Source organism: Hordeum vulgare, chromosome 7H (genome assembly GCF_904849725.1).
Source record: "Hordeum vulgare subsp. vulgare chromosome 7H, MorexV3_pseudomolecules_assembly, whole genome shotgun sequence".
NCBI classification, from domain to species: Eukaryota; Viridiplantae; Streptophyta; class Magnoliopsida; order Poales; family Poaceae; genus Hordeum; species Hordeum vulgare.
Window position 1 is genome coordinate 172,804,245 of NC_058524.1, and position 72,089 is coordinate 172,876,333.

A 72,089-nucleotide genomic window follows, 5' to 3' on the forward strand; every position below is an offset into this window, starting at 1 on the left:
CCTTAAGGAAGAGTTGTATATGATACAACCCGAAGGTTTTGTCGATCCTAAGAATGCTAACAAGGTGTGCAATCTCCAGCGATCCATTTATGGACTGGTGCAAGCATCTCGGAGTTGGAACAAACATTTTGATGAGGTGATCAAAGCATTTGGGTTTATACAAGTGGTTGGAGAATCTTGTATTTACAAGAAAGTGAGTGGGAGCTCTGTGGCGTTTCTAATATTATATGTGGATGACATATTGCTGATTGGAAACAACGTGGAGTTTTTGGAGAGCATAAAGGATTACTTGAATAAAAGTTTATCTATGAAGGACCTAGGAGAAGCTGCTTACATTCTAGGCATTAAGATCTATAGGGATAGATCAAAACGCCTGATAGGACTTTCACAAAGCACATACCTTGATAAAGTTTTGAAGAGGTTCAAAATGGAATAGTCCAAGAAAGGGTTCTTGCCAGTTTTACAAGGTTCGAAGTTGAGTAAGACTCAGTGCCCAGCAACTGATGAAGATAGAGAGCATATGCGCTCCGTCCCCTATGCTTCAGCCATAGGTTCAATCATGTATGCAATGTTGTGCACTAGACCGGATGTTAGCCTGGCCATAAGTATGGCGGGTAGGTTCCAGAGTAATCCAGGAGTGGATCACTGGACAGCAGTCAAGAATATCCTGAAGTACCTGAAAAGGACTAAGGAGATGTTTCTCGTGTATGGAGGTGACGAAGAGCTCGCCGTAAAAGGTTACGCCGATGCAAGCTTTGACACAGATCCGGACGACTCTAAGTCGCAAACCGGATACGTGTTTATTCTTAATGGGGGTGTGATAAGCTGGTGCAGTTCCAAGCAAAGCGTCGTAGCAGATTCTACATGTGAAGCGGAATACATGGCTGCCTCGGAGGCGGCTAAGGAGGGTGTCTGGATGAAGCAGTTCATGACGGATCTTGGAGTGGTGCCAAGCGCACTGAATCCAATAACCTTGTTCTGTGACAACACGGGTGCCATTGCCTTAGCAAAGGAACCACGGTTTCACAAGAAGACCAAACACATCAAACGACGCTTCAACCTCATCCGCGACTATGTCGAGGGAGAGGACGTAAGTATATGCAAAGTGCACACGGATCTGAATGTAGCAGACCCGCTGACTAAACCTCTTCCACGGCCACAGCATGATCAACACCAGAACTGTATGGGTGTTAGATTTATTACAATGTAATTCGCATGATGATGTGAGGGCTAGATTATTGACTCTAGTGCAAGTGGGAGACTGTTGGAATTATGCCCTAGAGGCAATAATAAATATAGTTATTATTATAATTCCTGTATCAAGATAATCGTTTATTATCCATGCTATAATTGTATTGAATGAAGACTCATTTAAATGTGTGGATACATAGACAAAACACCGTCCCTAGCAAGCCTCTAGTTGGCTATCCAGTTGATCAAAGATAGTCAGTGTCTTCTGATTATGAACAAAGTGTTGTTGCTTGATAACTGGATCACGTCATTAGGAGAATCACGTGATGGACTAGACCCAAACTAATAGACGTAGCATGTTGATCGTGTCATTTTGTTGCTACTGTTTTCTGCGTGTCAAGTATTTATTCCTATGACCATGAGATCATATAACTCACTGACACCGGAGGAATGCTTTGTGTGTATCAAACGTCGCAACGTAACTGGGTGACTATAAAGATGCTCTACAGGTATCTCCGAAGGTGTTAGTTAAGTTAGTATGGATCAAGACTGGGATTTGTCACTCCGTGTGACGGAGAGGTATCTCGGGGCCCACTCGGTAATACAACATCACACACAAGCCTTGCAAGCAATGTAACTTAGTGTAAGTTGCGGGATCTTGTATTACGGAACGAGTAAAGAGACTTGCCGGTAAACGAGATTGAAATAGGTATACGGATACTGACGATCGAATCTCGGGCAAGTAACATACCGAAGGACAAAGGGAATGACATACGGGATTATATGAATCCTTGGCACTGAGGTTCAAACGATAAGATCTTCGTAGAATATGTAGGATCCAATATGGGCATCCAGATCCCGCTATTGGATATTGACCGAGAAGTCTCTCGGGTCATGTCTACATAGTTCTCGAACCCGCAGGGTCTGCACACTTAAGGTTCGACGTTGTTTTATGCGTATTTGAGTTATATGGTTGGTTACCGAATGTTGTTCGGAGTCCCGGATGAGATCACGGATGTCACGAGGGTTTCCGGAATGGTCCGGAAACGAAGATTGATATATAGGATGACCTCATTTGATTACCGAAAGGTTTTCGGAGTTACCGGGAATGTACCGGGAATGACGAATGGGTTCCGGGAGTTCACCGGGGGGGCAACCCACCCCGGGGAAGCCCATAGGCCATGAGAGTGGCGCACCAGCCCTTAGGGGGCTGGTGGGGCAGCCCAAAAGGGCCCTATGCGCCTAGGAAAGAAAATCAAAGAGAAAAGAAAAAAAAAGGAGGTGGGAAGGGAAGGAAGGACTCCCACCCACCAAACCAAGTCCAACTCGGTTTGGGGGGGAGCCTTCCCCCTTGGACTCGGCCGACCCCCTGGGGGCTCCTTGAGCCCCAAGGCAAGGTCCCCTCCCTCCCACCTATATGTACGGAGGTTTTAGGGCTGATTTGAGACGACTTTTCCACGGCAGCCCGACCACATACCTCCACGGTTTTTCCTCTAGATCGCGTTTCTGCGGAGCTCGGGCGGAGCCCTGCTGAGACAAGGTCATCACCAACCTCCGGAGCGCCGTCACGCTGCCGGAGAACTCTTCTACCTCTCCGTCTCTCTTGCTGGATCAAGAAGGCCGAGATCATCGTCGAGCTGTACGTGTGCTGAACGCGGAGGTGCCGTCCGTTCGGTACTAGATCGTGGGACTGTTCGCGGGGCGGATCGAGGGACGTGAGGACGTTCCACTACATCAACCGCGTTCACTAACGCTTCTGCTGTACGGTCTACAAGGGTACGTAGATCACTCATCCCCTCTCGTAGATGGACATCACCATGATAGGTCTTCGTGCGCGTAGGAAATTTTTTGTTTCCCATGCGACGTTCCCCAACACTTATGAGCCGACGAAACCATCATCTTAGGGTGGCGCTTGAGCTTTCTGACTCGCCCCATCGTGTCGCGACCTTATGAGCCGACGAAACCATCATCTTAGGGTGGCGCTTGAGCTTTCTGACTCGCCCCATCCTGTCGCGACCTTATGAGCCGAAGAAACCATCATCTTAGGGTGGCGCTTGAGCTTTCTGACTCGCCCCATCCTGTCGCGACCTTATGAGCCAACAAAACCATCATCTTAGGGTGGCGCTTGAGCTTTCTGACTCGCCCCATCCTATCGCGACCTTATGAGCCGACGAAACCATCATCTTAGGGTGGCGCTTGAGCTTTCTGACTCGCCCCATCCTGTCGCAACCTTATGAGCCGACGAAACCATCATCTTAGGGTGGCGCTTGAGCTTTCTGACTCACCCCATCATGTCGCGACCTTATGAGCCGACGAAACCATCATCTTAGGGTGGCGCTTGAGCTTTCTGACTCGCCCCATCCTGTCGCAACCTTATGAGCCGACTAAACCATCATCTTAGGGTGTTGCTTGAGCTTTCTGACTCGCCCCATCCTATCGCGACCTTATGAGCCGACAAAACCATCATCTTAGGGTGGCGCTTGAGGTTTCTGACTTGCCCCATCCTGTCGCGACCTTATGAGCTGACGAAACCATCATCTTAGGGGGGCGCTTGAGCTTTCTGACTCGCCCCATCCTGTCGCGACCTTATGAGCCGACGAAACCATAATCTTAGGGTGGCGCTTGAGCTTTCTGACTCGCCCATCCTGTCACGACCGTATGAGCTAACGAAACCATCATCTTAGGGTGTTGCTTGAGCTTTCTGACTCGCCCCATCCTGTCGCGACCTTATGAGCCGACAAAACCATCATCTTAGGGTGGCGCTTGAGCTTTCTGACTCGCCCCATCCTGTCGCGACCTTATGAGCCGACGAAACCATCATCTTAGGGTGGCGCTTGAGCTTTCTGACTCACCCCATCCTGTCGCGACCTTATGAGCCGACGAAACCATCATCTTAGGGTGGCGCTTGAGCTTTCTGACTCGCCCCATCCTGTCGCGACCTTATGAGCCGACGAAACCATCATCCTAGGGTGGCGCTTGAGCTTTCTGACTCGCCCCATCCTGTCGCGACCGTATGAGCCGACGAAACCATCATCTTAGGGTGGCGCTTGAGCTTTCTGACTCACCCCATCCTGTCGCGACCTTATGAGCCGACGAAACCATCATCTTAGGGTGGCGCTTGAGCTTTCTGACTCGCCCCATCCTGTCGCGACCTTATGAGCCGACGAAACCATCATCTTAGGGTGGCGCTTGAGCTTTCTGACTCGCCCCATCCTGTCGCGACCTTATGAGCCGACGAAACCATCATCTTAGGGTGGCGCTTGAGCTTTATGACTCGCCCCATCCTGTCGCGACCTTATGAGCCGACGAAACCATCATCTTAGGGTGGCGCTTGAGCTTTCTGACTCACCCCATCCTGTCGCGACCTTATGAGCCGACGAAATCATTATCTTGGGTGGCGCTTGAGCTTTGTGACTCGCCCTATCCTGTCGCGACCTTATGAGCCGACGAAATCATTATCTTGGGTGGCGCTTGAGCTTTTTGACTCGCCCTATCCTGTCGCGACCTTATGAGCCGACAAAATTGCTATTTTTTACCTTCCTGGCACTGCCACAAGGTTTTTGAGGCTTTTTTGCTGACTCGCCTCAAAATATCTTGGGCCGATTGCTATTTATTATCACCCATTACTCACTGAGGTGCTAGCCACCGTGACTCACTAAGCTGGCTTATTTGAAATAGCTTGATGCCATACTTATCATATCATATACATGCATCATATTGCATTGCATCATACATCATACATACATATCATGTCGGTCTTCAAACCGTGTCAAAGCATAAATTCTTGCAGGTGCAAATAAATCTTTGAATAGCCAATTTGGCTAGATTTTTATCATGGTTTATCATAACCGGTGTTAAATGATTGGGGGTTTTTTAAAGCCAGCTCGGAAGAATTGATTATTGTCAAAGAGCCGCCCTATCACATATAATGCGGAGTCATCTAATTGACCGGCCCTTGGATCTCTTCAACTTGTGTTCTGTAGTAAACTACAACACTTATGGATTTCTCCGACATATGGATTTCTCAAGGATATATTTGCCGGGTTACATTGCAACCACGGTCAAGGATTTCGTTTATCACAAAGGCATCATCAGCTCACAGAGTGGATATGATTTTATTCTACAATGGAAGGAATAGCCCCGAGTAGCTGTAGGCACACAACCCGACACTTGGGGGCTACATTATTCAAATCAAGATTACATCGAAGTATGAAAGTCCCATGTCGTTGCAAGCATACACCATGACACTTGGGGGCTAATGCAATCCGCTTTTCAAATCATCACATCATCAACAGACCCGGCTACCTCAAGGAGATAAGCCGGCCTTGGAAAGCTACATACCGCTCTTTATTCAAGAGAAGAACATGGAAATCCCGAGTTGCCGCAAGCAATCGACCCGTCACTTTGGGGTTACACTATTCAAATCATAATTTCTAAAGTCCCAGGTTGCTGCAGGCAAGACAACCCGGCCCTTGGGGGCTACAGCACTAAGTTGTTTCATAGATCATGAGGTTCAAATTGAAGACCCGGCACATCACACACTGATGACCCGACCCTTGGGGGCTATAGATAATATGGATATATCAAAAAATTGAAGAGCGCATTTCATTCTGTCATGGAGGTGAAGTATTGTGAGACCAGTTCAGCATATTTTTATCTAGTTGAAGCACTGAAAGACCGGCTCAACATCACACGGATTTGTCAATTGGAATTCAGTTGTTTGACGGGGCACTACTAATAATGATGACCCTCCATTGTCAATCATGACCCACCATTGTCAATCATAACCCGCCGAAGCAAGAGAAGCTAGTTCAACATTGTGTGGATTTCTTATTTCCCAAATTTTCATCAAGCCAAAGCAGTGGAGGCCGATTCAATGGCATATGTATTTTATTACAAAGGACACGTACGAACAAGATGATTGTGAAGACGGCTCGAAGAAACCCAGATTTTTCAAGGAGCCACTTCAGTAAATCAAGCCGGCCAGAGGAGCAAGCCGGTCCCTTAACTTATTTATTATTCTTATTTCAGGAGCTTACCATGAATAAATTCAAGCTAACCTTGGGGGCTAATGTCGGGGATATACCCCGAAGTGTAACCCGGCTTGGAGTATGGCCCGCCAAAGGACTTGGCGATTCACCGGCAACTCAGCAGTGACCTCGCGGGTGACTCATACTTGTCCCCACAGGTGACTTACATAAATGACAAAGGCCCAAGGCCCAGCGTGCACCCTGGCATAAGGCGACTCATAGAGAGGCTAGGAGGGCCGACTCACAAGAGAAGGCCCAAGAAGAAAGACTCCCACAAGAAGGAAACAAGACCCGGATTAGGATTCAAGAGAGACTAGTCCTATTCCTACTCCTAGTAGGACTCTACATGTAAACCTACCCCTTCCACCTATATAAGGAGGGGTAAGGCGCCCCACGAGGACAAGATTGACAACTTAGGTCTAGACAAGACAAATCATGAGATAGACATATTAGACACCCACGAGATTAGAGGTGGCGAATCTGCCCCCTTGTAATCAAGATCATCATCTCCATCAATGGAACACAAGCAGGACGTAGGCTTTTACCTCCATCGGAGGGGCCGAACCTGGGTAAACTCGCGTCTCTCGATTCTGACCAACCCCTTCAAGCCGCCACATGGTTGCGATGGCCTCACACCTAAGTTCTCTCACGAGGACATCTGCCGTGACAAAACCACGACAAGCGGCGTTCCCCTCGTTCCTTAAAGGTGAGCTGGGACTTTAGACTCGTATTGTCGAGTTGTACTTCGGCTGCTAGAACCATTGTATGTTTCTCAGTTCATAGGGTTCGCTTAGTGTTACCATTGACGGTAATAACACCCCTGGGTACCGACATCTTCAACTTCAGGTATGCATAATGGGGAGCGGCGTTAAAGTGAGTGAACGATGTACGGCCGAGGAGTGCATGATAGACGCTTCGAAAAGGGACAATGCCGAAGATCAAGTCTTCCCTGCGGAAGTTGGCAGGTGATACGTCTCCAACGTATCTATAATTTTGTATGGTTCCATGCTATTATCTTGTCAAACTTTGGATGTTTTGTATGCCTTTTATATCTTTTTTGGGACTAACTTATTAACTCAGTGCCAAGTGCCAGTTCCTGTTTTTTTTGTGTTTTTGACCCTTTTCACACGAGGATTTTGAAGGGTGTCCAAACGGAATAAAACTTCTGAAAAGATTTTTTTCCGAAACAGAAGATACGCACAGGACGTGAGAACCAAGGCAGAGGCCACCAGGGGACTCCACAAGCCCCCTAGGCGCGGCCAGGGGGGCCGCGCCTAGAAGGCTTGTGGGCCCCCTGTGGCTCGTCTGCCCTACATCTTCCGCCTATAAATTCCTGAAAAATCCAAAACTGTCGGGGAGATCCACGAAAATACTTTTAAGCCGCCGCAAGCTTCTGTCTCCGCAAGATCCCATCTGGGGCATGTTCTGGTGCCCTGCCGTAGGGGGGATTCGGATACGGAGGGCTTCTTCATCAACACCATGACCTCTCTGATGATGCGTGAGTAGTTCACCATAGACCTTCGGGTCCATAGCTAGTAGCTAGATGGCTTCTTCTCTCTCTTGGATCTTCAATACAAAGTTCTCCATGATCTTCATGGAGATCTATCCGATGTAATCTTCTTTGCGGTGTGTTTGTCGAGATCCGATGAATTGTGGATTTATGATCAGATTATCTATGAATCTTATTTGAGTTTCTTCTGATCTCTTATATGCATGATTTCATATCCTTGTAATTCTCTTCGAGTTGTGGGTTTTGTTTGCCAACTTGATCTATGATTCTTGCAATGGGAGAAGTGCTTGGTTTTGGGTTCATACCGTGCGGTGACCTCACCCAGTGACAAAAGGGGTAGCGAGGCACGCATCGTGTTGTTGCCATCAAGGGTAAAAAGATGGGGTTTACATCATTGGTTTGAGTTTATCCCTCTACATCATGTCATCTTTCTTAAGGCGTTACTCTGTTCGTCATGAACTTAATACACTAGATGCATGTTGGATAGCGGTCGATGTGTGGAGTAATAGTAGTAGATGCAGAAAGTGTCGGTCTACTTGTCTCGGACGTGATGCCTATATGTATGATCATTGCCTTAGATATCGTCATGGCTTTGCGCGGTTCTATCAATTACTCGACACTAATTTGTTCATCCACCGTAATATTTGCTATTTTGAGAGAAGCCTCTAGTGATCACTATGGCCCCCGGGTCTACTTCACACCATATTTTCAGCCTTACACTTTTACTTCGTTGCACTTTCTGCCTTCAGATCTCACTTTGCAATCAATCTTGAAGGGATTGACAACCCCTTTATAGCGTTGGGTGCAAGATCGCTTGTGTTTGCGCAGGTACTCTGGACACTTGGCTTGATTCTCCTACTGGATTGATACCTTGGTTCTCAAACTGTGGGAAATACTTACTGCTCCTGTGCTGCATCACCCTTTCCTCTTCAAGTGAAAAACCAACGCAAGCTCAAGAGGCAGCAGAAGGATTTATGGCGCCGTTGCCGGGGAGGATCAAGTCAAGAATAGTCTCCCGTCAACGTGCCGATTTCTGGCGCCGTTGCCGGGGAGGATCAAGTCAAGAATAGTCTCCCGTCAACGTGCCAATTTCTGGCGCCGTTGTCGAGGAGGATCAAGTCAAGAATAGTCTTCCGTCAACGTGCCAATTTCTGGCGTCGTTGCCGGGGAGGATCAACTTTTAGGTGAAGCTCATCCAAGTAAGTGTTGAAAAATCATCTCTTGCATTTACTTTTTTGCCTCTCATTTTCCTCTCCTCCACTTCTCAAAAACAAAAATTTACAAAAATATTTGCCTTTTTCGTTTGCCTTTCCTTTGCTTGTGTGCTTTGTGCCTTCATTATGCTTGCATCTTCGCTTGCTGAAAATCTATTAATATGGATCCTCACCCACTTGCTAATCTCTTTAAAAGATCCACTTATGTGGAACCAATTGCTAGTGAGTTGAGTGCACTTGACTTTCTCTATGCAGTTTTGCTTGAGATGCGTGAATCTGAAAATCGTGATGAAGAAATTTATGAAGTGATTCACGAGCGCTCCTTGAATGAAAAGCATGATTGCAATGATTTCATTATAAATTCTATTAATGACAATCATGCTAAAAATATGCAAAACCCTAAGCTTGGAGATGCTAGTTTTGCTATGTCCACTACTTGTTGCAATGATCATGATTGGGGTAAAGATTTTTCTTATGATCTTGAAAATTTGTTTAAGCCTCATGATGGTTATGATATTTGCAATAATATTGAAAGTGGGATTGGACAAGTCATGACTTTAGTTGATGATAATCCCACTATGTTTTCCTATGTAATAGTTATATTTTTGAATTTGAATATGATCCCACATGTAATGAGAGAGGAAAATATTGTGGTAGAAACTTTCATATCACTAAATCACCTCTCGTTATGTTGAGGTTGCTATTGTCTCTTTCTTCTTCCTTGCATATGGTAACTATTGGTTGTCTTGACAATCTGTTTTCCTATAAAATGCCTATGCATAGGAAGTATGTTAGACTTAGATGTCATTTTCACATGCTTTATGATGCTCTCGTTGTGCTTCAATTCTTGTCTTTTGTGAGAGCATCATTGAATTATCAATGCCTAGCTAAGGGCGTTAAACAATAGCGCTTGTTAGGAGGCAACCCAATGAATTTATCTTTTTCTTTCTATTTTTTGCGTCCACACCATCATAATTCTGTTATGATTGTGTTTTTTGTGTTTCTTTTTGTGTTTGAGCCAAGCAAAACCTTTATGACTAGTTTGGTGATGGTTGTTTGATCCTGCTGGAAAAAGACAGAAACTTTTTGCTCATGAAATTATTTGTACTTTTTATTCAGAAAGAGATTTTGAGTTGATTCTTTTTGATGCTGCTTGATATGCCTTTTTCCCAGGCAGTAGTAATTTTTTAGAATTTGTGAAGTACCAGAAGTATACGAAGTATACAGATTGCTACAGACTGGTTTGTTTTTGACAGATTCTGTTTTTGTTGTGTTGGTTGCTTGTTTTGATGAAACTATGGATAGTATCGGGGGGTACTAGCCATGGAAAAGTGAGAATACAGTAATCTAACACCAATATAAATAGAAATCAAGATTTCTACAGTACCTAAAGAGGTGGTAGTTTGTTTTCTTGTGCTAATGATATCACGAGTTTCTGTTTAAGTTTTGTGTTGTGAAGTTTTCAAGTTTTGGGTGATGTTCTCATGGACAAAGGGATAAAGAGTGGAAAGAGCTCAAGCTTGGGGATTCCCAAGGCATACCAAGCCAAATTCAAGGACAACAAAAAGCCTAAGCTTGGGGATGCCCCGGGAAGGCATCCCCTCTTTCGTCTTCAATCCATCGGTAACATTACTTGGAGCTATATTTTTATTCACCACATAATATGTGTTTTGCTTGGAGCGTCTTGTATCGTAGGAGTCTTTTCTTTTTGTTGTGTCACAATCATCCTTGCTGCACACCTTTTGATACAGACATGCACTCATCGTGAATTTGCTAGAATACTCATTGTGCTTCACTTATATCTTTTGAGCTAGACAATTTTGCTCTTTGTGCTTCACTTAGATCTTTTTAGAGCACGGCGGTGCGTGACTTGGTAGTTGGCTTGTGCTATGAAAGTAGTCCGAAAGGTGATAGGTACCCAAAGAGGATACAATAAAACCTCCATCTTCATATTCATTGAGTAGAAAAAGAAGTTTGATTCCTCTCAATTAGTTTTGAGATGTGGATTTGGTAATATTAAGAGTTATGTTAGTAGGGTGTTGTGAATCTAGAAATACTTGTGTTGAAGTTAGTGATTCCCGTAACATGCACGTATGGTGAACCGCTATGGTAGGGCATATTTATGCCTAAGTAATTTTGGTGATTGATGACAGTACCGCAAAGGACTAATCGTGTGCATTAAGATTTCAGATAACACATGTCAACGGCACAAGACGACTCGCCCCCCTCCATGGAACAGAAGCACGGTGTACTCTACGATTCTCTTTCTTTGAGCCATAGGATCGCCGTACTATTAAGAGGGGACCCATAGTGGAAAGGTTTGGGTGGAATCAATTTTGCACGCACACACTTTATCTCCTTTCCCTTTCCTTGCAACTTTGGAGTGGCTCCCGCCTCTGGTTTATCTCCTCTAAGCAAAAAGGTCTCTCAGCGGTAGCATCGCTGTCCCTAGCGGTAGTATCGCTGAGACTAGCGGTAGTACCGCTAGAGCTGGCGGTAGTACCGCTGGCCCTAGCACTAGTACCGCTAGTGCTGACAGTAGTACCGATGTGCTCGCAGTAATACCGCCCCTGGTCAGCGGTAGTAACGCTCCAGGAACTTAGTACCGCCTTCCTAGCGGCTGTACTTCGTCGGATTTTTTGCGAAGACTTTCTTGGCGGTGGTTGGCCCTATAGTGCATCTACACTACCATGGGCCCAGCGGTAGTACCGCTGCAGCCAGTGGTAGTACGCTGGAGTGCTAGCGGTAGTACCGCTGCAGCCAGCGGTAGTACCGCTAGGCTCGGGCAGTGAGTGGGAAAACGGTTGGATTTTTCCCCCCGCTATATAAGGGGTTATTCTTGCTCCAGAACCCTACCTTTGACCCTCCCAAGCTCAATTGTTGCTCCCTAAGCTCAAAAGTTCCCGATCTCTCTCCCTAGCCAATCAAACTTGTTGATTCTCTAGGAATTGGTTGAGAAGGCCTAGATCTACACTTCCACCAAGAGAAAATTGATTCCCCCACCAATCCCTTGCGGATATTGTTAATCTTGGCTGTTTAAGCACCCTAGACGGCTGAGGTCACCTCGGAGCCACATTCCATTGTGGTGAAGCTTCGTGGTCTTGTTGGGAGCCTCCAAGCTTTGTGTGAAGTTTGCCCCAACCTTGTTTGTAAAGGTTCGGTCGCCGCCTTCAAGGGCACCTATAGTGGAATCACGGTACCTCGCATTGTGTGAGGGCGTGAGGAGAATACGGTGGCCCTAGTGGCTTATTGGGGAGCATTGTGCCTCCACACCGCTCCAACGGAGACGTACTTCCTGTCAAAGGGAAGGAACTTCGATAACACATCCTCGTCTTCATTGGTTCCACTTGCGGTTATCTCTAACCTTTACTTTGTGTATGCTCATGTTGTTGTTTATTTCTTACTTGTCTTAGTTATCTTTGTTGGTAGCATCATATAGGTTCTCCTCTTTGTTGACATTTTAGAGAACCCTTATGTCGCTAACCCTAACTTGCTAAGATTAATTAAAAAGTGGTCGTTGCCTATTCACCCCCCCCCCCTCTAGTCAACCATATCGATCCTTTCAATTGGTATCAGAGCCACGTCTCTTTATTAAGGGTTTCACCACCCGAAGAGTATGGAAGATGATGAGGGAGTTCCCCGTGCGCAAACCGAGGCCATGGACTTGTCTTCGATCACAAGGGATGACTTGAATATGGCTATGGCCGCACTCAAGACGTCCTTGACGAACGAGGTCAAGACCATGCTTAAAGAGTTAATTGAGGGAATTAAAATTCTCCCGAACTGGCGTTGGTGGTTAAACCCACCAACACAGATTCGGAGGCCAATTCCTTTTGGGAAACGGCTAAAGGTATGCAACCTTACCCTCCTCTCGAAAATGATGGGAATGGGACTTATGCATCTGTTCCACCACCCATGGTCTATGGAGGACCGGTTCCCACACCGCGTCTTAATCATGTTGGTCCTCCTCCTAAGCTTGTAAAAGGTGATTTTGCTAACTGGGTATTTTCTATTAAGTCTCATTTGAATCACATCTCAACAAATTTGTGGAGAATCATCGAGCAAGGCTATTATCCCCATGACCCAAGCAACCTCACTCCAAGAGAAGAAGCGGACAATCAATATAATCACTCTGCATTGTTTATTCTTCAGTCCACAGTGCCACCTGAAGATCTTCCTCACTTGCGTCTCTTCACTTTGGCCAAGTACTGTTGGGAGCACATTATGGTGTTGTACAAGGGAAGCTCAAGCATTCAACGGCCCAACTACGAAGTGGTACTTGATAAGGCCGATGAGTTTGTGATGAAGGAAGATGAGGACCCTCGTGATCTCTATCGAAGGGTGACTGCTATTGTTATGGCTCTCAAGGACCATGGGAGCAAGGATGTGGATGATACATGGGTCAAGCGCAAGTTTCTCAAGGCCATCATGCCTTTCAATAAAGCCATGTCATCTGTGATTCGCCAACGACCAGATTTCCACTCCTTGTCTTCCAGTGAGGTGTTGGATGAATTCATTGCAATGTCAATCATGAACGAGACAGCTGACAATGCACTTGCTCGAGTTCGCTCAAAGACAACTTCACCCAACCTTGCATTAAAGGCAAAAGCAGCTTTTGAAGAAGAAGAAGAGGATGAGGAAGAGGAGAGCTGCCCTGAAGACACGAAGTATGCTTATCATGAGCACATGGCTCTTGCGTCAAGGCAATTCTGGGGCAACAAGAGGAACTCAAGACCCACCTTCACCAAGAACAACTAAAGTGGGTTCAAACCCAAGCAACGAGTGAGGACATGCTATAACTATGGTAATGTGAGTCACTTCGTGGCCGAATGTCCCTATGAGAAAAGGGATGACAACGGGGGCAAGCTCATTCGCAAAGACAAAACCAAGTCATTCCCAAACAAGAACAACTTTGTGAAGAAACCCCACCCAAAGGGTATGGTGGCCCTTGAAGAGTACCCCTCCGATGATGATGACGATGATGATATGGTGGCAACTGCAACTGTTGCCATTGCCACCCCCTCTCCCAAGAAGGTGTCTCTCTTCAATGCTCCCAACGAGAACCACATAACCAAGTGCATCATGCCAAAGGTATCGATCAGGTAACCCCTATCATTAAGACCAACATCGCTACTGCTCCTTCATTGTTGAATTGTGTTGATGATAGTGATGTTGGGGAACTTAGTGAGCATGATCTTGACAAATTTATGTGCACTATCAAGGGAGAATCCAAGAAGCACTTTGTTGCTCTCTTGGAACAGCTGGGTGAGGCTAATGACCTCATCGAGTCTCATGAGAAGACCATCTCCGAGCTTCAAGGACATAGTCGTGACTATGCCGATGAGATTGCTGAACTATCTATTGCACTAGAAAAGGAGCGCACTCTTCGTTTGGCTCTTGAGGAGTCATACAACGATGACTGCGCTAAAATGCAAAAGAAACTAGATCATGATATTGTTCTTACTCGTATGCTTAAGTCTGAAAAGGATGCTCTTGGGGTTGGCCATGACAGACTCAAAGTGGAGTTTGACACACTTGACAAGGCTCACAAGGTCTTGAAAGGTGTTCATTTCTCTGTGAAAGAGTCTCATGATCAACTCCAAGCAAAGCTTACCAAGGAAATCTCCACTTGTCCTCCCTTTGTGTTAATTGATAATGCTTGTACAACTAACCCTTGTTGTGAGCATGTACATCTTGTGGAGGAAAATGCCAAGTTAAAGGAGAGACTTGAGAAGGGCCTTGTGTTATGCATACAAGGTGAGAAAAGCCTGAACGACCTCTTGAGCAATCAAAAGGGTGTGGTAGGAAAGGAGGGACTTGGACTTACCTCCAAGTCAAAAAGAAAAAGGAGGAACAGGAACAAACGATCCCCTACCCTCATGAACATCTTTGTCAAAGAGGGCGAAGGGACTCAGGAGGTGAACATGAACAAGGTGGACGATGGTAACGTCAAGAAGGGCAAAACCATTCCTACCAACACAGCCAGCAAACTCAATCCTTCCTATGTTTTATGTCGTGATGGTGATGGGCATGTTTATGCCAGATTTGTTGGTTCTTACTATGTGTCCATTGAATGGGCTATTTGGGTTCCTAAGATCCTTGTCTCTAACATTAAAGGACACATTCAAAAATGGGTACCTAAAACCAAGCCTTGATCTATTGCAGGAGTTTGCTTCCGGTGGGGTGTCATGGTTGCTCGATAGTGGAGCAACAAATCATATGACCGGAAGCAAGGACTTAGTGGTGGATGTGCATCCTTCTCCATCTATGCCCACTCATGTCCAATTCGCCGATGCATCCTCGTCAAAGGTATTGGGATTTGGTAAGGTGGTCATCTCTCAAGAGTTATCTATTGAGCAGGTCATGCTTGTTGAGTCTCTTGCCTACAATTTACTTTCAGTTAGTCAACTTGCAATTATGGGTTTTTCCACATTCTTTAATCTTGATACTGTGGTCCTGTTGTGGAGCAAGACTCTTAAAGTAGCCTATGTTGGATATGTCGAAAATGGTCTCTATGTGGTGAACTTTTCAAAGCGACCCACTAAGACTGCGACTTGTCTAATGGCTAAAGTTGATGTGGGCTGGCTTTGGCATCGCCAACTAGCTCATGTCAATATGAGATCTTTGCAAAGTCTTCTCAAAGGGGACCATATTCGTGGACTAACAAATGTGAGTTTTGCTAGAGATCGTGCTTGCAGTGCCTGCATTGAAGGAAAGATTCATGAAACTGATCATCGTCCAACGACTCTCATTTACACTAAGAGGCCATTGGAGCTCCTCCATATGGATCTTTTCGATCCTACATCATTTGATAGTCTTGGAGGCAGAAAGTACTGCTTGGTGATTGTTGATGACTACTCAAGATACACCTGGGTATATTTCTTCAAGAGGAAGAGTGAGACTCAACAAACTGTCATCAACTTTGCTAATGAAGCTCAACGTCAACATGAAGCAAAGATTTTGATGATTAGAAGTGACAACGACACCGAGTTCAAGAACTACAGCTTGGATGAGTTTCTAGGTGATGAGGGAATAAAACATCAATATTCAGCACCATATACCCCTCAACAAAATGGCGTGGCGGAAAGGAAGAACCGGACTTTGATGGATGCTGCAAGAACAATGATGGCGGAATTCAAATCTCCATATAACTTTTGGGCTGAGGCCATCAACACAGCATGTCAGGCGTCCAATCGACTCTATATCCGCAAAGGCTTGAACAAGACTCCATATGATATTCTCATCGGAAACAAACCCAACCTCAAGTACTTCCGGGTATTCGGTTGTAAGTGTTTCATTCTCAAGAAAGGTGCACGTTTAGCTAAATTTGATTCTAGAGCACAAGAGGGCATCTTTGTTGGTTATGCTACAAACTCTCATGCTTACTGTGTCCTCAACAAGTCCACCGGACTCATTGAGGAGACGTGTAACGTGGAGTTTGATGAAAATAATGGCTCCCAAGTGGAGCAAAGTAGTCTTTCTGATGTAGGTGATGAAATTCCTCCCCAAGCCATAAGAAGAATGGAGATTGGTCAAATACTCCCCATTGAGGAACCCCTTGTGGCTGAAGGAGAAGGACAATGCTCTACTCAAGTGGAGCCATCACCCTCACAAGCCCCACACGCTGTCGATGAACAAAGAGAAGACCCTCAACAAGTTGAACAAGCTCAAGGTCAAGATCAATTGCCCAACGATGGTGATGTGTCCCATGATGTACAAGCACTTACCCAAGGTTCCGAACCTGCTCAAGATCAAGATCAAGTGCAACTACAAGATCCAGACCAAATAGAAGCACAAGATCAAGATCAAGAGAAACCACAAGTACAAGGACAAACAAGTGAACCTGCTCAAGTCGAAAATCAAGTTGATCAGGATACTGTCTCGCAATTCCCTTCTGCAGCACCAAAAGCTGGTGCCAAGGGAGGTTCAAGACGCAAGGGCAAGCAAAGTAAACAAGTCGATGCTCCCCAGTTATCCAATGAAGAACTCTTGGAGCGTCGAGCAGCCAAGATTGCGAACAAGCTGAGAGTCAAGTCACATCTTATGAAGAATGTACTTGGTAATTTAAAAAGGGGAGTATCCACCCGTCAACAGATTTGGAATTATTGTGAGCATCACGCGTTTGTTTCGTATTGTGAACCTCAATAGGTACAGGAAGCGCTCGATGATGAGGATTGGCTTATGGCCATGCATAAAGAACTCAACAACTTCGAGCGTAATCAAGTCTGGGATTTAGTGCCAAGACCAAAGGAGGAACATAATGTCATCGGGACCAAATGGATTTTCAAAAACAAGCAAGATGCCAATGGGATTGTGATTCGAAACAAGGCAAGATTGGTGGCTCAAGGCTACTCCCAAGTCGAGGGTATCGACTACGGTGAAACCTTTGCCCCTGTTGCTCGTCTAGAATCTATTCGCATGCTGCTTGCATTTGCTTCTCATCATAATTTCAAATTACAGCAAATGGATGTGAAAAGTGCTTTTCTTAATGGTCATTTAAATGAGTTGGTCTATGTCAAACAACCCCCGGGATTCGAACACCCCAAGCTCCCCAATCATGTGTACAAACTTAATAAGGCACTCTATGGCCTTAAACAAGCCCCACGTGCGTGGTATGAGTATCTTACTGAGTTGTTACAAGATCGTGGGTTTGAAATTGGGAAGATAGATCCCATCTTTTTACTAAGAGGGTTAAAGGGGATTTGTTCATATGCCAACTATATGTTGATGATATCATTTTTGGTTCTCCTAACATTTCTTTCAATGAAGAATTTGCTGCACTGATGACCGAGAAATTTGAGATGTCCATGATAGGAGAGTTGAAGTTCTTCCTCGGATTCGAGATTAAACAAGGCTTAGAAGGGACCTTCATCAAACAAGCCAAGTACACTCAAGACATGCTCAAAAGGTTCGAGCTCGAAGATGTCAAGCCGGTCAAGTTCCCCATGCCAACAAGATGCAAGCTTGACAGTGATCCCAATGGTAAGGCAGTGGATCAAAAGGTATATCGCTCCATGATTGGATCCCTCCTTTACCTTTGTGCATCTATACCAGATATTATTGCACGGTTTCAATCCGCACCAAAAGAAAGTCATTATATGGCTGTTAAGCGAATCTTTCGATATTTGGCTCATACCCCAAACTTTGGTCTATGTTATCCCAAAGGAGCGAACTTCAACCTAGTGGGCTATTCTGACTCGGATTGGGCAGGAGATGTGTGGAGAGGAAGTCAACTTCTGGAGGATGCCAATTCCTGGGTCGCTCACTGGTAAGTTGGTCTTCAAAGAAGCAGAATTGTGTCTCACTATCATCCACCGAAGCTGAGTATGTGGCAGGTGCAAGTTGTTGTGCACAGTTGCTATGGATGAGGCAAACTTTAAAGGATTACGGTGTCACTTGTGACAAAGTGCCTCTTCTATGTGACAATCAAAGTGCTATCAAGATTTCCCTCAACCCGGTGCAACATAGCAAGACCAAGCATATTGATATTCGCCATCACTTCATTCGTGAACATATCAAGCTAGGTGACATTGAGGTTCACTTCATCCACACTGAAGAGCAACTTGCAGATATTTTCACTAAGCCCCTAGATGAAGCAAGGTTTCGGGATTTAAGGCATGAGCTAAATATCATTGATTCCAGTAATGTGGATTGAAACTAGGCACTTTGCACCTCACTGTGCATTATATCTTGTTCTAGATGTAGGCATGGACATAGGGGGAGTGTTGTTCTCTCAATGAACTTTCCCTCCCCCCATTATGCACAAATTGATCAAGTCTTTCACTTTGGCCATTACTAAATGGCACTTGTGCTTCAAAGACGAGCGTTGGTCATGAACCCAAGGATAATTCTTCACGGTGTCATACCTTTGCCCCAAACATAGGTGGCCTCAGCCACCGCCCCCACCTTTCTCTAATATGGAAGAAAGGATACAAAATGACTAGTCAATATACCTTCTTGGTGTTATCTTTATTTTTACACTGACTAGTCGCTGCCCACATCTTTTCCATGCAATCCTATGTCTCGTTGTGTCATTGTGAGCGGTACTACCGCCAGGGGTAGGGGTACTACCGCCAGGACCCCAGCGGTACTACCGCCAGGGTAGCGGTACTACCGCCAGGACCCGAGTCTATCACGACTTGAGTACGGCCTTTTAGGGCTGTCACAAGAGGGAGCAGTACTACCGCCAGGACCCCAGCGGTACTACCGCCAGGACCTCGGCGGTACTACCGCTGGCCCGTACCCCTTGGGCTATATAAAGGAGGGGGCGTTTTTTCTGCCCTCTTTCTTCTTCCTCGTGGCTCTTCCTTCCTCTACCCCGAACTCCCCCCATTTGGATCTCTATCTACGGAGCCTCTTCTCTCCCTTGAGTTGGAGGGTTTGCTCCATTCCTCCTTCCTCCATCAAGTGCCATGGACACCGGTAAAGCTCCTCCCTTTATTCTCTTGATTGGTGTTTTCTTGTTCTAGGGTTAGGAGCTTGGTGATTTGGATCCATGGCTATGGTTTGTGCTTTGTTCTTGGATGGAACGAAGGAGATGTCCTACGGGAGTTTAGGTCCTAAGATTCATTGCTTTTATCTTGACATGCCCTAAGTTCTTCATGTTTTAGATCAAGTATTTTTTTTCTCTTATTTTGGATTAGATCTAAAACTTGAATCCTCTTGACTAGGCACGTCTCTATCTAGATGTTCTTGAGGTCCACATGTGGTTAGGGATATGGTGGCTCTTGTAGTGATTTTATGCAGTAGCCATGGCCCTCGTAAATCCAATCTAGCCGTTCTTATGGGTCTTTCTATATTCATATCTGAAAGTCAACCCCCTAGCAGTACTACCGCCAGCCTGGCGGTACTACCACTAGGGCCCCGGCGGTACTACCGCCAGGGGTAGCGGTACTACCGCTAGGACCCCAGCGGTACCACCGCCAGGAGGATATTTTTTGTTTTGTTTGGCAATGTGAGTTTATTCTTATGCTTCTTTTTGACCATTGCCTTGACTCCTCCTGTCGCTCTTTTTCGGTGTGTGTCTTGTCTGTCACAGGTGGTGCTCGTCGCTCGAATCCCCCACGAGACACCCAACCGAAGCAGTATCGCACTCCAGATGCTCGAGAGGGCTCCGCCACTTCCGGTCTAAATCCCAAAAATAAGTCTTTCAAGAAGGCAGCTCACAAGACCAAGGGGATCAACGTTCGCAATATGCCCCCTAAGGATTTTCTGTTGTTCCACAACCGCAATCACTATCTAGAAGAGAAGGCTCATATCAAGAATATCGAGCATGTTTGGTCACGGGATCACTGCATGATCTATCGCGACATCATCAAGCAATTCAAGAAGATTTTTGTTCCAATGCAGTGGATTGACTTTGCTCACCTTCAGCGGAACCCGGATTACTTTGGTGAGGCTCTCTCTTTGATTGATAAGCTTGGCATTAAAGAGAGCATCACCTTCAGCGAGACTTTGATCCAGATGTTGTGGCCCAATTCTATGTCACTGTTCACTTTGCACCTGATGACGTGTGCACCATGACTTGGATGACCGGTACTCAGAAGATGACAGGTTCCTGGTCAGAATTCATGAAGCTTCTGAAGGTCGACTTTCAGGGAGATGAAACTCCTCTTGGGATGCGTCCTCATGCTCCGTCTTCATCTACTGCCACCCCAAGGACAGGCTGCAACAACTTTATGTGAAGAAAGGTGTGGTCCCCAAGTATCTGGATATCATGCATCGGATCTTCCGCAACACTCTCTTTCCTCACATTGGCAACTTTGACGAGGTTCATGGTCATCTAGCTGAGATGCTTCTACCCTGTGAGGAGGCTAGGACTAAGGAATATTCCCCTCTCGATATTGCCCACGTGATGTTCAATGAGCTCTGGAACTGCATCATGAACCGCAAGGTTCCCATCTATGGGCCCTCCTTGTTTGCCTATATTCGCCACAGGTGGCACGAAGTCTATCTGATAGATGAATTCCCCATTCAGGTTGATCCCTTTGTGCATGATCCTATCAAGCTCCGTATCAAAGACAAATGGGCCAACCCATCCACTTCGTCTCAGCACATGGACACTGACACAGAGACTGCTGCTGAAGGAGGCCCCGCTTCTCAGTCCCGCTCTTCTGCTATGCCATCTTGGGCAGTGAAATTGAAGGATAAAATAAAGACTCTCTTCTGTATGCACGCCAAGGGACAGTATCAATCTCATGTGCCCCAGAAGGAGAACCGTCAGAGGCACAAGCGTGTCTTGAGGACCCTTGATGTTGATATCTCAAGCGGCTCAGAGGACGACATCACTCCAGAGTCTGATTGGATGCGGGCTCAAGGTTGTTAGTGGACTGGGTCTGATGCAGAGGAGGAGGCGTCTGAGGAGGACAATGAGGAGTAGCAGGACGATCCGGATGCCATGGACGAGTCTGGGGCTGATGAGGATGCGGAGTGACCACCTGTGTCGTTAGGTGTGCCCCTTTTTGGTGTCTTGTGCCAAAGGGGGAGAGAGTCTAGGAGCTGGATTTGCGCTTTGCTTTAGCTTTGCTTATCTTTATCGTGTTTGCTTTGAACTTGGTTTGATCTTATCTGCTATCTTTGCTTTGTGTGACGTGAGACTTGGACTAGTGTGAGACTTATTTCTAACTTATTTCTATCATATGTTGTGAGTCATATGCTCTTCAATTATCTCTACCACTATATTTATGTTCACATGCTATCTACTGTGCAAATCCGGTATTGTCATCAATCCACCAAAAACGAGGAGATTGTTAGGGCATATTTATGCCTAAGTAATTTTGGTGATTGATGACAGTACCGCAAAGGACTAATCGTGTGCATTAAGATTTGAGATAACACATGTCAACGGCACAAGACGACTTGCCCCCTCCATGGAACAGAAGCACGGTGTACTCTACGATTCTCTTTCTTTGAGTCATAGGATCGCCGTACTATTAAGAGGGGACCCGTAGTGGAAAGGTTTGGGTGGAATCAATTTTGCACGCACACACTTTATCTCCTTTCCCTTCCCTTGCAACTTTCGAGTGGCTCCCGCCTCTGGTTTATCTCCTCTAAGCAAAAAGTCTCTCAGCGGTAGTACCGCTGTCCCTAGCGGTAGTACCGCTCGGACTAGCGGTAGTACTGCTAGCCCTAGCGATAGTACCGCTAGTGCTGGCGGTAGTACCGATGTGCTGGAGGTAGTACCGCCCCTGGTCAGCGGTAGTACCGCTCCAGGAACTTAGTACCGCCTTCCTAGCGGCTGTACTTCGTCGGACTTTTTGCGAAGACTTTCTTCGCGGTGGTTGGCCTCGTAGTGCATCTGCACTACCATGGGCCCAGCGGTAGTACCGCTGCAGCCAGCGGTAGTACCGCTAGGCTCGAGCTGTGAGTGAGAAAATGGTTGGATTCCCCCCCCCCACTATATAAGGGGTTCTTCTTGCTCCAGAACCCTACCTTTGACCCTCCCAAGCTCCATTGTTGCTCCCTAAGCTCAAAAGTGCCCAATCTCTCTCCCTAGCCAATCAAACTTGTTGATTCTCTAGGGATTGGTTGAGAAGGCCTAGATCTACACTTCCACCAAGAGAAAATTGATTCCCCCACCAATCCCTTGCGGATCTTGTTACTCTTGGGTGTTTGAGCACCCTAGACAGTTGAGGTCACCTCAGAGCAACATTCCATTGTGGTGAAGCTTCGTGGTCTTGTTGGGAGCCTCCAAGCTTTGTGTGGAGTTTGCCCCAACCTTGGTTGTAAAGGTTCGGTCGCCGCCTTCAAGGGCACCTATAGTGGAATCACGGTACCTCGCATTGTGTGAGGGCGTGAGGAGAATACGATGGCCCTAGTGGCTTATTGGGGATCATTGTGCCTCCACAACGCTCCAACGGAGACGTACTTCCTGTCAAAGGGAAGGAACTTCGGTAACACATCCTCGTCTTCATTGGTTCCACTTGCGGTTATCTCTAACCTTTACTTTGTGTATGCTCATGTTGTTGTTTATCTCTTACTTGCCTTAGTTATCTTTGTTGGTAGCATCATATAGGTTCTCCTCTTTGTTGACATTTTAGAGAACCCTTATGTCGCTAACCCTAACTTGCTAAGATTAATTAAAAAGTGGTTGTTGCCTATTCACCCCCCCCCCTCTAGTCAACCATATCGATCCTTTCACGCTATGTTAGGAAGTCGTAGCATAATTGATCTATTGATTGTCATCCTTTGTGTTGCGGTGGGGATCGCGCGATGGTTAACACCTACCAACCCTTCCCCTAGGAGTATGCGTTTAGCACTTTGTTTCGATTATTAATAAAAACTTTCGCAACAAGTATGTGAGTTCTTCATGACTAACGTGAGTCCATGGTATAGATGCACTATCACCTTCCACCTTTGCTAGCCTCTCCAGTATCGCGCGATTTTCGCTGGTGCACAAACCCACCATATGCCTTCCTCAAAACAGCCACCATACCTACCTACTATGGCATTTTCATAGCCATTCCGAGAAATATTGCCATGCAACTCCCACCGTTCCGTCTCATGACTTGTATCGTCACTCTCATATTGTCATTACATGATCGTAAGATAGCTAGCGAGATGTTTCAACGTCAGACGCCAAGCTAGACCGTTGCACATCCCGGTACACTGCCGGAGGCATTTCCTATAGAGTCATCATCGTTCTAAAGCTTTGAGCTGTGAGTAAATAAAAAGTGTGATGATCATCATTATTAGAGCATTGTCCCATGTGAGGAAATAAAAAAAAGAGGCCAAAGTTGCCCACAATAAAAAAATAAAAAAAAAGAGAGATAGGGAAAGAGGCCAAAGAGCCCAAACAAAAAATAAAAAAAGAGAGAGAAAAAGAGAGAAGGGACAATGCGACTATCTCTTTCCACACTTGTGCTTCATAGTAGCACCATGTTCTTCATGATTGAGAGCCTCTCGTTTTGTCACCACCATATACTAGTGGGAATCTTTATTATATAACTTGGTTTGTATATTCCAATGATGGCCTTCCTCAAAATTGCCCTAGGTCTTCGTGAGCAAGCAAGTTGGATGCACACCCACTAGTTCTCCTTTTGAGCTTTCACATACTTATAGCTCTAGTGCATCCTTTGTATCGCAATCCTTATTCATTCACATTGATATCTATTAATGGGCATCTCCATAGCCCTTTAATACGCCGAGTCGATGTGACCATCTCCTCCTTTTTGTCTCACAACCACCACCACACTCTATTCCACCATAGTGATATATCCATGGCTCACGCTCATGTATTGCGTGAGACTTGAAAAAGGTTTGAGAAAGTAAGAGTGCGAAAAAAATTACTTGGCCAATACCGGGGTTGTGCATGATTTAAATTAGTTGTGTGGGGATGATGGAGCATAGCCAGACTATATGATTTTGTAGGGATAACTTTCTTTGGCCTTGTTATTTCTAAAGTTCATGATTACCTTGCTAGATTGCTTGAAGTATTATTGTTTTCATGTCAATAGAACACTATTGTTTTGAATCTTATGGATTTGAACATTCATGTCACATGAAAGAAGTTACAAAGGACAACTATGCTAGGTAGCATTCCGCATCAAAAATTCAGTCTTTATCACTTCCCTACTCGAGGACGAGCGGGAGTTAAGCTTGGGGATGCTTGATACGTCTCCAACGTATCTATAATTTTTGATGGTTCCATGCTATTATCTTGTCAAACTTTGGATGTTTTGTATGCCTTTTATATCTTTTTGGGACTAACTTATTAACTCTGTGCCAAGTGCTAGTTCCTGTTTTTTCCGTGTTTTTGACCCTTTTCACACGAGGATTTTAAACGGTGTCCAAACGGAATAAAACTTCCGAAAAGATTTTTTCCGGAACAGAAGATACACACGGGACGTGAGAACCAAGGTAGAGGCCACCAGGGGACTCCACAGGCCCCCTAGGCGCGGCCACGGGGTCCGTGCCTAGCAGGCTTGTGGGCCCCCTGTGGCTAGTCTGCCCTACCTTTTCCGCCTATAAATTCCTGAAAAATCCAAAACTGCCAGGGAGATCCACGAAAATACTTTTCCACCGCCGCAAGCTTCTGTCTCCGCAAGATCCCATCTGGGGCACATTCTGGTGCCCTGCCGGAGGGGTGATTCGGATACAGAGGGCTTCTTCATCAACACCATGACCTCTCCGATGATGCGTGAGTAGTTCACCATAGACCTTCGAGTCCATAGCTAGTAGTTATATGGCTTCTTCTCTCTCTTGGATCTTCAATACAAAGTTCTCCATGATCTTCATGGAGATCTATCCGATGTAATCTTCTTTGCGGTGTGTTTGTCGAGATCCGATGAATTGTGGATTTATGATGAGATTATCTATGAATCTTATTTGAGTTTCTTCCGATCTCTTATATGCATGATTTCATATCCTTGTAATTCTCTTCGAGTTGTGGGTTTTGTTTGGCCAACTTGATGTATGATTCTTGCAATGGGAGAAGTTCTTGGTTTTGGGTTCATACCGTGTGGTGAACTCACCCAGTGACAAAAGGGGTAGCGAGGCACACATCGTGTTGTTGCCATCAAGGGTAAAAAGATGGGGTTTACATCATTGGTTTGAGTTTATCCCTCTACATCATGTCATCTTGCTTAAGGCGTTACTCTGTTCGTCATGAACTCAATACACTAGATGCATGTTGGATAGCGGTCGATGTGTGGAGTAATAGTAGTAGATGTAGAAAGTCTCGGTCTACTTGTCTCGGACGTGATGCCTATATGTATGATCATTGCCTTAGATATCGTCATGACTTTGCGCGGCTCTATCAATTGCTCGACAGTAATTTGTTCACCCACCATAATATTTGCTATTTTGAGAGAAGCCTCTAGTGAATACTATGGCCCCCGGGTCTACTTCACACCATATTTTCAGCCTTACACTTTTACTTCGTTGCACTTTCTGCCTTCAGATCTCACTTTGCAATCAATCTTGAAGGGATTGACAACCCCTTTATAGCGTTGGGTGCAAGCTCGTTTGTGTTTGCGCAGGTACTCTGGACACTTGGCTTGATTCTCCTACTGGATTGATACCTTGGTTCTCAAACTGAGGGAAATACTTACTCCTCCTGTGTTGCATTACCCTTTCCTCTTCAAGGGAAAAACCAACACAAGCTCAAGAGGCAGCAGCAGGCGAACCGAATACTACTTCTAAAGTTATGGTACCCGAGCAACGGGCCTTGACGCGAGGAATTATTCCTTTGAAGGTGGTGTTATTGGGTTTGATTCTTGACGGATCGATACCCATTTTATTCACCGTGTCTACGTAAATCAGATTGAGGTTGGTGCCTCCGTCCATAAGGACTCTAGTGAGATGGTACCCATCGATAATGGGGTCGAGTACCAGGGCCGCCGAACCCCGTGCCGAATCCTGGACGGGTGATCTGTGCGGTCAAAAGTGATCGTACATGCCGACCATGGGTCATACTTCAGAGCTACTGGCTCTATGGAGTATACATCCTGGAGTGCTCGTTTCCTCTTTTTTTCGTATGTGTGTGACATAGATCATGTTCAAGGTTTTCACCTCAAGAGGAAATTGCTTTTGGACTCCATTGTTCGGCCTGCGAGGTTCTTTGTCGTCCTCGCTACGGCGACTCTTGCCTGGTCCTCGGCTATATTTTTCTCGCCTGTTTGATTAGCCGGAAGTTACGGTTGGTGTGAGTAACATGCTTATTTGGAGTGTCGTGGATCTGGGAGGCCATGTCTAGTATTTTTTTCCAGTGCGGTCAGTCCATCCCAATTTCCCTTAGAGGGTTTCATCCATGGTCCGGACCTTGAGTTGCTGAATCCGACATTAACAGTCGTGTCTTTAGTTTCACCGGCGTTGTTATGAGGCTTGTTCTTGTTGCACCGTGGTTTCCCGTTTTAGTATTGAACTTCGGACGTGTCGGGGTATGCGGGAGGATTGTTCCGACGGGCTAGCCAACTGTCCCCGCCTGCGCAAAAGCGGGTCATAAGGGACGTAAGGGCTGTCATTATTCTTAGCCTATCTTGCCCGAGCATCCGTGCTAGCCATTCATCCCGGATGTTGCTTCTCAAAGAGGCAAGTGCCTCAGTGTCCGAACAGCCGATGATTTCATTTTTCTTTGTGAGGAATCGATCCCAAAACTACTGGGATGACTCACTAGCTTGTTGGACAATGTGGCTCAGGTCATCGGATCCCGGTTGCCGTACATAGGTGCCTTGAAAGTTAGCTCGGAAACCGTCTTCGAGCTCTTCCCAACTCCCAATGGAGTTTTCGGGGAGGTTATTCACCCAATGTCGCGCTGGACCCTTGAGCTTTAATGGCAAATATTTTATGGCATGGAGGTCATCACCTAGGGCCATATGAATGTGGAGAACAAAATCTTTGATCCACATGGATGGGTCTATTGTCCCGTCATATTGCTCTATATTGACAGGTTTGAACCCTTCAGGGAACTAGTGTTGGATCACCTCATCCGTAAAACACATTGGGTGAGCGACGCCTCTGACCCGAGCCACATCATGTTGGAGGTTGGATGAAGCCCTGTTCCGGGGTGGTTCCTGAACTCTATCATTGTGTTCGAGTCGAGCTTGGTACTTGTCCCGTTTAGAGGGAGTGCGTCCTATATACCCATAGATGGATCTTGTCTATCCTACTTTAGCTTTCATGTTGTGTCGCGGGTCAGATGTGTCTCCGAGATGCACTGGCTCCTTCCCTCTTCTGCGTGGGTGTTTGAGTTGTTCCCTGACTTCTCCAATCGCCATGTCCTGGCCTCGAGGGGTGCGGTCTCACTGGTCACCCTGAGTGCGTCTAGGGAGTGTGGGTTCAAAGGCCTCGTCCTCGAACTCTCGCAATAACCAGCGGCGTAGGTAACTTTTGTTTTGTCCGTCTTGTTCCTTGTCGTATCCTTCTTGGGTGGCTAGGATTTGCCTCCATCTGTCGTTGATGGAGTCTTGCTCAGCTTTGATTTGTCATTGTTTTATCTTGAGGCTTTGAGCAATGGCTATGAGTTGCCACTTGAATCGTTCCTGATCTAGCGGGTCTTTGGGGACAATGAAATCATCATCTCCGAGACTATACTCCTTTTAGGAAGGGGGGAGGTAGTTGTTATCCTCGGAGTCATCGAGGTCCTCGGACTTATCCAGATCCGTGTGTCCCTCCAAATCATTGAGTTTGTGTTCACGATTAGCGAGATCAACGGGGTTCTCTGAGTCATCCGTGGTTGTGTTTTCTTGGGTTCCCATATTGATTTCCTTGCTCTTGCGTGCCTTAGGCTTTTTGCGGCGCCGACGCCTTTGGGGTTCATCTCCACTATTTTTAATTGGGGTTTCGTCATTGCTCATCCATGTGGTGGAATCGTCCTTAGGGGTGTCCACCATGTACACATTATAGGTGGATGTGGTCGTCCATCGTCCAATCGTGGGAGGAGCATATGTGTTGACATCGTCCAATCGGTCTCATCCAAAGAGAAGTCCAGCATATTGGTTAAATCTTAGATAGTGGCTACTAAGTGGGTGGTGGGCGGGAAATAAAATTCCCTATGACCGGGCTCGAAGCTGAACTGATCATGGATCGAGGCCGGGTCATCCAAAGTTTCTATAATTCGGATGCGGGTTCATATCTCACTTGACAGCAGGGGATCAATCGTACTATTCTTCGGGGTTTTGAGAGAGCCAGTCTCCAGTTCGTCTGCACAGAGTGTGTGCTCGTCCAAGGTTAACCCCTGATCTTTGAACGTCGTGGTTCGATCCATGCTTGAAGGCGGATCCAGAGTCGGCACCATCCCGGACATGAAGTCGGGGAGGAGACCGAAGCTGGGGCTTCGGGGTTTTCGATCTCAATGGGTGAAGCCGTGAACCCACCAAGGATCAGGTCGACTTGGGCATCAGTGACGTAATCTAGTTCGTTGAACTTGATTCCCTGGCCAGGGGCGAACCCGTTGATCTGGTCGAGGCCATGAGCCATCTCGACATGTGAAACAACACTGGCGAACGCAAAGGGATGGCTATGGATAAAGATATCCCCGGTGCCGATGCAGTTGCTAGCGATCGGGTGAGCCATCGGTCCTTTTGGCGATCATTTAGTGGAACTCTCAATAAAGGCACTGATGTCAGTGTCAAATTCGACAGATCTCGGGTAGGGGTCCCGAACTGTGGATCTTGGATTGATGGATAATAGGGGACAAAGGAGAGAATGTTACCCAGGTTCGGGCCCTCTTGATAGAGGTAAAACCCTACGTCTTGCTCTTGTTTATATTGATGGTGGAGTATCAAGTACAGAGTTTGATCTACCGCGAGATCATATGTTATGGTCTAACCCCTAGGAATAATGATCTCAACCTTTCCTATGAACTAAAGCCCTCTGATTTATATAGATACCAGGGGTACTAGGGTTACACAATGTCGGTTAAACCATGGACAAAACATGTCGATTACCACGTGGTTGTGGGGTGCATGCCAAGTCTTCGGAAGAGTCCGTCTTGGATACAACATCGCCTTATCTGTCCGGATTCCAACGATAATTATAGGACTACACACGAGTCCGGCCCATATAAGACGTAAGCATCCCGAGGACCCCTTAGTGCCGGACTCCCTCAATAATATGGCAAATTTTTTGTGAGAATGGATGGGCCAATCACATGGCAATTTGTATGGATTTTTTCTCTCTAGGACATGGCAAGTTTACTCTTTGTTTTTGCCATGGCAATTTCACGAAATTTGATCTACATAATATGGCGTCTAAACCTATATGTTTGGCATATTATGTTTATTTGTCATGGCAATTTTAGACATGTTTTTGTATTGACCAGAATTTTAACTTTAGAAATTGTCCTTATAATAAATTCTTAAGTTTTTCGCCTTAGCAAATGTTATGGCCATAAGATGGCATTATTTTGATAAGGGGATCGGGTGGGTCTTTGTGGTCATGTACGACCATGTTAAATCCTTTGTATGCAACATGACAATATTTTTGCACATAGCAAAAAACCTAGGACATGTAGTATGTTCCCTTTCGAAAATAAAATATATGGCCGTGTTAACTCAACTCCCGCGCCATTTTGTCAATGTGGACCAAGTTTTCGCTGCCATGGCAAGCTAGTTCAAGAGAAATCAACTTTAATATGTAGTGACATAAGGAATAACATTTTTTGCCATATCATTTTGCTCACAAATCAACCACTTTACTTTCTGAATCAACTAATCTAAAGATGCATTTTCCATGGCAATGTATCTCACAAAATTTATATAGATGTTTTCGCCATGGTAAACTAAAATTATATCTTGTCATGATCGCAACTTTTCTTAGTGTCTTCGTCATATCTATTCCAAGAATGATTTCCATGGTAAAATTATGTTCTTTTTGGCCATGGTTAATTTGATCTTCCTAACACTTTACCATTTTAAAAACATGGCAAACTTAACTTGTACCATGGTAAATTTACTTTTTTAGAATTCACTTTTACAACAATGACATATTTTACATTCCACTTTTGCCATCGGAATTTTATCTTTTTTTACATTTGCCACGGCTAATTTAACTTAATTGTCATGGGAAATTTACTTTGAAATACATCGCTAAGTTACATTTACATCAATGTTTATATTTACATCAATGACAATTTCTACATTCTATTTTTTACATGAAATTTTTACCTTTTAAATATGCCATGGACATTTTTAATTTAATTGTCATGGCAATTTTAATTTAATTGTCATGGAAATTTTGATTTAGTTGCTATGGAATTTTTAATTTAATTTCCAAGGAAAATTTATTTTAACTAGCATGACAAACTTACTTTCACTTACATGGAAAGTTTAATTAATGGCAAATTCACTTTTCATTTGCCATGGCAAATTTATACTATGAGCCATGGCATATTTACTTTTTATGTGCCATGGTAATTTCATGAATTTTAATCTACACAATATGGATTTATTTATGGACTAATCACATGGCAATTTGTATTGATTTTTGTTTTGTCTAGGACTTTTTTTGCCTTGGCAATTTCATGATTTTTTATGTACATAATATGGCATCTAAAACTATATGTTTGACATAAGATTATAATTAACATAAACTTACGCATCACCACGCCATGTTAAATATCATGATTCCTTGTTGCCATGACAAATTAGTGGGATCTTGGCAACTTTTTGTCTATTTTATACCCAAAACCATGTAATTTTGTCATGGATTTTTGCGTTTAGTTAAAAATGCCATAGTATTGATAATATGTTTTATCTAGATCAAATGATTTGGGGGGAGGTGAGGTGGGGCTTGGCAAATTGATTTCTTTTATATCATGGCAATAATTTGTTCTGTTTTGCAAGGTTTTCCTCTTTCTTTCTTTTTCTTTTTTTCTTGATTTTTAGGCTTGTTTTAGTAAACAGTAGACAACTGGGTCGCATGTGGCCTTTTTCTTTTTTGGGATGGCTAGTTCAGCATCATATTGGCCCATCATGAAGTGTTCGGTATGGGGTCGTTCCCACATCAAACGTTTTCGTTTAGTTCCACCCTTCCCACCAAACAATTCAATCGATTTGGAGAGCTCCTCGACCGAACATTTGGGCATTATCAGCATCTTTAATTCAATTTTACTAACTTTGCATGAATTTCATCGAACACAACTCGCCTTTTGACTATTTGCTCGACATTTCGGTGTTCCATCGAGCTTCCAATTTGAGGTTTGCCAACGACATCTCTGTTCATTCGAGGTGAGGCGAGACGTGATCCGAGATACGAGGTATTGCCCCCACTCCGCTTGTAAGGGCGACTCAGACGGCTACCCGCCGCCGCCACCATGTGTAACACCTCGTGTCCCACCTCCGCGTGGGGCAAATCTTGAGCGGACAACGGTGGCGGTGGGCCATCTACCCGCTCATCCCACATCTTTTGAACAAATCCGAGATTCCCGATGGCTGATCCATCCCGTCGTGGCTGGAGGTGTCCAGGAGGGATGTGATTGCTCCTGTTGCCCGATTTCTCCATTGGTTCACTTCTCGCTCACTGAGATCCGTTCATGGAAGGGCTGCGACGCCATCCCTAAGAAGGTGGTCGTCCACTCGTTCACTGTCTTCAAATAGTGGCAACGGGTAGTGCGATCATCACACCGTCAACCTCGGAGAGATTGACTGCTCCCGCATCGCTCCCACTCGGCGACTCGGGGGAGACAACACCACAACCACCAGTCCCTCACCCGTCGACGCCCTCCTCTCCGTCGCTGCCACTGGCTTGGTCATGGTGGCGACGACCCCCGCCTCCGAAGGTGGCGTGGGGAGACCCGCGGTGGACGCTGGGCGAACGATGGGCGCGGGACGAGATGCGCCGTTCGCGACGGCGGGGGGAGCACGGGCAGCGGCTCTGTGATGGGTGGACGGCGGTGGCCGACGCGGATAGGCCACATCCGCACGTCTTTGGGTCCCATTGTGGATGGTGCGGGAGCGGTGGGTGTGTCCCGACGATGAATCTGGCCGGCGCGCCTGGATCCGTGCACGCGGCCTGCCACGGGCATCGCTGGAGGGCTAGTGATTGGTGGGTCTTGCTGCGTGCGGCCGGGGCTGACTTTCGTTTTCGTCGACGAGACGGGTCGGGGACCCACACGCGACGCCTCCATTTAGGCACCTCGAGGCGCAGTGGTGGCTGCTGCTCAGCAACGAGGTGGCATCTCGCTGCTGGGAGCTTTGGTTGTGTGCATCAGACGGAGGGTTGGCATGGAAGGACGACTTCTTGCCTTGTGTGCGTCGGATCTAGTCTCCGGTAGGCACATAGTGGTGTGCATGGTGCATGTCAGCGCGACTGAAGTATGGCCGCATCCCAGAACCATGGTGGTTCTTGGCCTCGGGCAGCATTACTATGCTCTTTGTTGGCATGGTGCTCGACAAGGCACAGCGGCTCGCGGTGCGTCCGGCTGACCATTGGTGGATCTGGCGTCTAGTGCTGAAGTTTGGTCGTTGGTGGTTGCCCTGAGGTGCGGTTGGCTGCGGAGGCTCATGGTGCTTCCTCGTCAATTGATGGACTCGTTCCAATGGTCTGATCTGGCTATGTGCGGCGATGGTGGTGCTGCACTGGCCCTTCTGGTGGTGCAGGTGAGCAACCCTTGTCACTCAACCGGTCCGTCGAGAGGTTGTCTCATCAACTGTGGTGTTGCTCCATCTAGAGTCGGGGATGGTGATACCTTTGGGCTCTGCTAATCTTCTTGGAGACATCGTTGTTATGTTGCTTTACCCTCTTTGTCGGTTCCCCGGGGTAAACCCCTAGTCCAGGTTCTCCTGGTACGGATGATGGTGTTGCTCGCTGCGAAGATCTTGGTGGTGGTGGTGCGACCGCTTAGGGTCGACGGTGGCTGTTTGGTGGTGTTATTTGCGGTTCGACGGCGGTACCGTTGGTGCCGTAGAGCAGCCACTTGCTTTCCTCTTGTGAAGGAGTCTTACCTTTGTTGCTCTTCATACTCAAGACTCTCCCATGGTTGCCCATGTGTTGTGGCGAGCTTCATGCTCTTGGTGATGTCTCGGTTCATCATTTCTCCCCAACTTGCTAATCGTCCCGAGTTTTTCTGTGGCGGAGCTCCCAGTCAAGGTTCGTGTTCATATCACTCGTTCATTGTCGATGCTCTTGAGTTGTGTCGTGGGGCTCGGTACGCACGCTAGTACGGTGCGTTAGGTTCCTTGCCAAGTTCTAGTATTGTGATCCCTTGATGACACCCCACATCTACTTGTCTTTCATGCGTTGGCCTTGTGTCTGCTAGCTAGGCGTGCCTTGTTTTCGACGTCCTTTTTCTCTTTTCTTTCTTTAGCCTTGCTATTTGTACGGTTTTTGGCCCGGTTTTCCTCATAAATGGGTCAGGTTGTTTAGGTTTTCGATTCGGTTTTCCTCATAAACTAGATCAGCCAAGCCTAAGAGGTAACTCTTGGCTTGGCCGCTTTTGAGCAATATATTCAGGTGGGAGTTCCTTCCCCCCGGTGATTCCTCAAAAAAAGAAATAGTGGCAACGAGTCACCCTGCATCGGTTCCTATGGCAGCAATGAGGACGAGCTCAATGAGGTTTTCAATCTCATGAGTATGTCTATAAAGTCGGTGCATGCGTGGTCAGGCTGATCTTTGCCGTCTTTGGTGAGTGTGGCGTGTCCAAGTTCCTTCAGACCTGACCGTCCTGAACACCACTGTGCAATTTGCATGCACTATGATGAAGGTGTTTGAACAAAACCTGAAAGAGTCAACTGTGCAGGACATAAAGAAAGTGCTCGCAATTGGAGCAACAATAGGATTCCCAGATTTTGGTCTGAGTTCCTTCACCTCCCCCTCGCATCCCCCCCGACGGGACCAGCCCGTCGTCCCGCCGTCCCTGCCTCCTCCCCCTCCTCTCTCTCCCCCCTTCCTCCACTCTGCCTCCTCCCCCTCTGCCATCTTCGCCCCTTCCTTCACCTCCCCCTCCGCCATCTTCCCCCTTTCCTTCACCTCCCCCTCCTTGCTACGTCGGACATGGCTGCCTCGACAGGGACATGACTCTTCCCCCCCCCCTCCTCCTCCCTCATATTTTTTTTTGTTCATTGCTTGTGATGTTGGAATAAATCTGTTGTGTTAAGTTTCATTTTTTTGCATATTTTTCTGCTAAGATTTAATTTGTTTGTACTGTGATAGATGGATGAATTGGCAAGAAAACGAAGGCAGCTAACTGTGAGAGGAGATGGTCTAGTGGCTGGGTTGTATGCTTACCTGATGGTCATGTTTAGAAGGGCTAGACAACAAACACCGTGGACAACATGGCCGATCGTGCCATAGCTAGAGAGTCAAATTTGAGATATATTTTTCACTCTAGTGACATAAATTGTTCAAATCAATTAAGAATGAGAAAAGCTCCCTTTTTTCCATCTGTGTGCTATATTTAGAGAGAGAGAGTTGTTGTTGGATAGCATCCATACTTCTATTGAGGAACAAGTTGCCATGTTTCTTCTAGTAGTTGGCCATAACCAAAGGTATAGAACACTACAACCAATCTTTAGAAGATCTACCGAAGTAATTAGTAGGTATTTTAAGGCAGTGCTTTATGCTATTGGAGAGTGGAGAGATGAGATGATTCGGCCTCCCTCCAATCATTGCCATCGTGAAATACAAGAAAGCACCCGCTTCAATCCATATTTCAAGGTAATGCTTTTTTCAAACAAAGACAAACAACAGACTTTTGAATAGCACCTATTTGTCTTTATTAATTAGAATTGTGTTGGAGCAATTGATGGGACTCACGTGCTTGCTAGAGTCCCAAAAAACATCTCAGCTGCCTTTAGGGGTAGAAAGGAGGGGACTACCCAAAATGTCATGGTTGCGGTAGACTTTGATCTAAAGTTTACATATGTACTTGCTGGTTGGGAGGGGTCAACTCATGATGCCCTTATACTTGCAAATGCATTGGAGAGGGAAGATGGGTTGAAAGTTCCCACAAGTAATAAATTAGAGCATGCTACCCAAATATATTAATATTTCTACCCATAGCTAATAGTTACCATTTCATAGGAAAATTCTTCCTTGTTGATGCGGGTATGCTGTGAGGCCGGGTTTTCTTCCACCATACCGTGGCATGAGGTACCATTTGAAAGAGTATGGACGAGGAAACCATCCTCAAAATGCTAAAGAGTTGTTCAACTTAAGACACTCTTCTTTGAGGACAACGGTTGAAAGGGCTTTTGCCGCGTATAAAAACTGTTGAAAGTTTGTCTACAATAAGCCATTCCATGGTTATAAGCCAATCCATGGTTTTATAGCTGAAAATGCTGATGTTTTATACCTGTAAATGATGTTGTTTAAAGGCTGAAAATGCTGATGTTTTACAGCTGAAAATGATGTTGTTGTATAGTTGTAAATGATGTTGTTTTAAGGCTGAAAATGATGTTGTTTTACAGCTAAAAACCATGATGTTTTACAGCTAAAAATGCTGATGTTTTACACCTAAAAATGTCGATGTTTTATAGCTAAGTACTTTTGTTGAAATGGTGTTGCAGGATCATCCAACTGATGTCGAACTGATCAATTCCCCACTTGAGTATTACAATTATATGAAACTATCCTTTGCTAATAAGCATGCCACCCGGATTTATTCAATGGGAATCAGTGTGCCACTGGGAACACCTATTGTTGTGGAAGACAAAGATAAACCCAATGTCACAGAGGGGCAAGGGACAACTGGTGAGGTATTGAAAGATCTTCCTGGGTCTAGCTTTGCACTTCCTAATGCTAGTGCCACTCAGAACCCTTCACCCACTTCAAATAAAAAGAGAAAGAGGTCATCTAGTTTGACTGAGGAGGATTCACTCCAGTGTAGCAACATGACTGATGCTATGCGTGAGATTGCAACTGCTATCAACAACACTTGTCATGCTAAAACACACCTTGACTTGTACAAGGCCGTGATGGACCTTACTATGTTTGATCAAAATGAGCGCTTGGGTGTTTTAGATTTTCTCACAGAACATAAGGGAAAATGCCTTAACTTTATGAAGATGGATGAGGAAGTCCGTCAAGCATCGTTCAAGCGTATCTTGAAAGCAAATCCTGATCTTCTTTGAGTTGATGTTAGTTGATGATTGTTGAAACTATCCCTTTTGGTTATGGTTGTTATGTCTTATGTAATATGAATCTACTTGTACGCTGCTACAATTTATGGTTATTATGTAATATGAATCTATTCGTGCACCATTAAAAATTATGGTTATTATATGTGTTATGTCAATTATTGATTTTGTCGTCATGATAATATTTTAGTTGGAATTGTTCACTCAAATGTTGATATGTTTTGTCAATATTGTCTTGACGCCAAAAAATATATTCATGCAACCTAGCTCACATACACGCTACTAAACACAGTCTCGACATAGCATGTCTCGTTTAATGCAGTCTACCAAACACAGTCTCAGTTTAGCATGCGTCAATACATACAGTGCTACCAAACAACTGCAATTACATGTACTGAGCATGTCTAGAGTGAGCATGTCTCGTTTAATGTAGCCTACCAAACACAGCCTAGTTAAGCTTTTTAAAACAATACTTATATTTGCACTATGCTTTTATTATGTATTCTTAAGTATGAATGATTTGATTTGTATTTGTGTGCAGTACATAAATGATAGACGTGCATGTGTTCACATGTACTCCCTCCGTTCCTAAATATAAGACCTTGTAAAGTTTGTACTATGGACTACATACGGATGTATATAGACATATTTTAAAATATAGATTCACTCATTTTGCTTCGTATGTAGTCTATAGTGAAATCTCTATAAGGTCTTATATTTAGGAACGAAGGGAGTATTTGATGTCTTGGAAGCAAGGATTGTGATTGCAAGTTTTGCCATCTTGGTCACAGATTTGAAAATCAAAAACATCCCTAATTTTTTAATCCTATACGGGCTGCAAGCAGACACCATCAACCACTGATCAAATGCAAACAGGACCCCATACACAGCCCCAGTACCATGTGCCGGCGCCTGCACAAATTCAAACGAAGAGGCTCGAATCCAGCAGGGCCCCAGCGCGCAGCCTCAGGAGTAGCCAATCACCCCGACCACTCCAGCAGAAGAGCATACTACTAAGTAGTACTACCAGTATGATAAATATCAACGTTAACCCTGGGGATTCTAAACCACTAATCCTTGAGATTTCCCACATGCCAACACGCTTAATTACTACTTTAGCAAAAGTCGCCCCGAGCAAAGAGCTTCGATCGAATCCCACCAGCCAAGCCCAAAGCCCACCTCACCCCTCCACCTCCAGCGCCCTGCTGTTCGAATCCACATCCCCGAAATGCCCCTCATGTAGGCCCCAAACAACAGAACGGACATGATCCTCCAGGAGCCCATTTCCGTCATTTCGGAAGTAAAATCTCACTCCCCGGCCTAAACCCAGTCCCTCGGCTGTCCTCTTCTCCCCACCTTCTGTGCTGCAACCCCGCGTGCTCCCAAGAAATGGCAGGGCTGTTTGTTGTAGCCTAGTGCTCGCTATTCCGACTTCCGAGAGGCAGATACGAGTTGTTTCTTCCGTCGAAATGGCGGCCGTGCGTGTGGCGGCGGTGGCGGTGCTGCTGGCGGTCGTGGCCGTGGCGGCGGCAGCGCTGAACACGGACGGCCTGGCGCTTCTCGCGCTCAAGTTCGCGGTCACCGATGACCCTGGCAGCGGTCTCGATACCTGGAGGGACGCCGACGCTGACCCCTGCAGCTGGGCCGGCGTCACCTGCGTCGACGGCGGCGGGGGCCGGGTCGCCGGCGTGGAGCTCGCCAACCTCTCGCTAGCCGGCTACCTGCCCTCCGAGCTCTCCCTGCTCTCCGAGCTCGAGACGCTGTCGCTGCCGGCCAACCGCCTCTCCGGCCAGATCCCGGTCGCCATCTCCGCGCTGCAGAAGCTCACCACCCTCGACCTGGCGCACAACTTCCTGTCCGGCCAGATTCCTGCGGGGATTGGGAGGCTCGCGTCCCTGTCTCGCCTCGATTTGTCCTCCAACCAGCTCAACGGGACGCTGCCGCCGTCCATCGCGGGGCTTCCGAGTCTCTCCGGCGTGCTCAACCTCAGCTACAACCATTTTGTCGGCGGGATCCCGCCGGAGTTCGGCGGCATTCCCGTCGCCGTCAGCCTTGACCTCCGGGGGAACGACCTCGCCGGCGAGATCCCGCAGGTGGGCTCGCTCGTCAACCAGGGCCCCACCGCCTTCGACGACAACCCGAGGCTCTGCGGGTTTCCGCTCAAGATCGAGTGCGCCGGGGAGAGGGAGGAGCCAAGGATCCCGCAGTCGAACAATGGCATGAACCCTGGTGCGGCGGCGGAGGTTGGGAGGCCACCCAAGCATCGGTCGTCGCCCACGGTGCCCATTCTTGCCGTCATTGTGGTGGCGGCCATCGTCGCCGGGCTAGTGCTGCAATGGCAGTGCCGGAGGCGGTGCGCTGCAACGACCAGGAACGAGGACAAGGAGTCGTCGACCAAGGAGAAGAGCGCGGCGGTGACGCTCGCCGGCACTGAAGAGCGGCGCGGCGGCGGAGAGGAGGGGGAGCTGTTCGTGGCGGTGGACGACGGTTTCGGGATGGAGCTGGAGGAGCTGCTCCGCGCGTCTGCCTACGTCGTGGGGAAGAGCCGCGGCGGCATCGTGTACAGGGTCGTTCCCGGCCGCGGCACCGCCGTAGCCGTCCGCCGTCTCAGCGAGCCCGACGACGGCGATGGCACTGAGTCCGGGTGGCGCCGGCGCCGTGCCTTCGAGACCGAGGCCGCCGCCATCGGCCGCGCTCGCCATCCCAACGTCGCTCGACTCCGCGCATACTACTACGCCCCGGACGAGAAGCTGCTCATCTACGACTACCTCGGCAATGGCTCCCTCCACTCCGCTCTACACGGTAATGTGCCGGCCAAATCTTGTCTTATCGATTGATAGGCTAGAGGCTGCATTTGATCCAGAGATAGTAGGACTGAATAGATTCTTGGAATCAGGTGGCCCGACGGCTTCGCCAACGCCACTGCCGTGGTCGGTGAGGCTGTCCATCGTGCAGGGCGCGGCGAGGGGGCTGGCATACCTGCACGAGTGCAGCCCTCGCCGGTACGTGCACGGCTGCATCAAGTCGTCCAAGATCCTGCTCGACGACGAGCTCCGTCCGCACGTCTCCGGCTTCGGACTAGCCCGGCTCGTCGCCGGCGCGCACAAGACGGCGCAGTCGAGGAAGCTCGGCGGCGCGGCGTGCGCGCTCCGCAGCGGCGCCCTGTCGGCGCTGTCGTACGTGGCACCGGAGCTGCGCGCGCCGGGGGGCACGGCCGCGGCGGCGACGCAGAAAGGGGACGTGTTCGCGTTCGGGGTGGTGCTGCTGGAGGCGGTGACCGGGCGGCAGCCGACGGAGGGGGAGGGCGGGCTGGAGCTGGAGGCGTGGGTGCGGCGAGCCTTCAAGGAGGAGCGGCCGCTGTCGGAGGTGGTCGACCCGTCGCTGCTCGGCGAGGTGCACGCCAAGAAGCAGGTCCTCGCCGTGTTCCACGTGGCGCTCGGCTGCACCGAGCCCGACCCCGAGCTGCGCCCCCGCATGCGCGCCGTCGCGGAGAGCCTCGATCGGGTGAACTAATCCGGCGATCCATCGTCCATCATTCGGGGAAAACAGAAGCCGTGGCCCGTCATTCTCATCCGACCATCAGCAGCAGTAGTTTCTAAAATCCTTAGCTCCGCAGATTAGCATTTGCCAACGTTACTAGGTTTAGAGACGGTGAAGAAACCAGCCAAGAATCGTTCGCCGATGCGTGTGCACCGGTGGTAACTAGCGCGTTTGGAACTCGTTTTTTTTTTGTAGCTGCGACCTTCGCGGCCGTGTATGTATGTATGTGACCGGTGATCATGATCTGGACAACTGCATCCCTTTTGCTAGCGTTTCGGAATGCTGCAGCAGCAGTGTCGTTACACTTTTTGCGGTGAAAAAACGATAAAAAGCCTTGGCTGGCGAATATTGCTTTGGCTCCCGAGCTCACTGGAGGCCTTTAAATTCAAACTTCAAATTCAATGAAAATTTGTATTTTAATGTTTCAAAAAATTCTGAAAAAAAATACATAGATAAATGAAGGTATAATACACAAGTGTGTAAATTTTCAGACCAAAATGAAATGAGGGCTGTGCAAAAAAGATAAATCTGAGGCTGTTTAACACATGTTACTATTCATCATTTCAGACCATGATTTTTTTTTTTTATATAGATCACGTTTTAAAGTATTTCGACCTGAAATTTTACACACATGTCGGTTACATCCTTACATACATGCATATTTTTTTCAGAATTTTTTAAACCATACAAATTTGAATTTGAATTTTTCAAAAATAAAAACCTACATGGCTCCCGGAGCCAAAACGCCATTCTCCTTGGCTGGTGGCTTTCTTGGGGTTTGGAAAACCTGGGGAATGGGAGGCGTGTTGTGATGCTGTTCACCTTTGGGCCAGTTGACTCTGAAAAGATGCGACAATGCCACGCACCAGAGAGGGCTGCATCCATCAGTGTCAGTATATTGTCTTTTTACGTGTGTCCTGCCGTGCTGTGCATGCACAGCGAAAACAGACACACGCAATGGCGCTGAAGAGTAGACTGGGGCAACACGCGGGTAGGTTCAGTACTTCAGTGGCCCGTGTCTAGGTTCGCCTGGTGCCGTTTCTTGTTGAGGCGAAATGGGTTCTTCCCTATCCCTAGCCTTTAATGACGGCCTGAGATTCCTGCTAAAGAATGGAGTGGTCATTGCACATTTGCAGTGCAAGGCGGGTCATGGGCGTATCATTGGTGCCATTATGCATGGGGGATCCCAGTCGGCGAAGCCACATGGAGAGGAGTGTGGTCAATTGACCACACAGGTTTTTGGCAAATCCATTGTACACAAGAAGAAATCATGTATTTTTATAAATTTAGAAAAAAAACACATGTATATGACATCGTAGAATTGAAATGACATCGCACACTTCTCGTCCTGGCACCGCCACCGGGGGATCCAATGTATAGGAGTAAACACTACTATCATTTGAGATTTAGATCGAATCTAGCTATGTCAACATTTTGCGTAGACCTTCACACTGTAATCATCTCTAGTTGTGGCACAGAAACGGCAAGTCGAACTAAAGTTGGGAGTTCTTGATTTCGGATGCATTCATACCAGGAAGGCTGACAAAATATGAAGGCAAGTTTTTTGTTTTTCTTTTACCGTGGCAGCACATGAAGAACATTCAAACTTGAAAGGTTTAAATGCAGGGCGCCGCATACTCACTCGTCAAATCCTGCAGGAGCATGAAGGAACTGCTCCTGATGACCTTGACATTTATAATCCTGCAGACCAACCGATGGATGATCCAATAATTCACTAGAACGTGACAGCTGCTCAGTGTGGGCGCTATTTGCCCCGTGATCTGACAGAAGTTTTAAATAGCAGTAAAGTTCTTCACCAACCTTCCTCGCCGTATATCTAACGAAAACAAAGTGATAAAGCATCCGCATGCGAATTTAAACAACGCCTTGATGGTTCAGGACAAGTAGGCAGCTCAGTGTACTGGAGGCCACAAGAGATCCCCCATCCTGTTTCTTCTCACGTCTAGTTACCTCCTGACCGCAAAGTGTATACATCCAATTGGTCTTTGGACAGTCCAGTAGTCCAATCCAGGTAACAAAAACACCCCGATCAAGTGCTACTCCCTCCGTCACATTTAGAAGCGCGCATGAACAATCTCTTAAATAAAGGTGAATCGTGATTGGCTTTAATTTTGTTTGCAAGCGCTTACATGATAAGGCTGCCCATAATAATAGTATTATAGGTAGTATCATACATGCCAACTAGACACTTTCGATGAAGTGGCATAGAATTAAATAAAAAAAAGGGTTGAGTTAGTATCATATCATGATATCGTATCATATTAAATGATGTGCTACTATATGTCTTACATGGCAATAAATGAGTTACACTATGATACTACATATGATATTATGCATTACGGATGTGATATCATACACTAGTATCATATGCATGATACTAGTATATGATACTATCCATTACAACCAGCCTAAGAGCATGATTAATAGTATAGCCAACTGCTGGCTATAAGCAGTCTTAGAGCATCTCTAGTAGAACCCTCAAACCCTTAAATCTAAAACCACTTTTAAGGGTTGAGAATTGGCAATTTTTGACACTTTTAAGGGTTGAAAAACAGGGGCAAAGACTAGAACCCTCAAACCCAATCCTTATAACGGAATATTCATGCAGATCGGCGAGGAGAGCTCGGGCGGCCTCTTGCTGCGGGAGGGGGAGGGCGCGAGGGGTGGCGGAGGCGGCCGGGGAGGCCGAGGCGGACGGCGGCTGGGGAGGTCGAGGCGGGCGGGAGGCGGAGACGGCGGCTGGGAGGCCGAGGCGGGCGGCGACGACGGAGGTCGAGGAGGCAGCGACGATGGGGAAGGTCGAGGCGGGCGACGGCCGGGGAGGTTGAGGCGGGCGGCAGCGCGGGGGGGGGGGGGGGTGAGACAGCGGCGGCGTCTCGGGAGGTGGAGGGGAGGCGTTCGGGGGGCGGGACGGCGGCGACGGCTCTGGCGGGCGCGGGAGGGAGTCGGGATGAGAAATTTTTCCTCCCGCGCTAGGATGGAACGGTTTGAGGGTTGGGGTAGATTTTGCTCCCCAACCCTTACTTAGGTCGGGGGAGGGTTTGAGGGTTGGACCTCTAATTTTTTTACGGTTTTAAGGGTTCTAGTCTACGCCTTTTTTCGATGAAAACTGTAAAAAAAACGGTTATTTTTAAGGGTTTGAGGGCTCTACTAGAGATGCTCTTATAGCATATCTTATAGCTGGTTTGTACAATAGTTAGCTATAAAAGAGTACTACTTTTATCATATGTGACCCACCTTTCATTCTCACAAAGCACCTAGGAGCACGTGCTAGAGCTGGCTCTTCACGAAGAGTCCGCTTCCCTTCTCTCTCCTCTTCTCTCTCATCCAACTCAGCAAAAATATAGTATTTTAATCCTTACAGCCTGCTGACTGTACCTTATCGTACTTGCTCTAACCCCACAACACTTAATTATTTAAGAAGATAATACGCAATAACTCATACAACCAATAAATAGTCCTTATGCATGAAGTCTTTCCATCCTACGTGCACACTCAACATTCCCACTATGCATGCGGATTATCAATACTTCTAATTAACTAATCAGTAAATGTTATGTACCTTAACCCTCTTCTATTCTGAAAATGCAAATGCATGTAAACGAATCCATGCCTTCTAAATTGTGGCGGAGGGGATAACAAAATTGATTGAGAATGCAAAAGAAAAACACCCTAGTGACTGCAAAGTGTATACATTTTGGTTGAGAATGCAAAAGAAAAGAAAAAAGGATCCCGATCAAGTGCTAACAAAATTACCAGGCATAAAGTCACGATAGAAGAAATTCTTTGATGTAGTAATAGAGTTTCGTCAATTGATTCTCAGGTAAAGTGATTTCATCCATAAATATCCTCTGCTGGGAATAGTCCTTGCGCTTCCTCCGGGAGATCAGGTTGGTACTGGAGCTGCTCGTAGTTCAGCTGCCTGGCTGCTTCGTACAGCGCTATTCCAACGCTGACCGAGAGGTTCAGGCACCGGACATAGGTTTCCACCATCGGAATTCGGATGGTTCCACCACCTACGGCTTCTCCGGAACAGTCTTCCAGGGCGGACTCTGGTAGCCCTTTTGTCTCCGACCCGAATACTAGCCAGTCCCCAGGCTTATATGAGAAATCCTGAACAAAACATGCGAGGAAAGTAAGCAAAACAAATGCAATCATATAATCAGATAGGGTGTGTCTAGGACACATCTAGATGTGACATAGTTATTGCACATCTAAATTATTAAATCAAGCATAAAAAAGAAAAGAAAAAAAGAAAGAAAATACCCACACGAATCTCCACGTAAGATCAATGATACAGGATTTAGATGTGCAATACTTATGTAACATCTAGATGTGTTTTAGCAATACCAAATCAGATAATATGATTAACATGTTTACATTACATTGATGGCAATGAGGATATTCAAGTCCGCACATATCGGTTATGGAACGGTTCATCCAGAAAAAAAATCAAGGGGTGACCACATAAGAAAACATTACATTGACAAGCATTATATGTACATTTGAAGTGTCAACAATTCAACATGATTCATGTAAATGCACAATTATGAATAATTAGGTGTCAAAGCCTTAACGACAAGGAAAGGACACGGCAACCCATTTATTATACTGAACGGATGAAGGACAAAATTGAACGCAGATAGCTGTCATGAGCAACATACAACTTTTATGGGCGACTGGGTGGAGAGATTTGGGCTATGTGAGGGATAAATATACATGGCGTAATCGTAGTTGGGATGCTAGCCGGTTCGTTAAAGAAAGACTGGATAGAGCTGTGCCTTCGACGAGTTGGTGTGCAAGATTCCCTAACTTTAAAGGCCTAAATGGAGATCCATACCATTCGGCACCATAGGCCTATAATTAACCAAATAGAGGAAGCCAGGAGATCATATTTTTTTAGGAGAAGGGCTCATAGTTTCAGGTTTAAAGCTAGGTGGTTGCAAGAAGAAGATTGTGAGATCGTGGTCAACAATGCTTGGACCAATCCTGGCTGCGAGGGGACCATAATACTCGGAGGATGTTGCACACGGTAGCAGGAGATTTAAAGGACTGGGATGCTAATGTTTTACGCGATCTTGGCCAAAGAATTAAAATCCTAAAAAGGAAACTAGGAAGTGCTAAGAGGAGACATTAACCAAGAAAGTATTAGCAGAGAGCACTTCTTAAGGGAGAAGCTGGACAAACTGGAGCATCAATAAGATATGCACCGGAGATAACGAGCCCGTGTCAAATGGATGCAGGCTGGTGATAAGAACACATCCTTTTTTCATGCCTTTGCCTCTGAAAGAAAGAAAAGGAATACCATCAAGAAACTGAAAAGGGAGGACAACAGTTGGGTGGAGGGGGGAGAACCTTTGAAAGAGCACATTCCAACTATTTCTTTAACATCTTCTCTATGGCAGGAAACAACAAAGAAAAAATAGTCTGCACGGTGCAGCCAAAGGTGACAGAAGAGATGAATGATGTATTATGTGCTGAGTATAGAGATGAGGTAAACAGAGCCTCAGACAGCATCAGTGTCTTTAAAGCCCCGGGATCTGATGGCATGCCAGCAATATTTTTCAAAAGGTTTTGGCAAACTGTTGGGAACCAGGTCACTCAAGAGCTTCTTCGGATATTGAGAGGAGAAATGCCTGACGGGTGGAACGATACACTCAGTGCTAATTCCAAAGCATGCCAACCAGTGAGCATAAAGGACCTAAGACCAGTAAGCCTGTGTAACGGTATAAGCTGATCTCCAAGGTAATCACAAACAGGGAAAGGTAATTCTTCCCGACATCATCTCCCCCAACCAGAGCGTCTTTGTGCCAGGGAGACAAATCTCGGATAATGTTCTATTGGCATATGAGCTAACTCACTTCCTGCAGAGAAGAAAAAGGGGCTTGATGGGCTATGCAGCTATTAAATTGGATATGAGCCCATCAAGCCCCTTTTCAGAAGGAGGGTGTGACAACCCGTTGCCGACGTTCCAGAAGATTCTCCTCTCTTTCCGTTTTCGTCGTGTGTCTATTTATATTTGTCGCATCATCATCGCATCATGCGCATCATCTGCATTGCATCGGCGTCTCCGTTGCCGCCCGTTTTCAAAACTTGCATCCGTTATTAGTTGCCGGTTATCGTCGTTGTTCGTTCCGAGCCTGACCGCACTCGCACGCACCCGTGGCACCGGCGTAACCCTGTTTTTAAAGCGTGGATAATACTTTCTCCGATTGAGCTGGAATTTGTCGTGCGGTATTATTTATTTATAGCTAGGCCGCCTGTCAAATTTCGTCGCGATCGGAGACCGTCTGGTACCCGAACGGTCGATCGTAGCGGCACCGTATTCGGGCTACCGTCGGTGTTTTAAAATTCGTTGCCGCGCCGCCCGTTCTCCCTCTCGTCTCCGGATACCCCCTCTACACGGCCGCGTACCCGTTCCCGCGTGCGGAATCGTTCGAATCCAACCCCGCGGTTGGATCCGGAGCGCGATTCCGGTTAACCTAGTCCCCCCTTTTTCCTATAAATAGACCCCCATGCATTATTCAGACAAACCCTCTCTCTCTCCCTCAGGATCCGCGCCCCTCAAACCCTAGCCGCACCCTCTCTCTCCTCCCTCCAGCCCAGCCGTCGGGGGCCCGCCCGAGCCCGCAGCCGGCCCGCCCCGGGCCCGGATTCGCGCCGCCGCCTCTCACCCCTGTCCCGTGCCACGCCCCGTGGTGCCGCGCGCCGCCGGCCTCCCGAGCGCCTCTTGCCCGCAGCACCTCGTCGGCCCCGAGCCATCGGGCCGCCTCCCGTCCCCGGATCCGCCTCCTCCGGCCGCCTCCCGCCGCCGCCGGGGCCCCAGCCGCCGCGCCGGAGCCTCACCCCAACCGGAGCTCTGCCGCCGCCTCCCGTCGCCAGATCCGGGTCGACAACCCCCGGATCCGGTCCCCTCCGGCCAGCCCCGCTTCTCTATGCTCCCATTGCGGCCCCCGCTCGCCGGAAGTCCCTCGCCGGCGCCGCCCCGTGTACCTGCAACCGACGCGCCAGCAGCTCCTGCCGTGGGGAGCTCGCGAGGAGAACGACGCCCGCCAGCGCCCGCGTGGGCCGGCCTTCCACGCAGGCCGATCCGGCCCAGTGAGGAGCCCCCCCTGTTCGGCCTCCCACGTGGCCTCGCCAGGCCCACCTCGGCCAGGCGCACCCCGGCCTCCTCCCGCGGCCCAGATGGCCAGGAGCAAGGCCCACTCCAACTCTCCAGCGCCCAGGCCGGCCCAACCGAGGTAGCCCTCTTTTCCCCCTGTAGCATTATAATAGTTCGGCCCATTTAGGAATTTTAGTAATTAATCAATTCCAGTAAATAGACGTTTAGTTAAACCCCCGTATCTTTTTATCCGTAAGTCGGAACGAGGCGTATTCTATATGGTTTTGGCGTAGAATTTCGCGTAGAAGACGATTATCCAACTTGCATAATTATTTGATGTAGTTTTGCGTGTCGGATGCCTAGATATGTGTGCTGTTTTTATTGTCTTGGTCCCGTGTTATTTTTTTCGCGCTAGACCGTTTTGCCCAAATGCCGTTTTAGAAATGCCCATGTTTTGGGGACCTTTTTTCCATGCTTTTTAGAGCGGTCATTTGTACTTTTGCGTGTAGGGAATTGCCTCTAGTTTATTTTCCGTGTCTAGGATTATTTCCCGCATTTTCGCGCGGCATTATTTTGTTGTGCAACCCCACATATTTTACATGTTTTCGGGTTAGAAAAATCCATGGGATTTTTCAATTAGTTTTAGCTTCCGAGTAAGTTGGTTCGCGAGATATTTTGCTATGTTGCCCTTTTGATTAATTCGTAGGATTGATTCCGTGCCTCGTTTGAATTAGTTGTCAACTAGTGAGTTGGTCTTGGATGTTTTGTTTAGCCCCTGGTATTTTTAGTTGCAATAGAAATGCATGTTTAGGTGTGTTTTGCTTGCCCTCAAGTTGCTAGAAATAGTGCTGTTTTAGAGGAGCTGAAATATTTCTAAGTCTGTAATCTGTTATTATTTTGTTGCTGTCTTGTTTTGCTTGCATCTTGTGATCTGTAGCTCTTTTGAGGTTGGTTCAATGGAGTTAGTTGTACCCCTTGTGTTTCTCTAGCATGCTGTGAATTTTCATGCCATTTGGAGTCCTGTAGCTATAGGTTTTGCTGCTGTCAATATTGCTTCAGATCGAAAACTGCACTTTCATGAAGTGCTATTTTCACTAAGTCTGAAATAGTGTGTGGGAAGCCATTTTGTAACTTCTTTTCCTAGTGTTCCTTGTTGCCATGCTAGTTGTTGTTAGTTGTTCGTAGTAGTGTTTCTTGCCCTCTTCCGTGCCATGCCTTGCTTGAGCATATCGGAGTTGTGTAGCCGTAGCTGTGGGGCGTAGAAAATGCTATGTGGCTGATTTTGGCAGATTGTAGTGTTTTCTTGTTTCGCTCGTAGTTGTTGAACCGTAGCTCCGTTGTGATCGTGTCCTACATGAAACTTGCTTAGAATCTCGTGTAGTTTCATTTTCTCTTGCTGGTTGTTTGTTTTGAGGTGCTCGTGACCGTTGTTGCACACATATTGCATTCATGCCATCATATCTTGCGGTGCTTGTAACTTTTGATCCGTAGCTCCATTGGAGATGATCTCTATGTGTAGATTGCTTGCCTTGACGCGTAGAATCACGTGAACCTATTTGTTTTGCTGTTTAACAACTAATTAAATGCATTAGTTCAGATCTGGACAGAATTGTAAATTAACATGTGAGGTCGTTTCGGAGATGCTATATGTCATTTCCGACCTTATTTAAAATGCCTAAATAGGTAGTTTAATTTCCGCTTCACCTCTTGCATGTTTGACAACATTAATATTGCCGTGTAAATAACCGGAGTGAACTAAATAATTAACGTGGGATTTCGTCAATATGCAACTCGTTGCGTATTGAACTTCACTTAATGTGTAGTATTTGATTGCGTGAATGGTCATGCCGTGTCTTGCATTTATTCAACTGCTCATGCATCATATGTGTTGTGCATCGTGTGGTGAATTTCGTGTGTTGATTTGTGTTTCCGGTTTGCTCCGTCTCGATAGAGTTCCGCAGCGTGCCGGATTGTGAGGACCCATTCGACTACATCGGTGCAACTGCTTCACGGAGTCATTCTTTTCCAAGCGGGATCTCAGGCAAGATGATCATTTCCCCAGATACCATTACTATCATTGCCATGCTAGTTTTACCGTTTCTGTCGATTATGTCTCGTTGCCTACCACATGTTAAATACCAACCTCTCAACAATGCCATGTTAACCTTCAACCTGTTCGACCTAGCAAACCACTGATTGGCTATGTTACTGCTTGCTTAACCCTGTGTTAGCGTTGCTAGTTGCAGGTGCATTGCTTCCATGTGAAAGCATGGGTTCCTTGTTATATCACCATATTAAATGCTATTCAATTCAATGCACCTATATACTTGGTAAAAGGTGGAAGGCTCGGCCTTTCTAGCCTGGTGTTTTGTTCCACCTTTGCCCCCTTAGTTACCGGCTACCGGTGTTATGTTCCATAAATGAGCGCTCCTAACACGATCAGGGTTGTTATGGGGACCCCCTTGATAATTCGTTTTAGATTAAAGCTGGTCTAGCAAGGCCCAACTTTGGTACTACATTTGCCTAATAACCTAATAATAATGCATAGGGACCCGCCGGCACCCGCGGACTATTTTAATCAACCCCCGGGCCAGTGCTCCTCATGAGTGTTGGCCCCACCTGAGCGATGTCCGGCGCCCCTCTGGTCACCCGGAGGTTTAGCGATCCCGACGTCTAGCTCATCCGCCGTGTCCTGAGAACGAGGTACGCGACTCCTATCGGGATCGTCGACACGTCGGGCGGCCTTGCTGGATTAGTTTTACCTTTGACGAGATATCTTGTGCATCGGGATTCCGGTGATGCTTTGGGTAATCTCAGATTTGGAGTTGCTTCTTCTTCTTCTTCATCGATCTAGGATGTTCTTCTTCATCGATCTAGGATGTGTTCCAGGCCGGCAGCCTGGGATAGCAAGGATGGACGTCGTTCTTTCTTTTCTCGTTTGTTTTCGTCCGTAGTCGGACCCTGCTCTTACTCTTGATGATTATGTAACGTACTAATGTGACTCTGATGTATCTTGTGGCGAGTGTAAGCCAACTCTGTATATATATCTCTTCTTTTCAGTACATGTACTTGTAACGATATCCATTCTTGCGACACGACGAGATGCGCTTCTATCCCTGACGAGGCCTTCGTGCCAAATTGAGGATAGGGTCGCATCTTGGGCGTGACAGAGGGGAAGTATATTAAAAGAGAGTGTGTGGAAAAAGATCCAAGGCTGGAATGAAAAACTCATTTCAGAAGGAGGGAAAGATATCCTTATAAAAGCAGTTGCACAAGCAATCCCGGTGTACTCCATGGCTTGCTTCGATCTAACCAAGTCCTCGCGCGACGAACTGAGCACTATGATCAATAAATACTGGTGGAGCCAAATGGATAAGGAGAATAAAACACACTGGGACAGCTGGGAAAAATTGATGAAGACAAAGAAAAACTGGAGGTCTGGGCTTTAGGGACCTACACGCCTTCTAGCTATGCTTGCGAGACATGCATGGAGGGATTGGAGGCTTATTTAAAACCAATCTTCCTTGTGTGCGCAGGTTTTGTCAGCATGATACTACCCAAATGGCTCAATTCTACATGCCAACCCCAGAGATGGCAGTATACTTGGCGTAGTATAATTTGGATCATATGGAGAGTTGGCAGTGGTACTAACACCGATATTTGGTCTGAGGCATGGATTCCGAGAGGAAGCACTAGAAGATCATCACTCAAAGGGGCAGACATGTTGTAACTATGTAACTAAAGTAAATGAACTGATTGATCCTGCCACAAACAACTGGAATGCAGACTTAACAAGGCAAACCTTTCTTCCTGAATATGCAAAGATTATTTTGCAAATCACAATTCATGAACATAATGATAATATCATAGCATGGCTTTGATAAAAAAAAGTATATTTTCTGTAAAATCTGCATACCTAGTTGCTATAGATACTGCAGCTTGTGAATCCACTGCAGGGCTAACTTCTTCCTCAAGTGCAGATGAAGAAACATGTGTTTTCGATTGGCCCAAGCTGTGGTCGCTTCCCTTAGAAACAAAGTTCTTCATTTCCTATGGCGCATGTGTAGGGATAGCTTACCCCTGTGCATGAAGCTTCAGAACAGAGGTGTGCATGTAGACACCCGTTGTCCTGTTTGTATCGATTGGATGGGAATGACGGACGTTGTTTCATGGGCTGGAAACCCAATTTGAAGGCAGGATGGAAGCCCAAAAAGGAAGGGAGAGACGTGATTATGTTCATTGGCGAAGAAAGGAGAGAGGAGAGAGACTAAACGAACCCTTTTCTATCATTTGGCGGTGGCAGATCTTGTAATTTCAGCGAACTCCACGTTTTGAGGATTCCATGAAGCTGCGATTTCTCAGCTTCTCTAGACTTCTCGAAAATACACTACGAAACAACACAGCTTCTGAAAGCTAGCTTCTCAGAGCTAGGACATTCGGCTCTGCTCCATCCTTAGAGTTCGTGGAGCATGGAGCGTGGATGACTTCCGAACAGGCTCATAGTGCGCGTTTTCTTGAAAATGAGTTACAATATTCGTTCGGTTTCATAAATACTCCCTCCGTCCCAAAATAAGTGCCACAAATTTGTACTAGCTCTAGTACAAAGTTGTACTAAGCTTGAGACACTTATTTTGGGACAGAGGGGGTATATTACAACATAAATTAGTGGTGAAAACTGTTGCATTTGGAGACCATGTGGATGTCCAAAACGACCGCTTTGATAGAACCAGAGGGAGTAGTTACTCACTGAATGGACGTGGGTGCCTCTTTTGGTAAATGCCAACAACCTTTTTTGCCCATCCTAATGCAAAGAAACGCAATAGTTAAAACTTCACACAGATGCAGTAGTTACATTGATGTTAAATAATAAACTGTTGTACCTGCTTCATGAAATAATCTCGGAACTCACCCCAGGAGTCATGAATCTTAACGACAACATATCTTAGTAGAAATAGTTAAGGTTGAAACTTGCTACCCTTCAAAGACCCACTCGGCAATAGATAGGTCATGAACGCACCGCTGAGAGGAGCAGCGAGGTTCAAATCACTGATTTGCAAATCATACAAATGGAGTATCTCCACATATAGGATACGGCCAATAATCCAATCCAGCACGCTTGAGTTTTGTGTCATCTACATGAAAACCTAATGGCTGTGAACATCAATGAAGAAAAATCTTTCAGATAAAAAAAACAATATAAAGCATGCACAACAACAATGATTACGTTGCACATTCTATAACATTTGTCTGGGGGGCACAACAATGAGTACTAACCTTACCCCGACAAGATGGAGGCCAACTGCTGACGCTGCACAAGTCCTTGCAATTGATCCTGTATTTCCTGGGATCTATGTTGTAAGCTTAGAGTTTAGTGACAAGCAGCTAATTCAATTCCTTCAATAAATCATCTCACTAAAATGGTGTGCATTCTTCTTCTAAACACTACTGCTCCACTGGTGTGCGCAGTAATAGATTAATGATTCACTAAATCAAACCAATATACTATAGTACTAATAATAAGTTACATGTTTGTTGATTTTTAGCACTCAGAGTAGCAGAAACACTAATTAATTTCGTAGGGACTACTAGCAGAGTAGCAATGCATGTCATTTTGGACTCAAAACCACTAGTACGTCAGTAGCCCAGAAAATAAGTTACAAACGAAGCATTTACCATAGGGGAAACCAGCACCACATGGAGCATCCTCTTGGCGCGCGCGACCTCCACGCCGCTCCCCACGGGTCCAGCTGCGGCTCCATTGCCGCTGGAAGCAACTGCAACTGCAAGCGCGCGAGCAATCACGGAATCATTAGAAAGGGGCCGGCCGGAACAGCAGGAGACGGGCTCATCACGCACGGGAACAGGAGGCAGATGAAGAGGCTACGCGGCGCGGTTGGCGACGCCCGCAGCCGTGAGCGGCCGCTGAAAATCCGGCGAATGCGGCGCGGCTGTGGGCAAGAGCGCGCAGCCGCAAGCCCACCTCCATTTTTTATCTCCCTGGACGGCGGCGGCGGTGGTGGCTTCTTCCTTCGAGCGCTCAGTTTCCCGGGATAAGGTGCGACGATATACGATATCGGCCTTATCATGGGCCTATTCATGATATGGGCTTTGGGACCGGACGGATTTACGGGACGCTTCTTTTCGCTTCATTCTATCGATTTTTGGTTTGAAAAATCAAAAGTTTAAAAGAACTCGATTTGATCGCTTAAAATCATCTGAGAAACGTTAGAATTAGTAATGCAATTCAAATTCGTCCTCACACCTTGCTTCTGACGATTCTGAACGTTCCCACAAAATAAAACGTTTCGATTTAAGCCAGTACCCCTATCTGTGGTTCGGCTCCTGTGCACAAGTATCTACGGTTTCAGTATTGTAGGTGCTCTAATCCACCGTCCATTGCAATCCGATGGCTCTCCTCCCTCTTCCTCCCCTCACTCTTTGTAACAATGGATGATCCCAAATACTCAGCAACGACGTTGATCGTCGAAACTACACCGGTGTACGTCTTATATGGAGCGCATGGGCTAGCGTGAATCAGCTTGTCGTGCCTAGGCTCTCCATAGTTGGGTCATTTGTTCTGACCGCAATGGCTCATGAATGCCGCCATGGCATCGTGCACCAGGATGTACAGATGGAGCGCCCACCCTGTGAACTCAAACATTAGTTTGTTGCTCTCCAATGTTGCGGTTGGTAGCTCGGCAATTTGCTCTCCAGACAACGTGGTTTCGAAGGACATGTAGAGCACCGATGCCCACGGCTGCTTGTCAAACCAGTACATACAATCTCCCTTGAGAACGGGTTCAGTGGCGGAGCTAGATCTCTTTCAACTTCGAAAGTTCGGATACTCGGCAAGTGCTTCGATGAACTCACCTTTGAGAAGGAGCTGTCGGCGGGACGGGGTTACGGACTCACGAGGATCGAGGACTCGCATGTTTCTCATGCAACTGGATGAAGCCGACAGCTGAGTTATATGGCTCTATACGTGTAGACCGTCGGTGTGGATGACCTCTTGCTTGTCGGGACGCTTCAAGCGGTTGTCGTTGTCGGAGTATTTAAGATCCTCCATAGTTACAGAGTGAGGGGAGGAAGACGAACGAGTAGAGCCGTCGGATTACAATTGTGGGGACCCCGACTTACGAGTCGAGATCGCCGAATGAACGTGCTCAGTGATCCCAGAGATCAATGCTCACCGAACACACATAAACTGAATAATAAGAGTCTTACATCCATACATACCGTTTGATACAATAAATGACCATTGCGATCGAGTCTTACATGTATAGGGCCTTGAAGACCAACACATCAAACTGGACCAATAGCGGAACTATTGATTGAAAGTGTGAACCCATGCCATCAGCCTTAACCTACAGGCATTCTGACTGGAACACGTCCTATCTCGCAAGAACGTCACCGAGTTACTCTTCACCAAATCTTGTTCTCTCATACCTGCTCAATGAAATAACCAGTGGCAAGCCAATGAGTACTTTTGATTGTACTCGCAAACAGCCCATGGTATGAACAATGAAAGTGAAGGATAACAATAACATGCATCTTTGATGGAATTCATCTTGGAGGAAAGATCATGAATATGCATCAAGTTAAAGAATTACTTTTGAAGAACAGGTTACAAATATCAATATATCTATCGAGGGCTGAACCATCCGGGTTCACCCTGTATGCCAAGTCACCAAACTTGGTCATATCATTACTTCCATAATAACACCTTTTTATCACCACTCACACACGCTTGGTTTATGCAGAAACGACTGGATGTAGTTTAAGCAGGATTACCCAACTGTCCTTGACCGTGGACACGGCTATTCGAATAGTTTTACACTCTGCAGAGGTAGTATGTTGGACCCACGAGATCCGGGAAACTTCTGTGTCATCCACGACTCGCAGTATATAACATACCCGAGGTAAGTACCCGATCAATGACTTTCCCCTGGCGATACTAGACAAAGAGGTCCACTCAATTGGTACCCAACCCACATGTTGTACGTCTTACGAGCACCAACTCTGGACAGTATCAACCATGCGGGGACCAACGATGTGCATGGAACTCATAAAAATGGCATAGTCGTCCTACCTGGCACGACCCCATCACGAGAGTGACCACACATCACTCCCGCCACTAGTAATGTGGATCTTTGCTAGCACCGATCAGAGTAATAAACATAGCCACGTCCCATAAGGGGTAACGTGGTCGTACTGGTAAGGTTGGGACGGTCGACACATCATAAATCTAATCCCATTTCCGAAACCATACTCACTCAAAATGCCCGGTGCACCACTTCACCAAAAGTGGCCACCTAATTCATCATCACCCTCGGGCATTAGTGGCACCCGATGGGTTTTTTCAAAAACTCATGGATTTATACCAACAACATGCTCATGCTATTTACTCTAGCATTACTTGTCAACATGATAATAGCATGATCCTCAAAAGGGTAGGATCAAGCTCAATGCATGTGCTCCGGAGGAGCCATCGGTAACATCATATCAAATGATTTACCGGTGCTTATGATCATATGCAACAGAAATACTTGCTATTTTATCATGTAATATAACATATGCTCAGTCATGGTCAAAGGGTTGCTTGCCTCTGCTCTCATAAGCCCTCGGGGTCTTCGAGGTCTTCTGCTCCAACTCCGAGTACTCCGTCTATTCGTCAACTATCGTCGGAAACAACCACGGTAAGCCACACAGCAGGAAGGAATAAAGTGATACATAAATAGAAGTTATATTTTTCTTGGACCTCTCTGGTCATAAGAAAAATACCTGAAGCTTGCCATACAAGGTTTGGATCACCAGGGATTTCTGAACGGAGGAAGGGAGGAGTAGGGGATTCTTTATGAAGCCCACAGAAACTATTATGATAAAAATGAGCGGAGGCACTCATTTGATAGAGAACAACTTTAGAAATATTTAGGAAGTTGTCTCACTGGATTTGGAGTTGAGATGAATATTCTAGGAATTTTCTAATATGGAATAAATAGCAATAGGAAGCTATTTATTTATTGCAACAGAAGTAAGTCACACAAAAATGTTGACCAATGCTTCAAAAATAGGGCATGATATTAGATGGCTCTAGAAATTGGAATCACTCCATTTGGAGTTGATTTGAACCCTATAGGATTTTTGAAAGGGGAGCTAGAAGCATCCCAAATCTGTATTTAAATATAAATACAGTACTAAACTTGTTTGAAAAATGTGCAAAGCACATATTTGGATAGGTCTTGATTTTAGGGACCGACAGAAATTTGAATCAAGCAAATTGGAGTTAAAATGAATTTGCTATTGATTTTCGAAGTTTACTGATAAAATAAAAAGGAAAGAGGGCCTCCAGAGGGTTATAACGCGCTCGGTGTGCTAAACAGACAATGGGTCGGCCCAGCTGTCTCGGCCTCGAGAGGGCCGGTGACGTTGAAGGCGTATTCTTTGAACTATGTTTTCCGCGCAAGGAGGCAACATCTGGACAAGCGCGGCCACTTATCCCGGGGCCCGACCAGTGTGAGGCTGATGTGGGGGTCTCGCCTGTCAGTTTCATCTCCCACCTCCTGCTCACGCACGGGAGAGGCAGGAGCTCGAGGGCGCGCCGACTCTCGCTCCTCTGGCCACCCCCGGCGAGGCCCAGCACACCGGCGAGCTCGGGCGGCCGCGCCGCACCCGTCCAGGCCATATGCGCCAGCGGGGAGGGGCGGTAGCGGGCCCGGCTGGGGTGGCCACGAGGGAGGCTGCGTGTCTTCACGACCTCGGCCGCGCGGCGCCTAGGGAGGAGAGGGGTGCTGGGGGGATGCACGACAATGGGGAGGGCTCACCGGAGAGCCCAGGGGCGTGGGGGAGCCATGGTTGCTCGATCCGGAGTTGTTCCCGGGCAGAAGAGCTTCGGCCATGGCCGGACATGGAGGAGGGGAGAGAGCCCGGAAGGAGGAGAGGTGCTCAGTAGGAGCCCAAGGTAGAGGGAAAGATATGCCAGGGCAGCAGAGGCTCGGGGAGAGAGGGAATAAGAGGGGGGAGGGGAAGAGAGAGCTCGGGAGCTCTCTGGAGCTCTCTGTGCACGGATGCCACGCACCAGAAAATGAGTTTGGAGGCTAGCTGGTGGATGGAGATGCTTGGAACGGTCAAAATAAGATGTTGAGACATGCTTACACAAGCTGGTTCGGCAAGAAATGGCCTGGAGGAAAGCAAGAAGGTGCAGAGCACCCATATTGCAGTCCAGGTTGGTGGTCACCACGGGCACCAGTGCCAACAGGGCCCTAATGATCAGTCAAAGTTGTCTCGGAGGTGGAGCATGCTATCTGGAAGGTGAGTGACGAGTTTGGCCTCTAGTGGAGTTGATTTGAATGGCTGTTGACTAAGGTTAAGTTTGCAGTAGCAAACTTAGGGCTAATGGTGAGGGCACTCACAGGAGAAATAATGGGAAAAGGCATGTCTAGTAGCCTTAGGCATGGAAGGACCACATTTCTGTAAAGTTTCAGCTCAAGCAAGGAAGTGTAGCTAGAACTTGTTGTACAAAGCTACCTTTCAACCAGAAATCAATATGCCATCTCTTGGCTTGAAACAATGCCTTGGGGTGCTAGGGACCCTCTGGCAAGAGGTGGGGGCTTTGGCTTAAGCAGAAGTTGGGCAAGAGGGGTAAAATGGTGATTCCAAGGGTAAAATGAGGAATAGTTACATGGAGACTCTCTCCAATAATTGACCAGTAGCCATGGAAATGTTACTGGAGGTAAAATGTAACTATACAAAGCTGTGGTAGAAAGTTGAGCTCAAGGGTTAAAGTGGAAGGGGCCAAAGTAGCCAATAAGTGAATGCACACAAGGTGTTTGATGAGTGGCAGAGCAACCAGATGGATTTCAATGGATATGAAACTTAACAGGTTCAAATAATGGTTGAAAATAAGCCTGGACACCAAATTTGGGATTTGATGGAGAAGGTTCCCAATGTAGACTTGGAAAACCCATGAAATGGGCAGAAATAGCTTTCGGCTTACAAAACTATCCAAATCAATTCCCACAAATCCAATAATTGGTCTGGCTGCATTATTTGAGCATTAAAGCATGCCCAAAAAGTTTGGGGTCAATTGGAGAAACTTTTTAATGTAAAGTTTTCCAAAGTCAGAAATCAACAGAGAGGGTTTGAGGGGCTTGGGACAAGTTCTTCTATTCTCCTTGATGCACCACTTGGTGTGGATGCATTATTTGAGTATTAGAACATGTCCACCAAATTGGAGCACAATTGGAGACACTTCACAATGTAGAGTTGCTCAAATTTGAATCTGGACAGATAGGATTTTAGAATAATTAGGGGGGGGGGGGGGGTCAAATCAACTTGGATTGAGATGAAACTTGGCAAGATCATCAAACCCATCATAGGTAACATGCTGGAATTTTAGTGGAATTTATTGAGAATATTTCTTATAGAAATATTTCAAAAGCTTGAAATAGACAGGAAGGGTTTTGAAGGGGTTTGCCCAATATTTTGAACATGACTCATATATATGGAATAAATACATTCACCGAGTTTCCCTAAATTTTCTCAAATATTTTTAAAGTAATAAAAATAACTTTCCTTCATAAGAGACCATTCCTGGCCTCATAGAAAGGCATTTAAATAAAATAATAAATAACTTTTAAAATAATAATATTGTGGTTTTTGGAAGACATTTTGATAATAGGTTTTAAATAAAATAATTGGTGCAAAATAAATTCCCTAATTGAAGGACTTGTAGTACAAATCTCATCTCAGGGGTTTGAAAGTTTAATTCAAAGAAATGTTTTTTGGTGAAAATAATATTTGGTAAAAATAGATACTCGTCCTAAACACATGGCATGATCATTAGGTAGGAGAACATGGGCTAAGGAGGTGAGTTGGAGAATAGCAAGAATTATTGGGGAGCAACCACATGCATACAATCAAGCAGGCAACCAATAGTCACTTCAAGCATCACAAGCATTCACACAAAAAATTAATTGGCCCTAATTTTTTAAATAAGTCAATTAGTCAGGAAAGCTAAACACAGCGTGTTACAACAATAGACAATGGATTATAGCAACTACAGTACCGGTACAGTAAGTACTCAACTGTAGAGGAGCCGAACCCCCCTATTTAAGGGGTAATTTACGAAAGAACTCTCATCGAGCGTGACCAGGAAAACCAGCGCCGACCGCTCGCTCCCTGTCCTCCCTCGATTCCCCCTCGCTCGCTCTCTGCACCGTCTCCTCCGACCCCCATCTCACCGAACCCTGAGGTCCTCTGCCTGCCGGCTACCACCGCCCTCCCGCCGGCCCCTAAGATCCTCCGCCATGCCTGCTCCGACCGTCCTGAGCGTCGCCTCCTCCGACCCCATATCGTCGGCCCCTGAGGTCCTCTACCCGCCGGCTACCACTGCCCTCCCGCCGGCCCTTGAGGTCCTCCGCCACGCCGGCTTCGACCACCCCGAGTGTCGCCTCCTCGATCCCCATCCCACCAGCCCTTGAGGTCCTCTACCGGCCGGCTACCACCGCCCTTCCTCCGGCCCCTGACGTCCTCCGCACGTCGGCTTCAACCGCCCTCCGCATCGCCTCCTTCGACCCCTATCATGCTGGCCACTAAGGTCCTCTACCCCGTCAGCTCCGACCACCCTCCTCGTCGTCCTTCGTCGGCCCCGACGAGCCCATCGCCTGATGTTGTTGTCCTTTGACTTGTTTCAGTTTAGGGATATTACAGACATTTCACTGTACAACTAATCCCATAATCTCACGCCAAAATCTCATAAAAGAACTCGGCGGCTGGTTCCGACTGATTATGGTGGAAGCTAATTCTGGTGGAAGTTTCTCAAAAGCTGATTATAGAGAATCAAAAGCTGAAAAAAAAACTAGGCATATGCCTCGTACTGGCATATGCCCCCCCGTGCTAGCATATCATAGGGGACGATGCCATGCGAGCGCTAGAGCACTTCTTTCGCGAGGACATGCGTGGACTGCCTTCGATCAACAAGGTGATCGTCTCTCTTCTGCCCAAGAAGATGGGGACGATGGAACTAAAGGACTACAGGTCAGTGAGTCTCATACATGGCGCAATCAAGATTTTTGAGAAGGTCACGACAACACGGTTGGCGGAAAAGTTACCACATCTTGTGGGAAAACACCAAAGTGCATTTGTCAGCGGGCGGTCCCTCCATGACAATTTAATGCTTGTGCACTGCACAACAAGGCGCCTACACGCCTTACAGGAGCCCATGGTGCTTATGAAACTGGATAGTTCTAAGGCCTTCGACACCATCTAGTGGCCGTTTCTCCTTGAGGTTCTCGAGCACATGGGATTTGGAGCGAGATGGAGGACTTGGATATGCGGCATCCTTTCCACATCAACCACGAGGATTGCGGTGAATGGAGTACCCGGGGAGACAATCTTCAACTGTTGTGGCCTACGACGGGGAGACCCGGTCTCCCTAATGCTATTCATATTGTGTATGGAGCCACTGCGCACACTATTCCTCAAGGCCACGACATCGAGCATCCTCACACCTGCGACAAGCTATGGATTACGGTGGTGGCTTTCAATGTTTGCGGACGACGTCACTATCTTCATCAAGCTGGAGTGGGGAGATTTGTCATCCTACGAATCCATCCTTCACATCTTTGGGCATGCCTCTGGGTTGCAAGTTAACATGGCGAAGAGTGTGGCACTCCCGATTCGATGCTCCCAGGAGGAGTTATCCCTACTGTGTGATACTCTTGGATGCTCTAGTGTTACTTCCCCATGCAAATACCTTGGCCTCCCGTTATCCCTCACGAAGCTCACGATGGCACAACTTCAAGGCCTTGTGGACCAATTGGCTGCACACCTACCTCACTAGAAGGCAGCAACCCTTCCAAAGAGCAACCGTGCAATGCTAGCCCACACGCTGCTTTGTTTAATTACAATTCATTCCATGCTGGCTCTGGACTTACCACCGAAGACCATCTCCACTATGATAAAGGTTTGCCCTGGATTCCTTTGGGCTGGCAAGGCACAAGTGGGTGGAGGCGCGTGTGTAGTGGCCTGGGATAGGGTATGCACGCCCAAGTGGACCGGCGGCCTCGGCATCCTTGACTTGGGATGGACGAGTGTGGCGCTGCATACCAGGTGGTTATGGCTACAGAGAGTGGATCGGGATAGGCCCTGGACGGAGTTCACATTCTCAGTGTCGAAGGAATCCAAGCAAATAATCCAAGAGGCAACGAGAGCAGTCCTTGGAATTGGGCGCGTGATATGTCCCAAACGTATCTATAATTTATGTTTGTTCCATGCTCTTTTGCGTGACATTGTTACATGTTTTGCTACACTCTTATACCTTTTTATACATATTTGGACTAACCTACTAACTCAGTGCACCCAGTGGCAGTTTCTGTCTGCTGATGTCTTTTAATTGCAGGGACTTTACCCCAATTTACAGAGCCCCAAAAATTCCGAGAAATATATATAAAAAACAGCGTGACGGAAGCTTCACGAGCACCAAAGTGGGCCAGAGGGGAGCCAGGCCTCACCCAGGCGGCCACCTGGCGCGGGCCTGCTACCTCTTGAGCTTGCGTTGGTTTTTCCCTTGAAGAGGAAAGGGTCATGCAGCACGGTAGCGATAAGTATTTCCCTCAGTTTGAGAACCAAGGTATCAATCCAGTAGGAGTATCAAGATGAGGCACCAATGTACCTGCGCCAAAACAAACAAACTTGCACCCAACACTATAAAGAGGTTGTCAATCCCTTCATGATTATTTGCAAAGTGAGATCTGAAGGTGAAAAGTGCAACAAAGTAATTGTGTAGATATGAAAATATGATGTGAAGTAGACCCGGGGGCCATAGTGTTCACTAGAGGCTTCTCTCATGATAGCAAGTATTACGGTGGGTGAACGAATTACTGTCGAGCAATTGATAGAACCGCGCAAAGTCATGATGATATCTAAGACAATGATCATACACATAGGCATCACGTCCGAGACAAGTAGACCGATACTTTCTGCATCTACTACTATTACTCCATACATCGACCGCTATCCAGCATGCATCTAGTGTATTGAGTTCATAACAAACACAATAACGCCTTAAGCATGATGACATGATGTAGAGGGATAGATTCATGCAATATGATATAAACCCCATCTTTTTACCCTTGATGGCAACAACACGATGCGTGCCTCGCTACCCTTCTGTCACTAGGTGAGGACACCGCACGGAATGAAACCAAAACCAAGCACTTCTCCCATTGCAAGAATTATAGATCAAGTTGACCAAACGAAACCCACAACTTGAAGAGAATTACAAGGATACGAAATCATGCATATAAGAGATCAGAGGAGACTCAAATAATATTCATAGATAATCTGATCATAAATCCACAATTCATCGGATCTCGACAAACAGACCGCAAAAGAAGGCTACGTCGGATAGATCTCCATGAAGATCATGGAGAACTTCGTATTGAAGATTGAAGAGAGGGAAGAAGCCATCTAGCTACTAGCTATGGACCCGAAGGTCTGTGGTGAACTACTCACACATCATCGGAGAGGCAATGGTGTTGATGAAGAAGCCCTCCGTGTCCGAATCCACCCTCCGGCAGGGCACCAGAACGGTCCCCAAATGGGATCTTGCGAAGACAGAAGCTTGCGGCGGCAGAAAAGTATTTTCGTGGCTCTCTCTGGTGGTTTTGGATTTTTAGAGAATTTATAGGTGAAAGAGGTAGGGAAAAGGAGCCACGTGGGGCCCACAAGCCTTCTAGGCGCCCCCCCAGGTCGTGGCTAGGGGGCTTGTGACCTCCCCCGAGGTTCTTTCCCTTGGTTCTCAAGTCCCCTGCGTATCTTCTATTATGGAAAAAATCACCCCGCAGGTTTTATTCTGTTTGGACTCCGTTTAATATTCTTCTCTGAAAAAGGTCAAAAACACGAAAAAAACAGGAACTAGCACTTGGCACTGAGTTAATAGGTTAGTCCCAAAAAATATATAAAATAGCATATTCATGCATATAAAACATCCAAAGTTGACATGATAATAGCACGGAACCATAAAAAATTATAGATACGTTGGAGACGTATCAAGCAACCCCAAGCTTAACTCCTGCTCTTCCTCGAGTAGGGAAGTGATAAAGACTGAATTTTCGATGTGGAATGCTACCTAACATGTTTGTCCTTTGTAACTTCTTTCTTGTGGCATGAATGTTCAGATCCGTAAGATTCAAAACAATAGTTTACTATTGACATGAAAACAATAATACTTCAAGCATACTAGCAAAAGTGATCATGAACTTTTGAAATAACAAGGCCAAAGGAAGTTATCCCTGCAAAATCATATAGTCTGGCTATGCTCCATCATCCCCACACAACGAATTTAAATCATGCACAACCCCCGTATTGGCCAAGTAATTGTTTTCGCACTCTTACTTTCTCAAACATACAACTCAATACTTAGAACAATGATGACTCTATAGGAAATGCCTTCGGCAGTGTACCGGGATGTGCAACGATCTAGCTTAGCGTATGACGGTGAAACATCTCGCCAGCTATCTTACGATCATGCAATGGCAATGTGAAAGTGACGACACATGTCATGAGATGGAACAGTGGGAGTTGCCATAATAGGTAGGTATGGTGGCTGTTTTGAGGAAGGTATATGGTGGGTTTGTGCACCGGCGAAAGTTGCGCGGCACTAGAGAGGTTAGCAATGGTGGAAGGTGAAAGTGCATCTATACCATGGACTCACATTAGTCATGAAGAACTCATATACTTATTGCGAAAGTTTTATTAGTAATCAAAACAAAGTGCTAAACGCATACTCCTAGGGGAAGGGTTGGTAGGTGTTTAACCATCGCGCGATCCCGACCGCCACACAAAGGATGACAATCAGTAAATCAATTATGCTCCGACTTCCCAAGATAGCGGTTCACCATACGTGCATGCTACGGGAATCACTAACCTTAACACAAGTATTTCTAGATTCACAACACCCTACTAACATAACTCTAATATTACCGTAATCATATCTCAAAACTAATTGCGAGGAATCAAACTTCTCTTACTAATCAATGCACATGAATATGGAAGTTTTTATTATATCCTTCTTTGGATGCCTATCATATTTAGGACTAATTTCATAGCACACGCGAGTTACCAAGTTACTTAGAGAGAGCACTCTCAAAAAGATATAAGTGAAGATCGAGAGTTTTTATTTCTTCAAAATATGGCACCACCGTGCTCTAAAAAGATTTAAGTGAAGCACTAGAGCAAAGTTATCTAGCTCAAAAGATATAAGTGAAGCACATGCGAGCTAAATTGCCTAACTCAAAAGATATAAGTGAAGCTCAATGAGTATTCTAGCAAATTCATGATGAGTGCATGTCCCTCTCAAAAAGGTGTGCAGCAAGAATGATTGTGACACAACAAAAAGCAAAGACTCCTATAATACACGACGCTCCAAGCAAAACACATATCATGTGGTGAATAAAAATATAGCCCCAAGTAACGTTACCGATGGATTGAAGACGAAAGAGGGGATGCCTTCTCGTGGCATCCCCAAGCTTAGGCTTTTTGGTGTCCTTGAATTTGGCTTGGAATACCTTGGGAATACCCATTCTTAAGCTCCTTCCACTCTTTATCCCATTGTCCATGAGAGCATCACCCAAAACTTGAAAACTTCACAACACAAAACTTAAACAGAAACTCGTGATATCATTAGCATAAGAAAACAAACCACCACTCTTCAGGTACTGTAGTAAACTTGATTTATATTTAGATTGATGTTATATTACTGTATTATCACTTTTCCATGGCTAGTACCCCCCCGATACTATCCATAGTTTCATCAAAATAAGTAATCAACACAACAAAAACAGAATCTGTCAAAAACAGACCAGTCTGTAGCAATCTGTATACTTCGTATACCTCTGGTATCCCAAAAATTCTGAAAAATTATGAAAATTAGGGAATTTGCATATCAACCAGGATAAAAAAATCAACTCAAGATATCTTTCTGGATAGGAATTAAAAATAATTTTGTGAGCGCAAAGTTTCTGTCTTTTTCAGCATGATCAAACAACCATCACCAAAACTAATCATAAAGGTTTTACTTGGCACAAACACAAAAATAAACATAAAAAACACAATCATAACATAATTATGATGGTGTGTACACAACAAAAAAGAAAGCAAAAAAGGAAAGATAAATTCATTGGGTTGCCTCCCAACAAGCGCTATTGTTTAACGCCCTTAGCTAGGCATAAGGCGATAGAATCAAGTATCGTCATCTTTGGTGCTCAAACCATAAGTAGCCCTCATCATGGATTCATAAGGCAATCTTAGTTTCTTTCTAGGAAAGTGTTCCATGCCCTTCTTTAATGGAAATTGAAATCTAATATTCCCTTCCTTCATATCGATAACAGCACCAATAGTCCTAAGGAAAGGTCTACCAAAAATGATGGGACATGTCGAATTGCAATCAATATCAAGCACAATGAAATCTACAGGAACATAGTTTCTATTTGCAATAACAAGAACATCATTGATCCTTCCCATAGGTTTCTTAATAGTAGAATCCGCAAGATGCAAATTAAGAGAGCACTCATCAATCTCATTGAAGCCTAGAACATCACATAAAGACTTTGGAATAGCGGAAACACTAGCACCCAAATCACACAAAGCATTGCATTCATAGTTTTTAATCTTGATTTTGATAGTAGGTTCCCACTCATCATGAAGTTTCCTAGGAATATATATCTCCAACTCAAGTTTCTCTTCAAGAGATTTTATCATAGCATCAACGACATGATCGGTAAAGGCCTTATTTTGGCTATAAGCATGTGGAGAGTTTAGCATGGATTGCATCAAGGAAATACATTCAATCAAAGATCAACTATCATAATTGAATTCCTTGAAATACAAAGTAGTAATTTCATCACTACTCAAAGTTTTGATATCCTCTACTCCACTTTCAGTGCTTTTAGCATCAAGATAAATAGACTCTGAATCTCAACCAAAGTGGATTCATATCCAGCCCCATCATCATTAGGATTGACATTAGAAAACAAGGATTCAATAGGAGTCACACCAAGCACTTTAAGATCTTCGTTATTCTCATCACGAGAACACGCCTTTTTAAGCCATTCATGTCTAGCACGAATTTGGGTGGTTCTTTCTTTACTATCATTCACGGAAACACGCATAGCTTTCAAGGTTTCATCCATATTAATCTTGGGAGGAGCACATCTCAATTTCAAAGCATCAATATCAAGAGACATTCTATCAACGGTCCTAGCCAAGTCATCAATTTTGAGCAGTTTTTCTTCTATGGACGCATTGAAAACCTTTTGTGAGTTGATAAACTCTTTAATATTACTCTCAAGATCAGAGGGTAATTTATTGTAATTTACATGAGCATTGTTTTAGGAATTGCCAAAGTTATTAGAGGGATTACTAGGAAAAGGCCTAGGATTAAAGTTACCTCTATAAGCATTGTTGCTGCCAAAATTATTCCTACCAATAAAATTAACATCCAAGCTTTCATTGCTATTCTCAATCAAGGAAGACAAAGGCATATCATTTGGATCTAAAGGAGCACTTTTACTACCAAACAATTTCATTAACTCATCCATGTTAGCACTCAAAGAGTTAATTTCTGCTATAGCATGCACTTTTTTACTAGTAGGTGACCTTTCAGTGTGCCATTGAGAATAGTTTGTCATGATATTATCTAGGAGTTTTGTGGCTTATCCTAGTGTGATTTTCATGAAAGTTCCACCTGAGGCGGAATCCAAGATATTTCTAGAAGCAAAATTCAAACGAGCATAGAAGATTTGTATAATCATCCAAAGAGTCAGGCCATGAGCGGGACAATTTCTAATCATCAATTTCATTCTCTCCCAACATTGTGCAACATGTTCATGATCTAGTTGCTTAAGATTCATGATATCATTATGGAGAGAGATAATCTTAGCCGGTGGAAAATACTTGGAAATATAAGCATCTTTACACTTGTTCCAAGAATCAATACTATTTTTGGGTAAAGATGAAAACCAAGTTTTTGCTCGATCTCGTAATGAGAACGGAAATAGATTCAATTTAATCATATCATTATGCATATCTTTCTTATTTTGCATATCTCATAACTCAATGAAGGTATTAAGATGGGCTGCGACATCTTCACTGGGAAGGCCGGAAAATTGCTCTTTCATAACCAGATTCAGCAAGGCAGCATTGATTTCATATGATTCCGCACTAGTGGTGGGAGCAATCGGAGTACTAATAAAATCACTATTATTAATATTCGAGAAGTCACACAATTTGGTGTTTTCAGTCATGGTGACTTAGCAAGCAAACGAGCACACAAGCGAACAGAAAGCAAGCGAAAGAAAAGGGCGAACGAAAAAGGCAAATATTTTTGTAAATTTTGTTTTTTCAGAAGTGTGGGAGAGGAAAACGAGAGGCAAAAGTAAAATAATGTATATGCAAGAGATGAGTTTGCGATAGTTACTTGGATATGCTTCACTTTGAATACTCCTCGGCAACGGCGCCAGAAATTCTTCTTGCTACCTCTTAAGCTTGCGTTGGTTTTTCCCTTGAAGAGGAAAGGGTGATGCGGCATAGTAGCGATAAGTATTTCCCTCAGATTGAGAACCAAGGTATCAATCCAGTAGGAGTATCAAGATGAGGCACCAATGTACCTGCGCAAAAACAAACAATCTTGCACCCAACGCTATAAAGGGGTTGTCAATCCCTTCATGATTATTTGCAAAGTGAGATCCGAAGGTGAAAAGTGCAACAAAGTAATTGTGTAGATCTGAAAATATGATGTGAAGTAGACCCGGGGGCCATAGTGTTCACTAGAGGCTTCTCTCATGATAGCAAGTATTACGGTGGGTGAACGAATTACTGTCGAGCAACTGATAGAACCGCGCAAAGTCATGATGATATCTAAGGCAATGATTATACATATAGGCATCACGTCCGAGACAAGTAGACCGATACTTTCTGCATCTACTACTATTACTCCACACATCGACCGCTATCCAGCATGCATCTAGTGTATTGAGTTCATAACAAACAGAGTAACGCCTTAAGCAAGATGACATGATGTAGAGGGATAGATTCATGCAATATGATATAAACCCAATCTTTTTACCCTTGATGGAAACAACACGATGCGTGCCTCGCTACCCCTTCTGTCACTAGGTGAGGACACCGCATAGTATGAACCCAAAACCAAGCACTTATCCCATTACAAGAATTATAGATCAAGTTGGCCAAACGAAACCCACAACTGGAAGAGAATTACAAGGATACGAAATCATGCATATAAGAGATCAGAGGAGACTCAAATAATATTCATAGATAATCTGATCATAAATCCATAATTCATCGGATCTCGACAAACACACCGCAAAAGAAGGTTACATCGGATAGATCTCCATGAAGATCATGGAGAACTTTGTATCGAAGATCCAAGAGAGAGAAGAAGCCATCTAGCTACTAGCTATGGACCCGAAGGTGTGTGGTGAACTACTCACGCATCATCGGAGAGGCAATGGTGTTGATGAAGAATCCTCCGTGTTCGAATCCCCCCTCCGGTAGGGCACCAGAACGGTCCCCAGATGGGATCTTGCGGAGATAGAAGCTTGCGGCGGCGGAAAAGTATTTTCGTGGCTCTCTGTGGTGGTTTTGGATTTTTAGAGAATTTATAGGCGAAAGAGGTAGGGCAAAGGAGCCATGTGGGGCCCACAAGCCTGCTAGGCGTGGGCCCCCCCAAGCCGCGGCTAGGGGGCTTGTGACCTCCCCCGAGGTTCTTTGCCTTGGTTCTCAAGTCCCCTGCATATCTTCTGTTATGGAAAAAATCATCCTGCAGGTTTTATTCCGTTTGGACTCCGTTTGATATTCTTCTCTGAAAAAGGTCAAAAACACGGAAAAAACAGGAACTGGCACTTGGCACTGATTTAATAGGTTAGTCCCAAAAAATATATGAAATAGCATATTCATGCATATAAAACATCCAAAGTTGACATGATAATAGCATGGAACCATAAAAAATTATAGATATGTTGGAGACGTATCAGGGCCCCCTCCTGGCCGCGCCACCAGGCCGCCTGGGCGGCTGGTCCACCCCCTGGTGCCCTCCTTTGGCCTATATTTACCCCTCGGACGGAAAACCTGAAGACAGATCCAAAATCGTGAATTTCTCCACCGTTCCGCCGCTGCAGCGCTTCCGAGATCTGGAGCGCCAGAAGACCTCTTCCCAGCACCCTGCCAGAGGGAGGATTGACCTCCGGGAGCTTCTCCACCACCATGGACGCTCCCCGAACGTGCCGTGAGTAGTCCTCCTTGGACCATGAGTCCATGACCAGTAGCTATGTGATGTCTTCTATCCAATCTTGTGCTTCAATGCTTAGACCTTGTGAGATGCCCTACATGATCAAGGCATCTATGTAATTTACCTGCTGCTGCTATGCTGCGTTTGCTGGGATCCGATGGATTATAAGATTATGTTCAAATTGTGATGAGTTATATATTTGGTTCTCCTTTTATATTATGTTCTTGAGTAATTCATGCATGTTCTCGGTTGCTTTTTATCGCTTTGGCCGAGTAGTAGATTGTAACTCCAGGAGGGAGTGTTATGCATGATTGTGGATTCGTGCCCCCTGATGTCTAACTTGAGTGACAAAAACATGACACTAGGGGATGTGTTGTTGCCACCAGGGAGAAAACAACGGTGCTTGTGAGCACGGTTGCAAGGATTGTTTACCTTACACAAAGTTTGTTAATGCAGTTGTTCGTTGCTTTGAGTTTACACTTTGGGTGGGGCTCGCAACATAATACCAGTGAGATGTTCTGTATAGATATCTCAAGGTGGATGATTAGAGAATAGATGTTGATGGATAAATGGTCTACTTGTCTTGGCGTACAGCTCATTACTTTTGAGCCTCTAACTTTCTAGTAGCATGATTAGCATTGCGGTGCGTTTATAATTCTGTCAGTTGGCCAACTGTAATTTGTTTACCCAACATAGTTGTTTATCGTCTTTTGGGAGAGAGACGTCACTAGTGAACATCATGGGACTCTGGTCCATATTACAACCATTGTTTAGACCTCCACCATTTACTGGTTTTATTTACTTTTCCGTTGCAATCACTATCATTATTCCCGCTTGTGTTTTGATCCTTTGCAAACTACAAGGCTGGAGAGATTGACAACCTCTCTGAACTTGTTGGGAGCAAAGTTATTTGTTGTTTGTGCAGGTCCATGTCTTCTGCTAGCGCCAGGGCAGCGGACACCTACTTGTTGATCCTCAGAGTCCTCCTGGTTCGATAAACCTTACAGTCCCCATGTAAGGGAAATCTGCTGCTGACTACATCTCCACCTTCCACTTGGGTAACCAACGAGGGGCGAGAAGTATATCCATCAACTCGTCATCAAGCAAATTTTTGGCGCCGTTGTCGGGGACTCCAGTCTTGAAGATAGGGGGGTTGTAGACTATCTTTTACCTTTGCTTTTTAGTCTTGTTAGTTTGCTTTCTAGTTTTTGCTTTAATAGTCTTATACCAAAAACCACAAAAAAAATAGTTGCTTTGTTCTTGCTTATTGCTGCTCCTATGGGTTCCATTGAGAACACCAAGTTGTGTGACTTCACTAGTCACAACAACAATGACTTTATTTGCACTCCTATTGCTGCTCCTGCCACTAAGGCGACCTCCTATGAGATTAAACCTGCTTTACTGAACCTTGTTATGAAAGATCAATTCTCCGGTGCTGGAGATGATGCCGCTTTGCACTTGAATAATTTTGTTGAGCTTTGTGATATGCAAAAGTACAAAGAAGTAGATGGTGACATTGTTAAACTTAATCTTTTTCCTTTCTCCTTGAGAGGAGGAGCGAAAGTGTGGCTTCAATCTTTGCCTAGGAATAGCATAGGTTCTTGGGATAAGTGCAAAGATGCTTTTATTGGGAAGTATTACCCGCGTGCTAAGATTATCCAGTTAAGAAGTAACATTATGAATTTTAGGCAGCTGGATAATGAACACGTTTCCCAAGCTTGGGAACGTATGAAATCTCTTGTTAAGAATTGCCCTACACATGGTTTGACTACTTGGATGGCTATCCAAACTTTCTATGCAGGATTGAACTTTACCTCGCGGAATCTGTTGGACTCGGCCGCGGGAGGAACCTTTATGTCAACTACACTTGGTGCTGCCACGAAGCTATTGGACAAGATGATGAAAAATTATTCTCAATGGCACACCAAGAGAGCTCCAATAGGTAGGAAGGTAAACTTTGTTGAAGAGATCTCCTCCCTTAATGATAAGGTTGACATGATCATGACTTTACTTACTAAGCAAGCTCCTATTGATCCTCATGATGTTCCTTTAAATTCTTTGGTTGCTCAAGAAAGAGAGCAAGTTGATGTTAATTTTATCTCTAGGAACAACTTTAATAATAATGCTTATAGAAGTAATTTTGGTAGAAATCCTAGACCGTTCCCATCCAACAACTATGGGAACAACAACACTTATCCTAGCACCAAAAGCTCCACTTCTGAATTAGAGAGCATGCTTAAAGACTTTATCACTTCTCAAAAAGCCTTCAACAAGAGTGTAGAAGATAAATTAGAAAAATTAGATAGTCTCTCTTTGAAGGTAGACAACATAGCTCATGATGTAGAGATGCTTAAAATTAGACCCCCCCCCCCCTTGAGGAAAGGAAAACCACACCCATGAATGCTATCCAAGTCCAAATTAATGAGAACATAAGAATGCTAGACAAACTTAAGGATAGATGGGCTAGAGAAAAAAGAAGAGGAATATAGGATTAAGAGCCTTCCTACACACACTACCCTTGCTACTATACAAGTTGTTGAGGATCTCAAAACTATTAGCACCCATCACATCCCTAGTCCCAATGGACCTATTAATGGTGATCCTAATACCTCAACTTTAGGACAAGAAGGACCTTTGAACTTAGAGACTACCAAAAGAAT

General features: G+C 45.9%; 2 protein-coding genes across 2 annotated transcripts; one reads left to right on the forward strand and one right to left on the reverse strand.

The window, feature by feature from the left end:
* The first annotated feature begins 37,791 nt into the window (after positions 1 to 37,791).
* Positions 37,792 to 40,269, forward strand: LOC123410965 (receptor protein kinase-like protein ZAR1). The gene is made up of 2 exons (XM_045103883.1): positions 37,792 to 39,262; positions 39,357 to 40,269. The coding sequence occupies exons 1-2, from the start codon at positions 37,930 to 37,932 to the stop codon at positions 39,971 to 39,973; spliced, it is 1,950 nt and encodes a 649-aa protein (XP_044959818.1). The 5' UTR covers positions 37,792 to 37,929; the 3' UTR covers positions 39,974 to 40,269.
* A 3,311-nt stretch (positions 40,270 to 43,580) lies between these two features.
* On the reverse strand, positions 43,581 to 53,163 carry LOC123411725 (putative tRNA (cytidine(34)-2'-O)-methyltransferase). Its single transcript, XM_045104689.1, has 7 exons — positions 52,980 to 53,163; positions 52,797 to 52,903; positions 52,403 to 52,471; positions 52,216 to 52,274; positions 52,004 to 52,064; positions 51,871 to 51,924; positions 43,581 to 44,134 (listed from the first exon to the last, which is right to left on the reverse strand). The coding sequence occupies exons 1-7, from the start codon at positions 53,107 to 53,109 to the stop codon at positions 43,856 to 43,858; spliced, it is 759 nt and encodes a 252-aa protein (XP_044960624.1). The 5' UTR covers positions 53,110 to 53,163; the 3' UTR covers positions 43,581 to 43,855.
* Between the last annotated feature and the right edge of the window lie 18,926 nt (positions 53,164 to 72,089).

Coding starts and splice junctions, on each gene's coding strand:
- LOC123410965 (XM_045103883.1), top strand. CDS start 37,930: ATGGCGGCCGTGCGTGTGGCGGCGGTGGCGGTGCTGCTGGCGGTCGTG. Junction 39,263..39,356: donor CCTCCACTCCGCTCTACACG/GTAATGTGCCGG, acceptor TCTTGGAATCAG/GTGGCCCGACGGCTTCGCCA.
- LOC123411725 (XM_045104689.1), bottom strand. CDS start 53,109: ATGGAGGTGGGCTTGCGGCTGCGCGCTCTTGCCCACAGCCGCGCCGCA. Junction 52,275..52,402: donor TTGGCCTCCATCTTGTCGGG/GTAAGGTTAGTA, acceptor TGATGTTCACAG/CCATTAGGTTTTCATGTAGA. Junction 52,065..52,215: donor GCTGGATTGGATTATTGGCC/GTATCCTATATG, acceptor ATTTCTACTAAG/ATATGTTGTCGTTAAGATTC.